At 41.9% G+C, this 64,685-nt stretch overlaps 4 protein-coding genes and 1 non-coding gene across 7 annotated transcripts in view; 3 read left to right on the top strand and 2 right to left on the bottom strand.

The window, feature by feature from the left end:
• Positions 1–15,956: 15,956 nt before the first annotated feature.
• Positions 15,957–18,956, top strand: LOC112231159 (endosialin). The gene has a single exon (XM_024397746.2). The coding sequence runs from the start codon at positions 16,174–16,176 to the stop codon at positions 18,256–18,258; it is 2,085 nt and encodes a 694-aa protein (XP_024253514.1). The 5' UTR covers positions 15,957–16,173; the 3' UTR covers positions 18,259–18,956.
• A 1,530-nt stretch (positions 18,957–20,486) lies between these two features.
• trnas-gcu lies at positions 20,487–20,568 on the bottom strand. The gene has a single exon. It is a non-coding gene; the product is annotated as a tRNA-Ser (tRNA).
• Positions 20,569–20,949: 381 nt separating this feature from the next.
• hif1al2 (hypoxia inducible factor 1 subunit alpha, like 2) lies at positions 20,950–42,835 on the bottom strand. The gene is made up of 12 exons (XM_024397745.2): positions 42,607–42,835; positions 26,989–27,239; positions 26,752–26,891; positions 24,043–24,127; positions 23,859–23,956; positions 23,526–23,701; positions 23,308–23,414; positions 23,061–23,208; positions 22,683–22,840; positions 22,507–22,586; positions 22,123–22,382; positions 20,950–21,672 (listed from the first exon to the last, which is right to left on the bottom strand). The coding sequence occupies exons 1-12, from the start codon at positions 42,705–42,707 to the stop codon at positions 21,102–21,104; spliced, it is 2,175 nt and encodes a 724-aa protein (XP_024253513.1). The 5' UTR covers positions 42,708–42,835; the 3' UTR covers positions 20,950–21,101.
• A 9,792-nt stretch (positions 42,836–52,627) lies between these two features.
• LOC112231157 (cytokine receptor common subunit gamma) lies at positions 52,628–57,324 on the top strand. Its single transcript, XM_024397744.2, has 8 exons — positions 52,628–52,785; positions 53,761–53,854; positions 54,782–54,948; positions 55,090–55,226; positions 55,332–55,503; positions 55,602–55,701; positions 55,860–55,929; positions 56,055–57,324. The coding sequence occupies exons 1-8, from the start codon at positions 52,716–52,718 to the stop codon at positions 56,274–56,276; spliced, it is 1,032 nt and encodes a 343-aa protein (XP_024253512.2). The 5' UTR covers positions 52,628–52,715; the 3' UTR covers positions 56,277–57,324.
• Positions 57,325–63,422: 6,098 nt separating this feature from the next.
• LOC112231156 (sorting nexin-12) overlaps positions 63,423–64,685 on the top strand; it is a 4,153-nt gene continuing 2,890 nt past the window's right edge. For 2 of the 3 annotated variants that reach the window (XM_024397741.2, XM_024397743.2), the window contains exons 1-3: positions 63,423–63,789; positions 64,117–64,212; positions 64,466–64,590. In XM_024397741.2, the coding sequence (XP_024253509.1) occupies positions 63,625–63,789; positions 64,117–64,212; positions 64,466–64,590 (386 nt within the window). In that variant the 5' untranslated portion in view covers positions 63,423–63,624. The remainder of the gene's footprint in view (positions 63,790–64,116; positions 64,213–64,465; positions 64,591–64,685) is intronic. The other variant, XM_024397742.2, reaches the window with a different exon arrangement.

Here is a 64,685-nt window from a genome sequence, read left to right as displayed (position 1 = left end):
GTAAAAAAAAAAAAAAAAAACACATTTAGTCTATTTGAATAAATGTCCTCTCCCTATTATATGAATTCAACTCCTGAGATCAAAAATAGTATAATTGACTACGGGATGATTTGTGTGTAATGGAGAGAGAGGTATACATATATTAAACAAATCAAGAAGGAACTGTCAACCCCTGTCATCAACAATAAAACAATTATCATCTGGCATATTTACAAATCTACAATGTTGAATCACTAGGCAAGAAATATGCATAGCTAGCACAATCCATCTGGCAGAATATAGTCTTCAAATCAATTATAGACCAAAGAGTTTCATAATGCCCCACAACCATTGTATATTATTACACAACCAACAATAAACCGTTACTACAGAAGCATGAACCATTTCAACAGGAGAAACAGAAGCAGAGTAGAGAGAGAACTTGGTCCTTTTGCGTCTCCCAGGGTGACTCAGTACCAGTCTCAAGGGCACCTTCCACCCTGTCCTTTAGAGAGAAAGGTTGTGGACTTCTACAGGCAGTCGTCAAGAGTCTGAGGCTCCGGTAAAGCTTTCATGTGGCATTCCCTTTCCGGGATCACCTTCTACTGTTAATGCATTTACCAGGATCCAGTCATCTTCCTTTGATAATCCTTCACATTGATACGGCCATTTCTTCCTGCCCTCAGAAAGGCAGTGACAGACACGCTAATATGTGTGAAATATGGAAAAGCTGAGTCTATATCTCATCTGGTAAATGAATGATCTATATGAGTAATTTTGTACTCAGAATATTATCCTACCACAATTATTCCCTTCAACACTATATAAACGAGGAGGAATGATAGCCCTTTGAAAAGCACAGTAAGAGAAGCCGTTACCGCTTCTGCTTACGGATGTAATAATTTGGCATGAACATTTATTTATTTAACCTTTATTTTGACAGGGAGTCATGCTGAGGCCAAGGTCTTTTTCACAGATGAGCCCTGTATACACATCAATATACATTATACACATCGCTATACACACTATACACATCAATATACACATGAATATACACTACACACATCACTATATATATTAATATACACTATACCATCAATATACACTATATACTATACACATCAATATACATTATACACATCACTATACACATCAATACACACTATATACATGAATATACACATGAATATACACTACACACATCACTATATACATTAATATACACTATACCATCAATATACACTATATACTATACACATCAATATACACAATCATTTACACATCACTATACACGTCAATATATACAGTCGTGGCCAAAAGGTTTGAGAATGACACAAATATTAATTTTCACAAAGTCTGCTGCCTCAGTGTCGTTAGATATTTTTGTCAGATGTTACTATGTAATACTGAAGGATAATTACAAGCATTTCATAAGTGTCAAAGGCTTTTATTGACAGTTACATGAAGTTGATGCAAAGAGTCAATATTCACAGTGTTGACCCTTCTTTTTCAAGACCTCTGCAATCCGCCCTGGCATGCTGCCAATTATCTTCTGGGCCACATCCTGACTGATGGCAGCCCATTCTAGCATGATCAATGCTTGGAGTTTGTCAGGATCTGTGGGTTTTTGTTTGTCCACCCGCCTCTTGAGAATTGACCACAAGTTCTCAATTGGATTAAGGCCTGGGGAGTTTCCTGGCCATGGACCCAAAATATCGATGTTTTGTTCGAGCCACTTAGTTATCACTTTTGCCTTATGGCAAGGTGCTCCATCATGCTGGAAAAGGCATTGTTCGTCACCAAACTGTTCCTGGATGGTTGGGAGAAGTTGCTCTCGGAGGATGTGTTGGTACCATTCTTTATTCATGGCTGTGTTCTTAGGCAAAATTGTGAGTGAGCCCACTCCCTTGGCTGAGAAGCAACCCCACACATGAATGGTCTCAGGGTGCTTTACTGTTGGCATGACACAGGACTGATGATAGTGCTCACCTTGTCTTCTCCGGACAAGCTTTTTTCCGAATGCCCCAAACAATCGGAAAGGGGATTCATCAGAGAAAATGACTTTACCCCCGTCCTCAGCAGTTCCTGTTCCTTTTGCAGAATATCAGTCTGCCCCTGATGTTTTTCCTGGAGAGAAGTGGCTTCTTTGCTGCCCTTCTTGACACCAGGCCATCCCCCAAAAGTCTTTGCCTCACTGTGCGTGCCGATGCACTCACTCCGGCCTGCTGCCATTCCTGAGCAAGCTCTGTACTGGTGGTGCCCCGATCCCGCAGCTGAATCAACTTTAGGAGACGGTCCTGGCGCTTGCTGGACTTTCTTGGGCACCCTGAAGCCTTCTTCACTACAATTGAACCACTCTCCTTAAAGTTCTTGATGAATGATAAATGGTTGATTTAGGTGCAATCTTATTGGCAGCAATATCCTTGCCTGTGAAACCCTTTTTGTGCCAAAGCAATGATGATGGCACGTGTTTCATTGCAGGTAACCCATATTTGACAGAGGAAGAACAATGATTCCAAGCACCACCCTCCTTTTGAAGCTTCCAGTCTGTTATTCAAACTCAATCAGCATGACAGAGTGATCTCCAGCCTTGTTCTCATCAACACTCACACCTGTGTTAACGAGAGAATCACTGACATGGTGTCAGCTGGTCCTTTTGTGGCAGGGCTGAAATGCAGTGGAAATGTTTTTTGGGGATTCAGGTCATTTTGCATGGCAAAGAGGGACTTTGAAAACCTGGCTCACTGGAGAGACGCTATCGGAGTCGGTGCAGCCAACTGGTTTCTCCACGCATCGAGCAGACAGAAACAAACATCTTTCTGGTAAGAAGAGGGGCGGGGGCATATGCTTCATGGTTAACGTGACGTGGTGTGATCATAACAACATACAGGTACTCAAGTCCTTCTGTTCACCTGATTTGGAATTCCTCACAATCAAATGTCGACCGCATTATCTACCAAGGGAATTCTCTTCGATTATAATCACAGCCGTATATATTCCCCCCCAAGCAGACACATCGATGGCTCTGAACAAACTTTATTTGACTCTTTGCAAACTGGAATCCATTTATCCGGAGGCTGCATTCATTGTAGCTGGGGATTTTAACAAGGCTAATCTGAAAACATTCCCAAACCAGAAACCGTGGATTGATGGCAGCATTCGATTGAAACTGAAAGCCCGAACCACTGCTTTTAATCAGGGCAAGGTGACCGGAAACATGACCGAATACAAACAGTCTAACTATTCCCTCCGCAAGGCAATCAAACAAGCTAAGCGTCAGTATAGAGACAAAGTAGAATCTCAATTCAACGGCTCAGACACAAGAGGTATGTGGCAGGGTCTACAGTCAATCACGGATTACAAAAAGAAAACCAGCCCAGACACGGACCAGGATGTCTTGCTCCCAGGCAGACTAAATAACTTTTTTGCCCGCTTTGAGGACAATACAGTGCCACTGACACCGCCCGCAACTAAAACATGCGGACTCTCCTTCACTGCAGCCGACGTGAGGAAAACATTTAAATGTGTCAATCCTCGCAAGGCTGCAGGCCCAGACGGCATCCCCAGCCGCGCCCTCAGAGCATGCGCAGACCAGCTGGCTGGTGTGTTTACGGACATATTCAATCAATCCCTATCCCAGTATGTTGTTCCCACATGCTTCAAGAGGGCCACCATTGTTCCTGTTCCCAAGAAAGCTAAGGTAACTGAGCTAAACGACTACCGCCTCATAGCACTCACTTCCGTCATCATGAAGTGCTTTGAGAGACTAGTCAAGGACCATATCACCTCCACCCTACCTGACACCCTAGACCCACTCCAATTTGCTTACCGCCCAAATAGGTCCACAGTCGATGCAATCTCAACCACACTGCACACTGCCCTAACCCATCTGGACAAGAGGAATACCTATGTGAGAATGCTGTTCATCGACTACAGCTCGGCATTTAAACCATAGTGCCCTCCAAGCTCGTCATCAAGCTCGAGACCCTGGGTCTCGACCCCGCCCTGTGCAACTGGGTACTGGACTTCCTGACGGGACGCCCCAGGTGGTGAGGGTAGGCAACAACATTTCCACCCCGCTGATCCTCAACACTGGGGCCCCACAAGGGTGCGTTCTGAGCCCTCTCCTGTACTCCCTGTTCACCCACGACTGCGTGGCCACGCACGCCTCCAACTCAATCATCAAGTTTGCGGACGACACAACAGTGGTAGGCTTGATTACCAACAACGACGAGACGGCCTACAGGGAGGAGGTGAGGGCCCTCGGAGTGTGGTGTCAGGAAAATAACCTCACACTCAACGTCAACAAAACTAAGGAGATGATTGTGGACCTCAGGAAACAGCAGAGGGAACACCCCCCCTATCCACATCGATGGAACAGTAGTGGAGAGGGTAGTAAGTTTTAAGTTCCTCGGCGTACACATCACAGATAAACTGAATTGGTCCACTCACACAGACAGCATCGTGAAGAAGGCGCAGCAGCGCCTCTTCAACCTCAGGAGGCTGAAGAAATTCGGCTTGTTACCAAAGGCACTCACAAACTTCTACAGATGCACAATTGAGAGCATCCTGTCGGGCTGTATCACCGCCTGGTACGGCAACTGCTCCGCCCACAACCGTAAGGCTCTCCAGAGGGTAGTGAGGTCTGCACAACGCATCACCGGGGGCAAACTACCTGCCCTCCAGGACACCTACACCACCCGATGTCACAGGAAGGCCATGAAGATCATCAAGGACAACAACCACCCGAGCCACTGCCTGTTCACCCCGCTATCGTCCAGAAGGCGAGGTCAGTACAGGTGCATCAAAGCTGGGACCGAGAGACTGAAAAACAGCTTCTATCTCAAGGCCATCAGACTGTTAAACAGCCACCACCAACATTGAGTGGCTGCTGCCAACACACTGACTCAACTCCAGCCACTTTAATAATGGGAATTGATGGGAAATTATGTAAAATATGTCACTAGCCACTTTAAACAATGCTACCTAATATAATGTTTACATACCCTACATTATTCATCTCATATGTATACGTATATACTGTACTCTATATCATCTACTGCATCTTTATGTAATACATGTATCACTAGCCACTTTAACTATGCCACTTTGTTTACATACTCATCTCATATGTATATACTGCACTCAATGCCATCTACTGTATCTTGCCTATGCCGCTCTCTACCATCACTCATTCATATATCTTTATGTACATATTCTTTATCCCCTTACACTTGTGTCTATAAGGTAGTAGTTTTGGAATTGTTAGCTAGATTACTTGTTGGTTATTACTGCATTGTCGGAACTAGAAGGACAAGCATTTCGCTACACTCGCATTAACATCTGCTAACCATGTGTATGTGACAAATAAAATTTGATTTGATTTGATTTGATTTAGGTACACCTGCATACAGTTTTTGAAGGAACTCGGCAGGTAGGTTGGCCCAGACATCTTGGAGAACTAACCACAGTTCTTCTGTGGATTTAGGCAGCCTCAGGTGCTTCTCTCTCTTCATGTAATCGCAGACAGACTCGATGATGTTGAGATCAGGAATCTGTTGGGGCCATACCATCACTTCCAGGACTCCTTGTTCTTCTTCACGCTGAAGATAGTTCTTAATGACTTTTGCTGTATGTGTGGGGTCGTTGTTATCCTGCAGAATAAATTTGGGGCCAATCAGATGCCTCCCTGATTGTTTTGCGTGATGGATAAGTATCTGCCTGTACTTCTCAGCATTGAGGAGACCATTAATTCTGACCAAATCCCCAACTCCATTTGCAGAAATGCAGCCCCAAACTTGCAAGGAACCTCCACCATATTTCACAGTTGCCTGCAGACACTCATTCGTGTAGCGCTCTCCAACCCTTCGGCGAACAAACTGCCTTCTGTTACGGCCAAATATTTCAGATTTTGACTCATCAGTCAAGAGCACCTGCTGCTATTTTTATGTACCCCAATTCCTGTGTTTTCTTGCATAGTTGAGTTGACAGACCATAAAAAACAGGGACACGAACAGTTCAGGGTTCGCGATCTCCCCAAATGCACCAACATTGGGAACTCATGAGAAAAAAGGAAAAGACAAAAGAAAACAATAATGCAAAAAAATAAAGACATCAAGGACAACTAAATCATAACAGCAAGGCCAACTGTATATGTTTGTGTGCATGTCTGGCACTATTTACATATGTGTGTGTTTGTGTATGTGTGCATTTGAATGAGAGTGTATGTATATGCATGTGTACAAACGCCTGCACGGCATCAGCCTCAGGCAAACCGGCATTGGTTGTAAAAACACTGCCCCTAAGTGTCTTTGTGCCTTACTTTTTATTATGTTTTATTTTTCCTTTGATTTGGACTTTTTTATACTTTATCTTTGACCATCATTCTATCTCCCGCCCAGCAACTCTACTCCCACGTGTCTCCAATTCCACATTCCAACCCTCAGCTTCCCTCAGCCCATCCCACCTATCTCTGCTGGCCACCCTCTTCGGATTTCTACGCAACATATATACTTCAACTATGATGTTTAACATACAATTTCAATCTATCTAATTGAATAGAATCCACAGGCTGCATGTTGAAGATAAATACTTTTACTAAGAGTATTAGTATATCAGTAATTGACTGACCCGGTCTCTCCAGATCTCCCAACCTTACTATTTCTAGGGTCAATTTTAGATCATTTTCAGCCATTCCTGAACCTGAGACCAGAAACAGGCTACCTGAGGGCAATACTAAAATAAATGGTCTATTGATTCTGTATCCTCACAACAAAATCTGCAGAGCTTCGATGATTTTATGCCCCAAATATTCACATTTGTTGGTGGCAAGAATTCTATATAATAATTTTAGCTGAAAAGCACGAAGTCTTGAATCTTGCGTTGTTTTATATATCAACTCATACACCCTGGACCATGGAAGCAGTACATCAAAAATCTCTTCCCAACTATTTTACAATCTGTATGGCACAGATGTCAACATATTGGTCCTCAATTGAAAATGGTATACTTTCCTATTTATGCTATTTTTATTCCTCTACCAGTTTTGATCCTTTATATTGGGCAGACAGACCAGTTCCCTACCTCCTCCTGTTGCCACCTGCCTCCTCCAGTTTTGATCCTTTATATTGGGCAGACAGACCAGTTCCCTACCTCCTCCCGCTGACACCTGCCTCCTCCATTTTTGGGGCAATGCTGTAATCAATTGGTTGTACTCTTGGACTGAGCAGACCTTCCTGTATAATTCTGATAACTCCATGAAAGACATAACTCTACCATTCCAATTTACAATATCATTTAAGAACAAAATACCCTTTTCAAACATCTTTCCCATAAATACAGGTATTTTATCAACCAGCACATTTGAGTTCAGCTATAATATGTGTTGTAATATTATGGCTGACCTTGTTCACTGAGTTTGGCTGTTCCGCACCCAGTTTGATTCCTCCTACACAGCTGTTTCTGTTTCAGTTAATGATTGTGTTTCAACCTACATATTGAATTGATGATCATTAGCACCTGTTTGGTATAATTGTTTAATCATACACCTGACTATATACCTACAAAATCCCTGACTTTGTGCAGGTGTACCTACAAGAATTGATGCTGTTATGAAGGAAAAGGGTGGTCACACCAAATATGGATTTGATTTAGATTTTTCTTCTGTTCACTCACTTTGCATTTAGTTAATTGATAAATATAATCTATTAACATGTCTATTTTTTTTTAAAGCATTCTTACTTTACAGCAGTTATTCAAACCTGCCTAAAACTTTTGCACAGTACTGTACACTATACACTTCAGTATACACTATACACATCAATATACAATATACACATCAAAATACACTATACACATCCCTACACACATCACTATACACGTCAATACACGAAAAGCATAACACAATCATAGAAAACAAACAAATGTGTCAGTAAAAAGGTCCACAATCAGACATCTGAATTTCCCTAGAGGCTTTGAAGATTATTCGATACATAAAGTGCAAAAAAACGAAATGGAGATTTCCTCAACTCAGTGAAGATGGAAGGGATCTCCAGAGTTAGCTGAGACGGGGTGTGGTGTCTCCTAAATCTGTATTACTGGTACAGCATAGGGCTAACAGGCTTACTGAAATGATAAACCTCTGAAATCTATCCAGTACACAAAACATGAAATACTACATCCCATACTTCAGTGTTGTGAAATAAAACATGTGCAACTGTGAGTAGAGCATGTACATGTAACTATAAAGATGACATCAACATTTCAGCAAGAGCCCATCTCAAATGCGTTGACAAAATCCCATGTGGAAAAGAGGTTGTGATGATATTGTTGTAATTGTTGTAATCAGACATTTAAATGACCTCTTCACAGTTGAAAGACAGAACAAATCAGTATACTGCTCAAGTAGGACAATCTTTATAAATCTCAGCAACCCTCACAAACATAAAGCATGACCTAATTTTCCACCAAAGACAAGTCTTGACAGCTAAAAATGTTGATGATGGAAACAGATATACCACACTGTGTCAGATAGAGATTTCAGTGTTGGCCAGGAATCTGAGTCTGGTAAAAAAAAAACACTCAAACTATCTGGGAAGTATCGAGCACTGCAAGTAGAGGAGGTTCTTCATTTTCCTCTCGTTTTGCAAGAATTGAGACTGAACAGAGTTAAGACTGGGGGGTAGTGTCTGCATTTCTGGTGGCTTTCATCTCAGCACTCAAAACATAAACACGTCTCATTACACTATAATATGGTCATCTTTTATAGGCCGTCATTGTAAATACGAATTTGTTCTTAACTGACTTGCCAAGTTTAATTTAAAAAAGCAGGTTAAAAAAATAGGCAGATATAGTCAGTACCCTCTACTCATATGTCCTACCAGAAGTTCAGGGGCCTAGATGTATTTGTACACTCACTATATCAGCAGCCTCAGCTAGCTGTGTGGACCATAGAGAACCTATCATTAAATGTCATTCTATGGTGTGGACATTAGGGTCCTATTTTATGGAGGTCATTATGACTCTATTATGTTGTCACTCCCACCCTGATGGGACCTCTAGGACCTGGTGGAATAAACAGGGAATTCCACAATGTACACATTAACTCTCTGAAACTTTTGTTCACGGTCAAGATTTCAGAGTTGAATAACTGCTTGGTCTCTATTTTAGTAAAGGCCCGTTGCAGTCAAAAACGTTTTATATATATTTCCAGACTGTGAAGTTGGAATAATACTGTGAAATTGTAAAAGTTACAGTGCCTTGCGAAAGTATTCGGCCCCCTTGAACTTTGCGACCTTTTGCCACATTTCAGGCTTCAAACATAAAGATATAAAACTGTATTTTTTTGTGAAGAATCAACAACAAGTGGGACACAATCATGAAGTGGAACGACATTTATTGGATATTTCAAACTTTTTTAACAAATCAAAAACGGAAAAATTGGGCGTGCAAAATTATTCAGCCCCCTTAAGTTAATACTTTGTAGCGCCACCTTTTGCTGCGATTACAGCTGTAAGTCGCTTGGGGTATGTCTCTATCAGTTTTGCACATCGAGAGACTGAATTTTTTTCCCATTCCTCCTTGCAAAACAGCTCGAGCTCAGTGAGGTTGGATGGAGAGCATTTGTGAACAGCAGTTTTCAGTTCTTTCCACAGATTCTCAATTGGATTCAGGTCTGGACTTTGACTTGGCCATTCTAACACCTGGATATGTTTATTTTTGAACCATTCCATTGTAGATTTTGCTTTATGTTTTGGATCATTGTCTTGTGGGAAGACAAATATCCGTCCCAGTCTCAGGTCTTTTGCAGACTCCATCAGGTTTTCTTCCAGAATGGTCCTGTATTTGGCTCCATCCATCTTCCCATCAATTTTAACCATCTTCCCTGTCCCTGCTGAAGAAAAGCAGGCCCAAACCATGATGCTGCCACCACCATGTTTGACAGTGGGGATGATGTGTTCAGGGTGATGAGCTGTGTTGCTTTTACGCCAAACATAACGTTTTGCTTGTTGCCAAAAAGTTCAATTTTGGTTTCATCTGACCAGAGCACCTTCTTCCACATGTTTGGTGTGTCTCCCAGGTGGCTGGTGGCAAAATGTAAACAACACTTTTTATGGATATCTTTAAGAAATGGCTTTCTTCTTGCCACTCTTCCATAAAGGCCAGATTTGTGCAATATACGACTGATTGTTGTCCTATGGACAGAGTCTCCCACCTCAGCTGTAGATCTCTGCAGTTCATCCAGAGTGATCATGGGCCTCTTGGCTGCATCTCTGATCAGTCTTCTCCTTGTATGAGCTCAAAGTTTAGAGGGACGGCCAGGTCTTGGTAGATTTGCAGTGGTCTGATACTCCTTCCATTTCAATATTATCGCTTGCACAGTGCTCCTTGGGATGTTTAAAGCTTGAGAAATCTTTTTGTATCCAAATCCGGCTTTAAACTTCTTCACAACAGTATCTCGGACCTGCCTGGTGTGTTCCTTGTTCTTCATGATGCTCTCTGCGCTTTTAACGGACCTCTGAGACTATCACAGTGCAGGTGCATTTATACGGAGACTTGATTACACACAGGTGGATTGTATTTATCATCATTAGTCATTTAGGTCAACATTGGATCATTCAGAGATCCTCACTGAACTTCTGGAAAGAGTTTGCTGCACTGAAAGTAAAGGGGCTGAATAATTTTGCACGCCCAATTTTTCAGTTTTTGATTTGTTAAAAAAGTTTGAAATATCCAATAAATGTCGTTCCACTTCATGATTGTGTCCCACTTGTTGTTGATTCTTCACAAAAAAATACAGTTTTATATCTTTATGTTTGAAGCCTGAAATGTGGCAAAAGGTCGCAAAGTTCAAGGGGGGCGAATACTTTCGCAAGGCACTGTATTTTAATTTCCTAGTGTAAGAGCTGTTTGAAAAGACCGACTGAAATTTCAGCCTGCTTTGGTGGGATGGAGTTTTGCCTGCAAGGTGACATCACCAGGCGGTAAATTAGTTAATAGACCAATAAGGAAGAGAGTTCCAAACCTCTGCCGATAACAGCTAGTTTTCAGTTTTCCCCTCCCCACTCAGACCACTCACAGACAATCCTAGAAAAATTCTTGCTTGAGAAATTGCTCTCTGGTAAGAAGCTAATTTGGTAGATTTTTTAAAACCATTTTAATTTAAAGCAATCACAGTAAGGTACTTAATTGTTACCTAGAAATCATTTGATATTGAGATAAAAATGGCTGCATTGTACCTTTAATGCATCTGAATGTGTAATTACAGTGAGCTCCAAAAGTTTTTTAATGTTGTTTTGGCTCTGTACTGCAGCATTTTGGATTTGGAATGAGGTCGACACTTTAACCTCATAGTCAGTATAGAGACAAAACAACAACATTATCACTGTCCCAATACTTTTGGAGCTCAATGTATTTGTTGAGAGGTAGCCTGAAAACATTTGCTTATGAATTGCAAACGGTTTGAGACAGTGTAGTATAAGACGTGGATATAATTATCTTCTTTTTCCTTTACCCCATAACAAAATCAATGGGAATTTGTTCCCTACCATTAGTTGACCACATGGCTGTAGTTAATTGTTTCAGTATGTCTAATGGGAGTCCTCGGGCGGCTGATGCATGGTGCCTGGAAGCCAACATGAAGGACATGGGCGGTCTGACCAACACAAGCAAACAGTGATATGGTTTACATCTTTACAAGACGGCTGATTTTGAGCCTGAACTTTGCCCTTTTGTCAGAAAAGTCAAGGAACAAGACACCTGTAAATTAGAATATCCAAATATGAAATTATGAATAAATGATGACAAAAATTACATGATTTAAAAATTTAAAAAACAACTATAAAGATCAGCTGAGAATACTGAGACTCAGAGAAGGTCTACTGAGTAACTAAAAACAGGTGGAACCAGTCTGAGAACCTGAACTACTTTAATATCTCCAGGGTTCATACATACAGTAGGAATAGTTGGACAAAAGCAAGCCATCAATCACAATAAAAGGCAACGTTTTAATCTATTGTGCCTTAGCACTGCACTGCATATCAGACAAGGTCTGAGGTGTGTGTAAACTGGCTGCCAGGTCCATAGAGACAGAGGCAACATATGATTTCCACACAAGCAGCAATAAGAGCAACACATGCTACATGCATTAATGGTGAGGACAGAAAGAGGAGGAGAGGGTATAAGAGAGGTCGTGGCAGTTTATACTACACCTGGGACATTTTCAATAGGATGCTAGGTCTCAGCATATTCACATATACGTGGAATATATAGAATGGAATATATAGAACCATGTCTGTTCTATCTATTGCAATTCCATAATGCAACTCCAGAACTCCTCACTGAAAACGGTGAAGGCTGGATTTTGGCTCTTTGGAAGCAGGAGGGGCTAACATATCTGAGACTCTCATGCAGACTAATTGGAAAGCCAGGCAGAGTAAGAAATGGAGAAAGAGAGGGAGAAATAAAGTGAGAAAGAGAGAGAGAAAGAGAGGGAAACGAAAGGGAGAAAGAGAGGGAGAAAGACAGGGAGAAATAAAGTGAGAAAGAGAGGGAGAAAGAGAGGGAGAAAGAGAGGGAGAAAGAGAGGGAGAAAGAGAGGAGAAATAGAGGGAGAAAGAGAGGAAGAAAGAGGAAGAAAGAGAGGGAGAAATAGAGGGAGAAAGAGAGGGAGAAAGAAGGAGAAAGAGAGGGAGAAAGAGAGGGAGAAAGACAGGGAGAAATAAAGTGAGAAAGAGAGGGAGAAAGAGAGGGAGAAAGAAAGTGAGAAAGAGGGAGAAAGAAGGAGAAAGAGAGGGAGAAAGAGAGGGAGAAAGACAGGGAGAAATAAAGTGAGAAAGAGAGGGAGAAAGAGAGGGAGAAATAAAGTGAGAAAGAGAGGGAGAAAGAGGGAGAAAGAAGGAGAAATAGACGGAGAAAGAGAGGGGAAAAGAGAGGGAGAAAGAGAGGGAATAAGAGGGAGAAATAGTGTGAGAAAGAGAGGAAGAAAGAGCCATCCCTACCACAAGACTCTCTTCCTGCCACAGACAATCTTTCTTTCCTCTGTCTGAGAGCTACGCCAGAGAGGTCCCCGTGGGTCTCTGGGCTCTGTCTGAGAGCTGGTCAGATTTATAAAGTCCTGGTGTCCTCCATGCTGCTACTGCAACGGTAAGGTCAGGAGGAAAGATGTGGAGCTGAACACCCCTTCATTTTTGGTCAGTGTCCCAGATGGGTATAGATAAATAGTCTAGTCTGGTGTGTACTTGGGCAGAGGTCTGCTCTCAGTGGCTTCATTGTTTTACCATTCCTATTGGTTGGCTAGCTAATTCATAGATTGATCCAAGCCTTAGTTTGTGGAGAAACAAGTCTTTCTCATGACTAAAAAAGAACAAAACGTTCTCTTCACACACTGTTCACACAAGTTTACAGAATACAGAATGAATGTAAAAAATCAACCACCGTGTTGGGTTTTATTCACACAAACCATAGCGCATTTGAGTCCTGTTACTTCTGTTACTTGGCTCCATGTCCAACAGTTCAAACATAGCTGGTTCTGGATCACTGATATGACATAACAGGAATACATGCTGCTGACCTTGTGAATTATGTGCGCCATGTCAGCCAAGCTAAACAAATCCCAAAGAACAGAATAATCTAATCAAATTTTATTTTTAACAATGCAGTTTTAAGAAAAATACAACAACAAAATAGTAACAAATAATTAAAGAGCAGCAGTAAAACAACCATAGCGAGGCTATTTACAGGGGGTACCGGTACAGAGTCAATGGGCAGGAGCACCGGTTAGTCGAGGTAATTGAGGTAATATGTACATGTAGGTAGAGTTATTAAAGTGACTGTGCATAGATAATAACAGAGAGTAGCAGCAGCGTAAAAGGGGGAGTAATGCAAATAGTTTGGGGTAGCCATTTGATTAGGTGTTCAGGAGTCTTATGGCCTGGGGGTAGAAGCTGTTTAGAAGCCTCTTGGACCTAGACTTGTCGCTCCTGTACCGCATGCCGTGCGTAGCAGAGAGAACAGTCTATGACTAGGGTGACTGGAGTCTTTGACAATTTTTAAGGCCTTCCTCTGACAGCCAGTGTTAGGATAACTTCAATTAAAGCTGCACTCACAGTTTCAAACTATGTAAAGATAAATTATTCAGTGTTGCCAAATCAGTGATAGTCAAGCTAACAAACATTATTTATTTAGTTATCATTAACTTATTATGAGTAAGTTATTTGTTTTTTTGGTCATGTGTTCATCAACACCAGGTGTGGGCAGCTCAAGCTGCAGAATGGATGTATTCATTTATAAAACAATCAAGAAAATAACTTGTTAAAAAAAAAAATTAAAAAAAAAAAAAAGAGATTAAAAGGAATGCATGCTCGATAAGTTCTGCAGAGTTGACCTGGAGCAGGAAGTGACCTCATAAGGCTCAAGTTTCCTATTTGTTTGCACTGAAACTCAATCCAGCAGAGCAGGTCAATCTGATAGACATCTGGAACTGAGCTGATGCCCCAGATGACCTCAATGAGTGTGTAGGCATAGGCCTAAACACTCAGTGATTGGAGGAGCAGACACTGTATTGTAGGCCTAAACACTCAGTGATTGGAGGAGCAGACACTGTATTGTAGGCCTAAACACTCAGTGATTGGAGGAGCAGACACTGTATTGATCAGTTTCCTATCACTATGTCAACAGACAAGGGCTAACCGGACCTTCACATTGGTCATTCCAAAATGAAGATGAAATGATGACCAAAAAAAACAGATATTCAAACAGTGTTTTGATACTGATCTGTTAAGTGTGTTTTGACATCTGTGGCATCTCAGAAGGTCATGTGCCTGAAATAACCCACGATACAAATTCACCCAGATGTCAACAGCAGGAAAGACATATTCTTCTATGTGTATTATACTAAGCCCTTGGCACGGTACTGTATCTAGCCTACTAGCATTATGGAAAATACGATCTGGTAGCCATCTGGAAGGATATTGTCCTGAACCAGAATTGTTTGACTTGGAAAAGACCAGTACGATTTCAGACTGTTTGAAACATACTGTATTTTGCCCCAGGGATGGTCAAAAATATCAAGCTAATACCTGCTGTGACAGTGATGCAGTAGTGAGTCCCACAGTATTGGAAACCAAAGGTGGACTTAATTTAGAGATGGTTGGAAAATAGACAAAGAGAACAAAAACAGCCATTGCTTGAACTCTGTGACTGTTGGATAACCTGTAAACTGGTACATTGGCTATTGTATTGGTAACGCCACAGTGAATTCCCTTGCTCCTTTTCATCCTGACCCTATAAAGCTCTGCACACAAACTATTTGTCTGCATACTTTCCATTTCCCACAGATTATGTAAACCTGCATAGTCACACATCTTGACCCAATCATCCAACACTGTACCAATGTTTCACATCTCGAGGCATCATGAGTGTGTCAAGAATGAACATCTATTCATCATATTTGGTTTTTTTTTTGGGGGGATAAATCCAGCCACATGTAAACTCTCTAAACGTAACAGCCAACAGACGTTTGAAAAAGAGAGACGATTTTTTACGATAATCTGGACATGGAATTCAGTACCTGAGATGGTTTGTTTTCACGGTTGAATATACAACAGAAAGAGAATGGAAACGACTAGACTGTAGGAAAGATCGGTCATTAGAACAAAAACAATTATAAGTTTTGACAGTCTCCACTCTTTATCCGTCTGAGAAACTGGGAAAATGAATCAGTTTCTATTATTGTGGCTAGAGCTGAAGAAATTGTTGTGGTGGGGGGTGGTTGGTATCAGGGTTGCGAGTCATTCCCTTAAAGTTATGAAAACCATACGGCACAAGAGAAAACCATCATCCAGCACAGCAGCCCCCCCCCTCCTCCACACAGTCAGTCATTACCCAGCCCCCCCGCCCCTCCTCCACACAGTCAGTCATCACCCAGCCCCTCTTCCAAAAACACACAATCCTTTTTCCTTTACATACCCTCCTTCTTTCTTTCTCCCCTCCCTCCCGTCTCTTTTCTTTCTCCTGCGGATCAGTTAGAATGCTGCTACCAAGGCAGAGGTAGACCAGCAGGGAGCTCAGGAGAAAGGCCTCTGACTAAATGTAAGAGAATAGTTTTGTTTGGGGAAAAGTTGTGGAGTATTAAAAAAAAAGCAGAAAGAAAAAAAGTATTACTTAGAGAGAGGTGTAGTTAGGTGAGAAAAGACAATGGTACAGATGGGGGAGATGAGCTGTGCCTTGCGCTCCTGTGCTCTTCTGGCAGTCTTGTGTGCCTGCTGGCCTCCCTGGACTCTGGGACAAGAGCTGCAGGAACAAGATGCCCTCTGCACTGCAGATGGCTGCTACGCCGTCTATTTCCAACGTAAGACTTTTCGAGAATCTGCAAGGTTCTGCAAGGACAAACGAGGTTCCCTGGCAACCCTAAAGAGTTCTGAGGAAGCGGCTATGGTCCATGAGCTCCTTTCGTCAGTGGAGCAGCGCGGCCCTCGGGCCAGGGTCAGACTGTGGATTGGGCTCCATCGCCAGCCCAGGCAGTGCTCTGCCACACGCCCACTCAGGGGATTCCAATGGATCACAGGTGAACAGGACACCCAGTACAGAAACTGGCTGAGAGCGGATTCACCTAGTACCTGTGCCGCACCCCGCTGTGTCGTCATAAGCGTCAACACTGCTGCTGACACCCGGGAGCAACACGACAACTTCAAATGGCTGGATGGCTCCTGCTCACTGGCTGTGGATGGATTCATGTGTCACTACAACTACCGGGGGATGTGCCCTTCTCTGAAGAGTGAGGGAGGGGGACCTGCACTGTATACCACCCCTTTCAACCTGCTCAGCACCATCCTCACTCACATCCCCTTTGGTTCAGTAGCCACCTTGCCCTGCCCAGATAATGAAGACAGCTTAGGGGACCAGTCTGTTCTTTGCATGCTGAGGGAGGATGGGAGTGTGGGCTGGTCAAAGGATGCCCCCCTCTGTTCTGATGGACCCCAGGACTGGTGTGAAGAGGAAAATGGTGGCTGTGAGCATTTCTGTCAGAATGCTGACACACACTATTACTGTGAGTGTTCTGAAGGCTTCACACTGGCAGAGGACGGCCAGACCTGCCAGCCGAACCATTCCTGTGGCACGGCCAACTGTGAGTTTGACTGTGAAGAGAATACTAAAGGATTCCGCTGCAAATGTCCAAATGGTTACCTGTTGGCACCTGGTGGACGCAACTGCCTGGATGTTGATGAGTGTCTGCAGGCGCCCTGCCCTCATATCTGTGTAAATGCTCCTGGGACATTTGAGTGTCGCTGCAATGAGGGCTACGAGCCTGATGAAGACGGAGAATGTGTGGATGTCGATGAATGCAAAGATTCCAGCAGCTGTGCACACAGATGTGAGAACACCCCTGGTTCCTATGCCTGCCACTGCCGCCAAGGCTTCACTGAGCTGCCCGATGATCCAGGCTTATGCCAGGACATCGATGATTGTCAGATCTCCACAAGCTGCCACCAGAAGTGTCTCAACTATGTGGGTGGGTTTGAGTGCTATTGTGAGGCAGGGTACGAGCTGCAGTCAGACCAGTATTCCTGTATGGCCATTCCAGAGGGTGAACATGAGTATTCATCCACAGCTACCTCATCCTACCAAACCTCTTTCTCCTGGGTCCCCGAATTCCCAGACTGGGTTACTGACACCACAGCTTTGGAGTGGCTGACAGAGCAGACCAGCCTTGAGATGCTTCCTACTGAGAAGACAGCCTCTATGCCGGTTCCACACAGGCCGTCGAATGACCATAACTCACACTGGGATGTTCTCACACGGAGAAAGCCCGCTCAGAACACTGTCACACCCTTGCCCAGCTCATCCTCCCAGGAAGATGATGTCACTCAAAGCCAAGCAGGTGATCCCTCAGTGGTGCCCAGCGTTAGTGACAGCCACCACCCAGCAGTCCAGAATGACAGGGGGGCTGGGAGAGTGGTAGAAACCCCAGACAGTAACTCTGAGATTAAGGCCGCCACCACCCCCACCATCACACTCAGAGTCCCACTTCCAGCCCAAACAACAGCATTCGCATTAGGGGCAGAGCGGCCTGACAGTAAGGGCAAAAGGAAGCAGGACAAGAGCTGGCTTCTCGTAGCACTCCTGGTGCCCCTGTGTGTTTTCATTGTGGTGATGCTGGCTCTGGGCATTGTGTACTGCACTAGCTGTGCTGTAGAACAAAACAAGAGAATCACTGACTGTTACCGCTGGATCGTCACCTCCAAATCAGAGGACAAGAACAAGGCGAAATCTCCTGCTTGACCAATAGAGGGCATACTGACTTTTTAATGAACAGTTCTGAATAGGGGGGGGATAAAGGGTTAAATAAAGAACAGGATCCAGACCACCCATCTGATGGCCTCTGCTGCTATCACAGTGAAACTGAACCCCTGCATACTCCTGCGGAACATTCTAGTGTCTCTGTCTGAAGTTAATCTACAAATAGTGCTTATTAATTATGACAACATAAATGAAGTGCTGTTTTTTAGGTGTTGTAAAGATCTGATAAATGCTTCTGAAGACAGGGGAGATGACTATCGAGAGGAAGGGTTTCATATTTCACTGCTAGTGCTTCTGAAGACAGGGGAGATGACTATCGAGAGGAAGGGGTTCATATTTCACTGCTAGTGCTTATTTCACCACCATCAGAAAAAATGTCTTAAACAATTATTAATTTAGCAGGTGCTAAAGTGTATTGTAGACCTCGTTATTGAGGTTACTGATAATCAACAGAATAAACTTCAAAGTATTAATTTAAGAAACCTAGATGAGAAACAAGCCCATAACATTTATTGAGAAGAAACACTGTGCAAGCAAAATGCTCCAATTGCAGAATATTTGGATGTGTTGCCATTTGTAATGTGTACCCACTTTTGTTAGTTAGGCCTAAATTGAATTATGTCCTTCTAGATTCGTTGCACTGGGTATGCATTGGATTTGAATAAAATCAATAAACCATTTCTGTTTTGTTTGACTGACACACCTCATGCCGTGAAAACGATGATGAATAGAGCGAGCCAGCTTGTAGTCCTAAAACAGAAAACAAACCCCTGGTTTGTTCAGACATATCTATGAGTTAAAGGAATGGGGAAAGAATAGGGTTTCGGGGATCAACACCAAATATAAGGTCTAGGCTTAGGAGATCTTATATTTTGTTGTTCTATGAGATAATATCAGTCAGTTAACATTGTCCTTTAGGAATTAGGAAGCCTTTATGTGCTTTTCTTTGTAACATATATGCTTCGACATTCATAAAAAGTGAAGTTGGCTGATGAAAATGATCACATGGAACAAAATGTCAAATAAGATCTCCTAAATCTGTGTTTACCGCCCACCTTATTTTCAGTGTTTATCCAAAAACCTTACAAAAACGCCATTCATTTCTCCATAGGCTTTGTCCAACGAACCAACTGTACACATACATGTTATTCAATCATTGCACCCACACTGCTCTCGCAATTCAACGAGCGTCTGAGTAGGCGCTAAAATAGATCTTGGTTCTATTTGTGGAGCTTAATGCGGTGCAAGTCCCACCTCTCCCATCTCCTCGTTGGTTTTTAGGAGCATATACCCACGTGGGTGATTGAAAGATGAACTAAGCTCCACACACCAGTCTATAGTGGTAATGCACCTTAAATTGGTTGCCAACCACCATATGAAGTCCAAAGAAGAAGCCTGAAGAAGGATGATTACCCTTTAATCTGTGGATTAATTGTCTTGTGCATTTTAGGTAAAATAACAAACCAATGTTTATATTCCAGGACAAATTACCTAGCAACAATAAACTAGCTAGCTAAATTGCCATAAATGTTGAATGCTTTTTGACCTGTCCCCAAGTTAATATAGTTGGTCTGGTGTGGGGGGGCAAAATCAACACACGCGCGATGGCACACGCGGACGCACGCGCGCGTGAGGTCTGGTCAGCTTGTTTTAGTGGCTACAAAAATAGTCCGTTACAATTTCTCTATACCCAACACCAAGAGAAATAGTTAAATCTGCCTCCTTTTGCCTTTTATTAGGTAATAGCGCCCCCACGCAGTTAGGGTCTAGGCCTACATTTGTAAAATATGACTATTTCCATGTTTTCTACTATGACATACAGATTAAAAACTGTATCACTTTCACTAACAAAATAATGTGGGTGTCTTCTAAACATTTAAGATTAAACATAAACACAATCATCAGGACTTTTACTCAGCCTATACATAATAGTGCTATAATAGGTTATCATATCCATATTCTTCTTTTTCCTAATTTTGGTAACACTTCCTATGAATACCGTATTATACGGATGTCTGTATTAATATGGGCATTTAGAATGGTTATAGTATGCAAGGATTTAGAGTACTATATGAACAGGTTGTATAAAGCCTTCACTTGTCTTGCTTTATAATACAAATACTCTTATTATTCATAATTCGGCGTTATTCTTGTAAAGACTAATAGATCATCGCAACACTTGCAAAAGTAATGGTGAAAAATGTATATGTCGACGAGGATGGGATTCGAACCCACGCGTGCAGAGCACAATGGATTAGCAGTCCATCGCCTTAACCACTCGGCCACCTCGTCGGTTGGAATATTTGCGGAAAATATCTAAATTTATCGGTAGAAAATAATTTTATGCGCGTTAATAATTTGCTATTATGCTTTGCTTTTCGATTTATTTGCACCAGTTTACTACTGTAGTGAATATACCATTCCAAAACTACGTTAAATTGCTTTGGATTTATACAACATGAGGTGGGATTAGTCCCCATCTCCCAGACAGTTGCGATCGTAGCGGACTCAACGCCCCTCCATGGTGAAAAAAGGTTCATCATAAACTTCCTTCACCGAAACTTTCACCGTGGAGTGGGGTTTAAAAACAGCAGTTTTTGCCTGCAGAATCCGAGTGGATAAGAAAAACTCAAATAGATTGTAACTTGTATGGGCACTGTACAGTAAACAAAACAAAGACAACAGTTTTAATATTGATCATTGTAATTAAGTGCTGTATTTAATAACTAGGCTATGCATCCACATTTGTCAGTTAAATTGCCAGTAAAAGTCACAATATAGGCCTAGTTCAGGAGAGATTGGCACAATTCGTGGGATAATCAAGTTCATGTTATCCATTCAGCATATGATGTCGATGTGCCAGAGCTGACTTCAATAGCTGATCTGTGTGCGTAACAAGGATGGGCATATTGGGTGGAGAGCTGATTTATGCCCCATGTTGTCATGTGTAAGAATCTGGAGGGGGCCTGGTCCAGGACGGAGGTGATCTCTGACCCCTGAAGCAGGCAGCTGGTTGGCCCCAGTGTGACCTCACATTCCAGCCTGCTCAGTACTGGCAGGCTGAAAGGAACATGGCATGTTGACATCTCGTCTATATGATTGGTAGGTGGCTGAGGGCCTATGCTTGGGATTTTGGGCTGCTGTGTGTATTTCCACAACACTTGCCTTGATGGTGATCCACACAAGCAAGGGGATCCATCTTGTGGGTGAATGGGGAAATATTCCACGGTCCGGTAAGGCAGCCTAGCAGCAGCAGCCATAAGTGCCTGTGGATGTCTACAGGACTTGTGTTTCTCACTCCACTGTTCGTTCGGGACAAGGCCCTCCAATCCGGCATGGTCAGGGCCCTCCTTGAATACAGCACTGCCTCCTCTATAGACTGACTTCATATGGTCCCTGGAGAAAGAGCAGATGTTATATAGGACCAAGAAACATCTGAAATGGCCAACAAGGATATGATGGTATGATTCCCTATATCCAAAGAAAACAATCAGCAACAATTATGCCACTGATGAACGGTTAAAGGAACAGTTCACCCAAATGACAAAATGGTGTCTTCACCTTGACAGCAATCCATTATTTGGTTTAGTTTCCCTGGCATTGTTTCCAGAGTTTGAGCATGTGGCAAAAATCCCATCCAAGTAATGGTATCGATATTAGCATTTTTCATGCATCATATCTGAAAGTATCTCAAATTGATTGTGAAGCTCAACAAAGTCACTTATAGATGATTGTAACATAATGTGGCAAAAATGCTAATATCGATACCAGGACTTGCTTATACCTTTTAACAGTATACCTATTGACAGAGACTAGAAGCTTGTGCCCACACACAGTGGTGCTTACCCGAACTCTGACTCTTTGACTGTATGTGACACCCCTGAGTCACAAGGGGGCTCCATCTGCAAGGTTTTCATTTGATGTGTGGTGAAAGAACCAGCAGATATAGGGGACTTCCCCAAGGAACAATGGCCTTCCAAACCAGGTGGAAGAACAGGACCTTCTATCATGGCCAAGATCCCATCTAAAACTGGAGTGAGGAGGAAGTCTTCTCCATCCATGGGTATGTATGGAGCCAACGAGTCCAGGTCCAGCTCACATAGTTCCTGCAGGGAGGAAATATGCAATTAAAAAAGGGATTGAAAAAGTCCACCATGGATTGAAAAAGTCCACCATGCTACCAATTTCAGCCCAGGTTTTACCCGTGAGCAAAGAGATAGGCCTACTTACAGAGAGTGAGTTCATGTTCATTTGATCCTCTCGGTTGAGCTCTGAATATCCCTCATAGGTTTGGATCTCATTGTTGTGTTCTAGATCAGATTGGGAGGAACGTAACAATTCAATGCCACAAGTCTCTTACCACCTTTTCGGTTAGATGCAAATAATCGTCAGCTAAAGGGACAGACCTGGAGTTGGTATTTTTGTGTTGCGTAGATGAACAGCTGTCTCTGCTGCAGGATAGGTCTCATTCTGCAGGATGGGCCCCACAAGATCAGAGTAACAGGGCCTCAGTAGAGGTTCTGTTTGCTGCAGTGAGAACACCATCTCTGGTAGCTCCACCTCACTGTGGTGAGACAACGAGATAGGGCAAACGGAAAAAGGACAGAGAAGATATCTTTACACCAGAAACGGTGCATACAACTTGGTAGCACAAAAGGAACAAGGGATTTTACTTGTAAACAGCTGAACAGATATCTAGTCTAACCAACTTCTTATGCACACAGTCTTGGTAAAAGTTGTCATTTCATTAGATGCTTTCATTGGACCCCGACATCACTTCTCACCTTAGAATGTAGTTGATGCAGACAACACTCTGGGGCTGCCCAGTCTGGTTGTTGTACACCACCGATGCATCCGTCTCTGCCCACACATACCCACCACCTTTCAGCAGCAGACGGTACCTGCCCATGGTAGCCTGTCCCTTAGAGAGCACTGTCCCAGACACATGATCACATATCAATTTAACATGGTCAGAACATACTAGTGATATTAACAATATTTATATACACCTCATGATTCGAGGTAACTCACAGCTCTGGTGTGCTTTGTGAATGTGCTGGCAGTCAGATGTGTGGTAATACTGATACACAGACTGGCCCAGAAGTTCTGTTTCTGTATATCCAGTCAACCCCTTGACACTAGAAACAAAATCATATGAAAAACAGTATGAAAAGTATTATGTAATATCCTTGTATTACTCGTCTCGTTTCATTAGCGTCACCAGAGGAGTGTTGAGTTAGTGACTGTACCCTGAGTGGCAGTAGGTGAACCTCATGTCCGGGTGATGTCCGCTCAGGAAGGTCTTGTGATTCAAGCTGGCATCCCTGATGATGCATTGTGAGATGGGTAAGGGTCGGCACATTAGGACAAGACAGGCTGACTCTGGAAGGTGAGATTGTTTCTTAACCCCAACGCAGTGAATCACCTGTGTGTGTGAGAGACAGAGAGAAAAGAGAAAGTGAAGTTTGTATTTCTACAACAGAGAAGAATAAAACTCAACATGTTAATACTCTGCTTCAAACTAGTATGAAGTACTGACCTTCAACATGTTAACACTGCTTCAAACTAGTTCCAGTACTGACCTTCCATCGTGTGTGTCTTTGGTTGACAGCTCGACCCTGAGAGGTCAGAGTGCTCTTCACACGGAGGAGGAAGTCACACTGCTGTTGTCTCTCAGTAGCTGATAGAAAGACATGATACAGAAGATAAACAATATGCCTCTTTGCTAACCAATATCTTGTTTAAAATATGTGAAGTCCCCTTTACCTATCATTTTTGAGAGGATATCTCTGACTTCCCTCTGGTCACAGTGGTGCATGAAGTCAAACAGACTCCTACCAATCAGATCCATCTACACGTGAAATAAAAACATTTCTTGTTTAGAAAAATACTTTTGGTTTTCCATCTGTTTTGCCTTCAGTTCCAGTACAATATGAACACTCAACATACATTTAAACTCAGTTTTTCACAATTCATGACATTTAATCCTAGTAAAAATGGTCTTAGGTCAGTTAAGATCACAACTTTATTTTAAGATTGTGAAATGTCAGAATAATAGCAGAGAAAATAATTTATTTCAGCTTTTATTTCTTTCATCACATACCCAGTGGGTCAGAAGTTTACATACACTCAATTAGTATTTGGTAGCATTGCCTTTAAATTGTTTAACTTGGGTAGCCTTCCACAACCCTCCCACAATAAGTTGGGTGAAGTTTGGCCCATTTCCACTGACAGAGCTTGCTCACACATACTTTTTCAGTTCTGCCCACAAATGTTCTATAGGATTGAGGTCAGGGCTTTGTGATGGCCTCCCCAATACCTTGACTTTGTTGTCCTTAAGCTATTTATCCACAACTTTGGAAGTATGATTGGGGTCATTGTCCATTTGGAAGACCCATTTGCAACCAAGCTTTAACTTCCTGACTGATGTCTTGAGATGTTGCTTCAATATATCCACATAATTGTCCACCCTCATGATGCCATCCATTTTGTGAAGTGCACCAGTCCCTCCTGCAGCAAAGTACCCCCACAACATGATGCTGCCACCCTGTGCATCACGGTTGGGATGGTGTTCTTCGGCTTGCAAGGCTTCCCCTTTTGCCTCCAAACATAACAATGGTCATTATGGCCAAATAGTTATATTTTTGTTTCATCAGACCAGAGAACATTTCTCCAAAAAGTATGATCTTTGTCCCCATGTGCAGTTTCAAACCGTAGGCTGGCTTTTTTATGAAGATTTCGGGGGAGTGGCTTCTTCCCTTCTGAGCAGCCTTTCAGGTTTTGTCGATATAGGCCTCGTTTTACTGTGGATACAGGTACTTTTGTACCTATTTCCTCCAGCATCTTCACAAGGTCCTTTGCTGTTGTTCTGGGATTGATTTGCACTTTTCGCAACAAAGTACGTTAATCTCTAGCAGACAGAACGCGTCTCCTTCCTGAGCGGTATGACGGCTGCATGGTCCCATGGTGTTTATACTTGCGTACGATTGTTTGTACAGATGAACCATGGCGTTTGGAAATTGCTCTCAGGGATGAACCAGACTTTTGGAGGTCTACAAAAAAAAAAATCTGAGGTCTTGGCTGATTTCTTTTGATTTTCCCATGATGTCAAGCAAAGAGGCACTGAGTTTGAAGGTAGGCCTTGAAATACAACCACAGGTACACCTCCAATTTACTCAAATTATGTCAAGTAGCCTTTCAGAAGCTTCTAAAGCCATGACATAATTTTCTGGAATTTTCCAAGCTGTTTAAAGGCACAGTCAACTGAGTGTATGTAAACTTCTGACCCACTGGAATTGTGATACAGTGAATTATAAGTGAAGGAATGGGCCAAAATACCAGCAACAGTGTGTGAAAAAGTTTGACCTCTGTCATTGCCAACAAAGGGTATATAACAAAGTATTGAGATAAACTTTTGTTATTGACCAAATACTTATTTTCCACCATAATTTGCAAATAAATTCATAAAAAATCCTATAATGTGATTTTCTGGATTTTTTTTCTTCTCATTTTGTCTGTCATATTTGAAGTGTACCTATGATGAAAATTACAGGCCTCTCTCATCTTTTTAAGTGGGAGAACTTGCACAATTGGTGGCTGACAGAATATTTTTTTGCCCCACTGTATACTGAACAAAAAATATAAACGCAACATGTAAAGTGTTGGTCCCATGTTTCATAAACTGAAATTAAAGATCCTAGAAACGTTCCAGATGCACAAAAAACGTATTTCTCTCAAATCTGGTGCACAAATTTGGTTACATCCCTGGTAGTGAGAATTTCTCCTTTGACAAGATAATTCATTCACCTGACGTGTGTGGCATATCAAGGAGCTGATTAAACAGCATGATCATTACACAGGTGCACCTTGTGATGGGGACAATAAAAGGCCACTCTAAAATGTGCAGTTTTGTCACACAACACAATGCCACAGATGTCTCAATTTTGAAGGAGCGTGCAAGGAGGGCATTAATCAGAGAGGCAACAAAGAGACTTGCAGCTGTATTGCTGCAAAAGGTTGCTCTACAAAGTATTGACTTTGAGGAGTAAATAGTTATGCACGCTCAAGTTCTGTTTTTTTGTCTTTCTTGTTTGTTTCACAAAAAAATATTTTGCATATTCAAAGTGGTAGGCATGTTGTGTAAATCTAATGATACAAATCCCCCAAAAATCTATTTTAATTCCAGGTTGTAAGGCAACAAAATAGGAAAAATGGCAAAGGGGTTGAATAGTTTCGCAAGCCACAGTACTTCTGTCTGTAATAAAGCCCTTTTGTGGGGATAAACTCATTCTGATTGGTTGGGCCTATACCCTCCCAGACCCACCCATTTCTACGCACCTGCCCAGTCATGTGAAATTAGGGCCTAATGATTTTATTTCAATTGACTGATTTCCTTATATGAATTGTAACTCTGTAAAATCATTGAAATTGTTGCATGTTGTGTTTATATTTTTGTTCAGTATAATATGACTGTACCTGGTTGATGCCAGTGTGTGTCCTTATGTCCCCTGTAGTGAAGATAACTTGGCCGTTCTGAGACACCAAGAGCATGAAACCCCCAACAGCAGACTCCAGCACTGTCTCCACAGAGAAAATCCCAGCCATTGGGTATCGCCCTAAATAACACAGAGGACAATGCCTTCTACTATATTTCTAAACCCTTGAACACTCTAAAAGCCTTGACATTCCAAAAGCCCAACAGAATGTGGTTACCGTGCATGGTGAAGTGGACTGTGTCAGAGCAGACCCTGGTCTCTGGTGTTACATTGTCTCGATGGTCTAGCAGCGCTCTCAGACGCAGGTAGTCCAGTGTGAGTCTGACGATAGAAGCCTTGTCTAAGTGGCCAGTCAGACCAGAGGGCAGAGGTAGCCATGCTGCCAGCTCCCCAAACAAACGTCTCTCTCTCTCCCTCCTACTCTTAGCTGCAACACGGGACTGGGCCCGCAGCCGCTCCGTACTCACCCTGTGGTACAAGCAGTGTCATACCATTAAGAGAGAACATTTCTGAAAATAGTATGCAGTTGAGAGGAATGAAGAAAGAGAACTACAGAGAGAGACAGAAAGTGAAGGGGCCTAAGGAGCAGGGGTTGGAACAGGTTCAGGGAACAGAACAGAAAACCGGAAAATAAATACATTTTTCAAGGAACAGAAACAGAACTTGGAATGAAAGTGATCCATACTGTTCTGGAACCTAACCATTGTTTTTAAAAGCATGGGAACCGGTTGATGGCTTTCTTTTATGTTCCAGGAATCTTTTTCTAGTCCCACAACAAAACACAACAAAGCTCCTATGCAAAGCCCTCACTCTGTCACTCAGAAACTTATGCCCCGTTTACGTGACGTATTTAATCTTTCATCTTCACGGAGTCTTGCCCCTCAACTGAAAAGTGTTTTTAATTCAAGCTGGGGGAGAGCTAGTCTCTAGTCAGAGATCACATTTATTTTGGAAGATTGTAAAATATGATCTGTTCATTCAAGACAGGATAAATATATTGTTTCTGGTAATAATAAAACATGTTTTGTTTAGTTACTTTTTCCTCAACTTGTTTCTCGAACTTTATGGCAAGTCAAGCTAGCTTGCACTGCAGAGCAGCTGGCTAAAATTTAGGCTAGGTTAAAGATACCATCGTAGCTAACAACTTCCACCTAATAATTGGAATACAAAACAAACGTTATTGCAATAAACTTAAACAGGAGGCAACGGTCATATAATACACATTGGCTGTTAACACATTACTATTAAAATAGTATGTATAGATAGGGTGACCAGACGTCCCCGTTTTTGGTGGCCTGTCCCCGGAAATGTCCCCGTTTTTAACAGTGCATTAAAAGCAGACTGCAAAGTGAAATAATATTTTAATTGGCAAGAAAGACCGGGCAGCAGAGCCTACCAGTTGACTTATCAATCACGTTGTGCTTGTTTCGTCCAGCAGAGGGGGCTGCTCGCTATAGAAGCTTCATTCACTCTTCTTCTTCTACTAACTACTTGCTCCTGCTTGTTTTAGAGAAAACTGCTGTGGAAAACTCGGCCAGAAGCTAACAAGGTGACAAGTTCATCCACAACATCACCACAAACGTCTTTTCAAGCCAGGTAAGTTACAATCGTTTGAGATACTAGCTAGTGATGTTAAAATGTCACAATTTATTATATAGATAGATGATCTGCACCATAAGGTTTTAAATATGTTATGCTAGCTAACATTAGCTATGTCGACTAAGTTATCTAGCTAGGTTAGCCAGCTACTGTCATGGTAGCTAGGTTAAAAAACATTTGCGTGTAAACATGCAGTGGACAGGCTATTTTGAAAATATGATTATATTAAATGAATGCACAAGTCATTATGAGAATATTTAATATTTATTTGTAGATTACAATTTTAATAATATCCTCTATTGACTCCCCATCCCGCATTCGGGAGCGTAATCATCGCCTGACACTAATTAGCATAACGCAACGGACATAAATATCCCTAGAAAATATTCATATTCATGAAAATCACAAATGAAATATATTGACACACAGAGATTTTGTTAATTTTTGTTAATCACCCTGTCATCTTAGATTTTCAAAATATGCTTTACAGCCAAAGCTAGACAAGCATTTGTGTAAGTTTATCGATAGCCTAGCATAGCATTTTGTCCAGCTAGCAGCAGGTAACTTGGTCACGGAAATCAGAAAAGCAATCAAATTAAATCGTTTACCTTTGATGAGCTTCGGATGTTTTCACTCACGAGACTCCCAGTTAGATAGCAAATGTTCCTTTTTTCCAAAAATATTATTTTTTGTAGGTGAAATAGCTGCGTTTGTTCTTCTCGTCCGGAAATTGCAGTCACAAAAACAGCGAAAAATATTCCAAATTAGCTCCATAATATCGACAGAAACATGGCAAACGTTGTTTATAATCAATCCTCAAGGTGTTTTTCAAATATCTATTCGATAATATATCCATCGGGACAATTCGTTTTTCAGTAGGACCGATTGGAGTAATGGCTACCTCTGTATTTTACGTGAGAATCTCTCTGGGGGCTATTCTTCAACATAAATGCGTAAAACTACGTCACAATGCTGTAGACACCTTGGTGAATACGTAGAACGCGTAATCTGGTTGATAGCCCATTCACAGCTCAATAGGGACTCATTGGAACCCAGCACTTTCAAAACATGGGGCACTTCCGGATTGGATTTTTCTCAGGCTTTCGCCTGCAACATCAGTTCTGTTATACTCACAGACAATATCTTTACAGTTTTGGAAACGTTAGAGTGTTTTCTATCCTAAGCTGTCAATTATATGCATATTCTAGCATCTTGTCCTGACAAAATATCCCGTTTACTACGGGAACGTTTTTTTCCAAAAATGAAAATACTGCCCCCGATTCACAACAGGTTTGGTTTGGGATTATAATAAGTAGTGTGAAAATATATATTTTTACATTTTCATGGATAACATTAGCATAATGTTTTCTGTTAGAGAGTGGAGAGGAAGGAGAGGAGGAAGACTGGATAGGAAGAAGAGTGAAAGAGATAGAGGAAAGGTAAAGATATGATTACAGAGCCTGCCAATTTATTATTCCATACAATATTTTTGAGATAAAATACAAAAATTAGGCAAGCAATGGGTAGCAGTCTTTGTATTTGTCCTTCGTCTTGTCGTGTCCCATGTATATATATTTTTCTTCACATATCTTTTTATATTTTTCTAAACCCCTACTTCAATATACTCTCCTGCAACCCGCCTCACCCAATGTGGTGTGGACCTGCTTTTTCTCGAACTTATTTTTCTTTGCCTCTTACTGGAATCTCTCCAACATAAACTCGCCAGCTAACGGTCATCAGCTAACTTTAGCTCGGAAAGCTCTCGCCAGTTTGGACAACACGATTCAACCAGAGCATACCAGACCTATTTTTTTCTCTCCATATCCCCCGATACCTATCGCAAGCTCTGAACCTTCTCACCTTCCGACCTTCGCAGCTAACGTCCCCTGAATGCTAGCTGTCTAGAGCACAACGGACTGTTGGCTTACGAGACCCATCGAATACATTCCGAAGCCACTAGCTAGCAGTCAGCTATCCTTTGCTAGCGGTCATCAGCTACCTTTATCCCGGACAACTCTCGCCAGTCTGTACAGCGTGACTCAAACCAGAGCTAGTCGGACTTATTCTTCTCTATCTCCAGATTCCTACCGCAAGTTCTGAACCAATTTTTTTTTATAAACATTTTTATTATGATATTTTTTAATATTTTTATTCCACCTGGAATTATAGCAGCTAACGACCCCTGAACGCACAGCCGCTAATCTGCGGCCTGCTAGCTATCTTAAGCACATTGGACTGCTGATTTAAGAGGCCCTTCGGACATATATCTTCGGCCACATATTTTGCCAATTGGCCTGGTTTACCACACGGAGCCCTGCTGATCCGTCCGCTGATGTAACTGCACTAGGGGGGCACAACAGACTTCCCTCCGTCGCGTCATCCCTCTAAGGCCTTTCTGTTAGCCTGCTAGCCCCGTGCCGCTAGCTGCTTGAAGCCACGCACTGGACTTGTGTGATCACCCGGCAACGCGTGCCTTTCCCTAAAGTCACCATGCAGTGTCGATTGCTGTTCTGGTTTGTAACTATTGTTTTATTTCACTGTAGAGCCTCTAGCACTGCTCAACACGCCTCGGCTAACAATTTAGTTCCACCCCCCACACACGCAGTGATATCACCTGGTTTAAATGCTATTTCTAGAGACAAAATCTCTTTCATTATCACTATATGCACAGGTTTACCCCCACTGTATTCACATCCTACTATACCTTTGTCTGTACATTATGCCTTGAATATATGCTACCGTGCCCAGAAATCTGCTCCTTTTACTCTCTGTTCTGAACGTACTAGGCGTCCAGTTCTGATAGCCTTTAGCCGTACCCTTATCCTACTCCTCCTCTGTTCCTCCGGTGATGTAGAGGTTAATCCAGGCCCTGCAGTGTCTACCTCCACTCCCATCCCCCAGACTCTCTCATTTGTTGACTTCTGCAACCGTAAAAGCCTTGGTTTCATGCATGTTAACATTATAAGCCTCCTCCCTAAGTTTGTTTTATTCACTGCCCTAGCACACTCCACCAATCCCGATGTCCTAGCCGTGTCTGAATCCTGGCTTAGGAAGACCACCAAAAACCTTGACATTTCCATTCCTAACTATAACATTTTCCGACAAGATAGAACTGCCAAAGGGGGCAGTGTTGCAATTTGTTGCAAAGATAACCTGCAGAGTTCTGTCTTACTATCCAGGTCTGTACCAAAACAATTTGAGCTTCTACTTCTAAAAATGTACCTTTCCAGAAACAAGTCTCTCACCGTTGCCGCTTGCTATAGACCACCCTCTGCTCCCAGCTGTGCCCTCGACACCATATGTGATTTGATTGCCCCCCCATCTATCTTCTGAGCTCGTGCTGCTAGGTGACCTAAACTGGGACATGCTTAACACCCCAGCCATCCTACAATCTAAGCTTGATGCCCTTAATCTCACACAATGTATCAATGAACCTACCAGATATAACCCCAAATCCGTAAACACGGGCACCCTCATAGATATCATCCTAACTAACTCACCCTCCAAATACACCTCTGCTGTTTTCAACCAAGATTTCAGCGATCACTGCCTCATTGCCTGCATCCGTAATGGGTCTGCGAGCAAACGACCACCCCTCATCACTGTCAAACGCTCCCTAAAACACTTCTGCGAGCAGGCCTTTCAATCGACCTGGCCGGGGTATCCTGGAATGACATTGACCTCATCCCGACAGTAGAGAATGCCTGGTTATTCTTTAAAAGTGCCTTCCTCACCATCTTAAATAGGCATGCCCCATTCAAAAAATGTAGAACCATGAATAGATATAGCCCTTGGTTCACTCCAGACCTGTCTGCCCTTGACCAGCACAAAAACATCCTGTGGTGTTCTGCATTAGCATCGAATAGACCCCGTGATATGCAACTTTTCAGGGGAAGTTAGGAACCAATATACACAGGCAGTTAGGAAAGCTAAGGCTAGCTTTTTTAAACAGAAATTTGCATCCGCAGTACAAACTCAAGTTTGGGACACTGTAAAGTTCTGGGACACTGTAAAGTCCATGGAGAATAAGAGCACCTCATCCCAGCTACCCACTGCTCTGAGGCTAGGAAACACTGTTACATCCGACAAATCAACTATAATTGAGAATTTCCATAAGCGTTTCTCTACGGCTGGCCATGCTTTCCACCTGGCTACCCCTACCCCGGTCAACTGCCCGGCACCCTCCACAGCAACCCGCCCAAGCCCCCACCATTTCTCTTTCACCCATATCCAGATAGCTGAAGTTCTGAAAGAGCTGCAAAATCTGGACCCCTACAAATCAACTGGGCTAGACAATCTGGACCCTCTCTTTCTTAAATTATCAGCTGAAATTGTTGCAACCCCTATTACTAGCCTGTTCAACCTCTCTTTTGTATCGTCTGAGATTCCCAAAGATTGGAAATCTGCCGCGGTCATCCCCCTCTTCAAAGGGGGAGACACTCTAGACCCAAACTGCTACAGACCTAGATCTATCCTACCCTGCATCTCTAAGGTCTTCGAAAGCCAAGTTAACAAACAGATTACTGACCATTTTGAATCACATCGTATCTTCTCCGCTATGCAATCTGGCTTCTGAGCTGGTCATGGGTGCACATCAGCCACGCTCAAGGTCCTAAACAATATCATAACCGCCATCAATAAGAGACATTACTGTGCAGCCGTATTCATCGACCTGGCTAAGGCTTTCGACTCTGTCAATCAAAACATTCTTATTGGCAGACTCAACAGCCTTGGTTTCACAAATGATTGCCTCGCCTGGTTCACCAACTACTTCTCTGATAGAGCTCAGTGTGTCAAATCGGAGGGCCTGTTGTCCGGACCTCTGGCAGTCTCTATGGGGGTGCCACAGGGTTAAATTCTCGGGCAGACTCTCTTCCCTGTATACATCAATGATGTCGCTCTTGCTGCTGGTGATTATCTAATCCACCTCTACGCAGACGACACCATTCTGTATATTTCTGGCCCTTCTTTGGACACTGTGTTAACTAACCTCCAGACGAGCTTCAATGCCATACAACACTCCTTCCGTGGCCTCCAACTGCTCTTAAACGCAAATAAAACTAAATGCATGCTATTCAACTGATCATTGCCCGCACCTGCCCGCCCATCCAGCATCACTACTCTGGACGGCTCTAACTTAGAATACGTGGATAAGTTCAAATACCTAGGTGTCTGGCTAGACTGTAAACTCTCCTTCCAGACTCACATTAAGCATCTCCAATCAAAAATGTAATCTAGAATCGGCTTCCTATTTCACAACAAAGCTTCCTTCACTCATGCTGCCAAACATACCCTCGAAAAACTGACCATCCTACCGATCCTTGACTTTGGCGATGTCATCTATAAAATAGCCTCCAACACTCTACTCAGCAAACTGGATGTAGTCTATCACAGTGCCATCCATTTTGTCACCAAGCCCCATATACTACCCACCACTACGACCTGTACGCTCTCGTTGGCTGGCCCTCGCTTTATACTCGTCGCCAAACCCACTTGCTAGAGGTTATCTACAAGTCTCTGCTAGGTAAAGCCCCGCCCAATCTCAGCTCGCTGGTCACCATAGCAGCACCCACTCGTAGCACACGCTCCAGCAGGTATATCTCACTGGTCACCCCCAAAGCCAATTCCTCCTTTGGTCGCCTTAACTCCCTTATTTGACCTTATTTGCACTCACTGCATATAGACTTTTTTTTGTACTGTATTATTGACTATGTTTTTGTCATTCCATGTGTAACTCTATGTTGTTGTATGTGTCGAACTGCTATGCTTTATCTTGGCCAGGTCGCAGTTGCAAATGAGAACTTGTTCTCAACTAGCTTACCTGGTTAAATAAATGTGAAATAAAAAATAAAAATGGGGATGTTAAAGTACTTTGGTTATCTAAAATCAAATCCAAATCAAATTTTATTTGTCACATACACATGGTTAGCAGATGTTAATGCGAGTGTAGCGAAATGCTTGTGCTTCTAGTTCCGACAATGCAGTATTAACGAACAAGTAATCTAACTAACAATTCCAAAAAACTACTGTCTTATACAAAGTGTAAGGGGATAAAGAATATGTACATAAGGATATATGAATGAGTGATGCTACAGAGCAGCATAGGCAAGATGCAGTAGATGGTATCGAGTACAGTATATACATATGAGATGAGTATGTAAACAAAGTGGCATAGTTAAAGTGGCTAGTGATACATGTATTACATAAGGATGCAGTCGATGATATAGAGTACAGTATATACGTATGCATATGAGATGAATAATGTAGGGTAAGTAACATTATATAAGGTAGCATTGTTTAAAGTGGCTAGTGATATATTTACATCATTTCCCATCAATTCCCATTATTAAAGTGGCTGGAGTTGAGTCAGTGTCATTGACAGTGTGTTGGCAGCAGCCACTCAATGTTAGTGGTGGCTGTTTAACAGTCTGATGGAGATAGAAGCTGTTTTTCAGTCTCTCGGTCCCAGCTTTGATGCACTTGTACTGACCTCGCCTTCTGGATGACAGCGGGGTGAACAGGCAGTGGCTCGGGTGGTTGATGTCCTTGATGATCTTTATGGCCTTCCTGTAGCATCGGGTGGTGTAGGTGTCCTGGAGGGCAGGTAGTTTGCCCCCGGTGATGCGTTGTGCAGACCTCACTACCCTCTGGAGAGCCTTACGGTTGAGGGCGGTGCAGTTGCCATACCAGGCGGTGATACAGCCCGCCAGGATGCTCTCGATTGTGCATCTGTAGAAGTTTGTGAGTACTTTTGGTGACAAGCCGAATTTCTTCAGCCTCCTGAGGTTGAAGAGGCGCTGCTGCGCCTTCTTCACGATGCTGTCTGTGTGAGTGGACCAATTCAGTTTGTCTGTGATGTGTATGCCGAGGAACTTAAAACTTGCTACCCTCTCCACTACTGTTCCATCGATGTGGATAGGGGGGTGTTCCCTCTGCTGTTTCCTGAAGTCCACAATCATCTCCTTAGTTTTGTTGACGTTGAGTGTGAGGTTATTTTCCTGACACCACACTCCGAGGGCCCTCACCTCCTCCCTGTAGGCCGTCTCGTCGTTGTTGGTAATCAAGCCTACCACTGTTGTGTCGTCCGCAAACTTGATGATTGAGTTGGAGGCGTGCGTGGCCACGCAGTCGTGGGTGAACAGGGAGTACAGGAGAGGGCTCAGAACGCACCCTTGTGGGGCCCCAGTGTTGAGGATCAGCGGGGAGGAGATGTTGTTGCCTACCCTCACCACCTGGGGGCGGCCCGTCAGGAAGTCCAGTACCCAGTTGCACAGGGCGGGGTCGAGACCCAGGGTCTCGAGCTTGATGACGAGCTTGGAGGGTACTATGGTGTTGAATGCCGAGCTGTAGTCGATGAACAGCATTCTCACATAGGTATTCCTCTTGTCCAGATGGGTTAGGGCAGTGTGCAGTGTGGTTGAGATTGCATCGTCTGTGGACCTATTTGGGCGGTAAGCAAATTGGAGTGGGTCTAGGGTGTCAGGTAGGGTGGAGGTGATATGGTCCTTGACTAGTCTCTCAAAGCACTTCATGATGACGGATGTGAGTGCTACGGGCGGTAGTCGTTTAGCTCAGTTACCTTAGCTTTCTTGGGAACAGGAACAATGGTGGCCCTCTTGAAGCATGTGGGAACAGCAGACTGGTATAGGGATTGATTGAATATGTCCGTAAACACACCGGCCAGCTGGTCTGCGCATGCTCTGAGGGCGCGGCTGGGGATGCCGTCTGGGCCTGCAGCCTTGCGAGGGTTAACACGTTTAAATGTCTTACTCACCTCGGCTGCAGTGAAGGAGAGACCGCATGTTTTCGTTGCAGGCCGTGTCAGTGGCACTGTATTGTCCTCAAAGCGGGCAAAAAGTTATTTAGTCTGCCTGGGAGCAAGACATCCTGGTCCGTGACTGGGCTGGATTTCTTCCTGTAGTCCGTGATTGACTGTAGACCCTGCCACATGCCTCTTGTGTCTGAGCCGTTGAATTGAGATTCTACTTTGTCTCTGTACTGGCGCTTAGCTTGTTTGATAGCCTTGCGGAGGGAATAGCTGCACTGTTTGTATTCGGTCATGTTACCAGACACCTTGCCCTGATTAAAAGCAGTGGTTCGCGCTTTCAGTTTCACACGAATGCTGCCATCAATCCACGGTTTCTGGTTAGGGAATGTTTTAATCGTTGCTATGGGAACGACATCTTCAACGCACGTTCTAATGAACTCGCACACCGAATCAGCGTATTCATCAATGTTGTTATCTGACGCAATACGAAACATCTCCCAGTCCACGTGATGGAAGCAGTCTTGGAGTGTGGAGTCAGCTTGGTCAGACCAGCGTTGGACAGACCTCAGCGTGGGAGCTTCTTGTTTTAGTTTCTGTCTGTAGGCAGGGATCAACAAAATGGAGTCGTGGTCAGCTTTTCCGAAAGGGGGACGGGGCAGGGCCTTATATGCGTATAAGCTTATATATCTAATAGTGTACTATTTATTATTAAAGATTGGAGAGGAAGGAGAAGGAAAAATTAAGGGACTGAAAAGAGTGAAGCAAGGAGAGTGTATAAGAGTGCGGTGGAAAGGTAAATAGAAGGAAGACGAGTGAAGAAAAGAGGAGAAAGATTGGAGCAGAAGAAAAAGTTAAGAGAGTAAGAAGAGCAGACAGAGGAGGTACAATGGCTCTTTCCAAGAAACGGAATGAATGATATATGGACAGCAGCAAGAAATAGGTTCACTGTTCCTATGCTTATTGTGAAGACAAACTTCAACCTCCCCTGCCAGGAGTTCATGGAGAAGCTGGCCAAAGACAGAGCAATCCTGAAGAAGATACATTCTTCTGAGAAATATACAGATTGGGTTGCTATAAGTATATTATGTAGTTACCAATCTCATCATTGTCTTATTTCTTTATGATGTTGTTAAGTATTTCACATATACTATTGTCTGTTTTCTCAATTTTGCTCATGTTCCCTTCTGCTCTTATTCTACCCAGACTACCAGGACCACTGAATGGCTGTTCAGATCAGACAGTTCTGTCTTGTCTGTAGTATTTCTGTAGTATAGTTGTTTTCTCTATCACAGTGGGCCTGTTAGACTAAATACATGAAACCTGAATTGTCCCCCTTTTTTTATTTCATAGATAATAACATTGGATATTTTAATGATATATTGACCGCCGAACTGGAAATGTCCCCGGTTTAATTTTCAGACATCTGGTCATCTTATTATAGGAAGGGGTAATTGTTCACAAGTTGCTAGCTATCCCATGAAGCCATCACTGAAAACAACATATTTTTATCTTCTTCTGTGGTTTGGTAACTTCCTGTTCTTCGATGGACTCTGGCTGGACCAGAAAGGAAAAAGAAGAGAGAGGCCCAAAAATGTTTTTGTTTCACCCACCAAGCAAGGAGTTTTTGTATGGCGGTCAATGAGTGTTGAATTTGGACAACAAAAAAATGTATGGCTTATTTGCTACATAAGGTTTATTTGATCTAATATAAGTTTTGTAATGCTTAAGTTGTTAAGAGTGTACAAATATAAGTAGGTCACGTTAACTTTGGGGGGGAAAATGATTTTGGAGTTGTCTTGAGATGGCTATGCACATTCATGGATGAGGCTAGTGGCATACATCTCTCTCCATTGAATACAGGCGGTTGACGTCAACAACCCTCAATTAATATTTAAAAAAAGATTACAATAATGAGATGTATCCATCAATCCAAAGAAAAGATATGCGGGAGCTATGAGCTATGAGCTATGACTCTCATTGCTAGGGCGGAAAGACATGTACCATGTCAGTATATCCATCATCTTTGGCTGGACTGAAGATAAAGTTTAAAAAAAATCAAAGTACTGTATGTGGTGCAGGGATGCACACTTAGCAATTTTGTTGCTAGATTTAGCAACTTTTCAGACTACCCTGTCAACTTTTTTTTTTCAAACAGCACCTAGCAACAAATTTAGCTACTTTTAAAAATGTATTTGGAACATTTAGCAACTTTTGAAAAGTGACTTAAACGCTAAAATGCACGCATTTCCCCTCTAAATGACACAAAAATGATTTTCTCTGTCACACACTCAGTCACAACATACGTGCCTGGCTGCAAAAGTGCATTGTGAGTGATGTCAGCAGCAGGCGCTCAGCTTGTGCAGAAGGCCTCCAGCAATTTCAGCAAATTGTTTGACGAGCCAAACCCAATGAATATAGTTGGTCAAGAATGTTTGATCTTGAACAGAATTTACAACATCAATCAACATGTCTCAATCAAAATTGTACAGCCAGAAGTACAGAAAAGAGTGGGAGTCTGTACCTGAACAAATGTCAAATCATATTTTTTCCCGAGATGGCCAGTCAATTTGAGTAACGTTATTGTGTATTCTACGTAATGACGCAGTTTTACGTTATCTCGCAATGACATCACAATGTCATTTAGCAACAAATCAACCTGCCTCTAGCAACTTACCCTGAAAATTAGTTGGCAATACTGATGTGGCGTCTGTCCATCTTGCAATGGAGCCTTAAACCACAAGGGGATGTTGCGATTCAACTCCGTTGTGGATATCCCCATTGAAATGCATAACCTCCGGTGCAAAATAACAGAGTGCTTATCGGTAACATGAACTAGGCGTTATTAGTGTCTGCCTGCAAGATGAAAATCTTTGCCTGTGAGTGCAATAATGCAGCTCACAATTCGGGGCGTTACAGCATGTGGGCATTGCTGCATTTGCAGGAATGCCCCCCCTCAAGCATCCCATTGGTTCCTAATGAACACCCTTGCCTACCGGAGTCCTCCTTGCTAGCTAGCGGGAGCGACACCGGTAGACAGTGACCTGCCCTCACCTTCGTTAACAGAACTGTGGGGAAACAGTACCTGACAGGTGGGAGCGAAGGACACGCTTGCTAGTTAGTGACACCGTGTGCTAGCTTGCTAATTAGCTAGCTAGCACACATGTACTAGCTAGCTAGTGTCACCCACATGGCGGGGATGACCGGTATACAGTGTCCTTCACCTAGCTAGCTAATAAGTGACACCGTGTGTTAGCTAGCTAGCTAGCACACTTAGCTTAGTGATTAGCTTCATGGGCACTATGGTGTTGAACGCTGAGCTGTAGTCAATGAACAGCATTCTCACATAGGTGTTCCTTTTGTCCAGATGAGAAAGGGCGGAGTGGAGTGCGATTGAGATTGCATCATCTGTGGATCTGTTGGGGCGATATGCGAATTGGAGTGGGTCTAGGTTGTCCTGAAGGATGCTGTTTATGTGAGCCATGACCAGCCTTTCAAAGCACTTCATGGCTACCGACGTGAGTGCCTCGGGGGAGTAATAATTTAGGCAGGTTACCTTCGCTTCCTTGAGCACAGGGACTATGGTGGTCTGCTTGAAACATTTCAGACTATGGTGGTCTGCTCAAACATTTCAGATATTTCAGACTCGGTCAGGGAGAGGTTGAAAATGTCAGTGTCTTGACAGTTGGTCCGCGCATGCTTTGAGTACATGTCCTAGTAATCTGTCTGGCCCAGCGGCTTTGTGAATGTTGAGCCGTTTGAAGGTTTTGTTCACATCGGCTACCGAAAAACATTCCTGTAGTGTAGCATCTGCGTCATCTGAACACTTCCGTAGTGAGCGAGTCACTGGTACTTCCTACTTAAGTTTATGCTTGTAAGCAAGAATCAGGAGGACATGCTGGTAAATATTTGGTTCAACTGAAGTTTGCCTGCATTAAAGTCCCTAGCCACTAGGAGCGCCGCTTCTGGGTGAGCATTTTCTTCTTTGGTTATCGCCTTATAGAGTTGGTTGAGAGCGGTCTTAGTGCCAGCTTCGCTTTGTGGTGGTAAATGTCCTGTCGTGTAGCATCCGCATCATCTGACCACTTCTGAATTGAGCGAGTCACTGGTACTTCCTGCTTTAGTTTTTGCTTGTAAGCAGGAATCAGGAGGATATAATTATGGTCCGATTTGCCAAATGGAGGGCGGGGGAGAGCTTCGTATGCATCTCTGTGTGTGGAGTAAAGTGGTCTAGGATTTTTTTCCCCCCTGGTTGCACATGTGACATGCTGGTAAAAATGTGGTAAAACTGATTTAAGTTTGCCTGCATTAAAGTCCCCGGCCACTAAGAGCGCTGCTTCTGGTTGAGCATTTTCTTCTTTGCTTATGGCCTTATAGAGTTGGTTGAGAGCGGTCTTTGTGCCAGTTTCACTTTGTGGTGGTAAATACGAATAATACAGATGAGAACTCTCTTGGTAGATCGTGTGGTCGACAGCTTATCATAAGGTACTCTACCTCAGGCAAGCAATACCTCGAGACTAGCAATACCTCGAGACAAGCTAGCTTGATAGTTAGTGAAATGGTGTGCCTTCCACCTGCTGTGTACCGGAGTCCTCCTTAGGACTAGCTAGCACACAGAGTCCTTCGCTCGCAGTGCATGCTAACCAAGGTATCCAGGTGCACTGTGTTTCCTCTGACACATTGGTGCGGCTGGTTTCCGGGTTGGATGCACGCTGTGTTAAGAAGCAGTGCGGCTTGGTTGGGTTGTGTTTTGGAGGACGCAAGGCTTTCGACCTTCGTCTCCCCCGAGCCCTTACGGGAGTTGTAGCGATGAGACAAGATGGTAATTAAAAATAAATAAAAATGGCGAATAGAAGCAATAACAGGGGTTCCTGCAGACGAAGGGGGGAGGGGCAGGCTCTTCCCCCCCCTCAGAAGATAGGGAGGGATATTTTTAGTTAGCTAGAGAATCATGGATTAACTTCTACACTGCTAGTTATGGATAATATAGGCGTATTTATCCCGTTTTACCTTGGATTTATTAACTAGAAAAGGGTAAGACGTGTTTTTAATTCTGTTACAGCTCTACACTCACACAAACGTATGAGCTAGCTAGCTCACGCTTTTTAATTAACTAGCTAGCTCAAAGGACATTAAAAGTTCTGTGGATGTCATTCAGATAATGCATGGCATAACAAGGTGCCCAGTGCTTCAAGCCTCCTCCTCAAACAACCCTCTCATGCTCTTTTCCAACCCACAAAATTTCAGTCACATCTTGATCCAATAGTTAGGCTACATTTGCCTGTCCATCACACATGTAAACACCTAGTTTGCCTGCTCTGTCCGCACTGATTGGTGAAGTCATTTAATGAGCTAAATGTAAAAACTGTAGATTTTTAGAAAGGAACAATATAAAACGGTACATTTTTGGGGTTCGAACCGGTTCAGAACTTTATTTTGCTGGTCGGAACTGTGGAACGAAACAAAAAACAATAGTGGTTCTGTTCACAACAAAATTATTGGAAAATAATAAGTTTCCAACCCCTGCTAGGGAGAAAAACTGAGGGGATGTTTACGTAACACTACAGTTTCCATGACATACATTCTATAGTTATCCAGCCCAAATCACTGGTATCTCTGCCAAAGGGAAGCTAAGAGTGTGAACCTCCTGAAGAGATAAAGGGCGACTTTCAGCCATGGGAGGCAACAACATCACAGCTACGTCATGCTAGCTTATCACAACCAGTCTTGGTTGTCTGCTTCCAGAGATACAGCAACTAACTACTACGCTATAGCATATCTGGTATAGCTGACTCTTGCAAAATGTCCTGAAGTGCTTAAAAATGTACAGGATTGTTTTGATCATATACAGTCAGGTCCATAATTATTGGCACCCTTGATAAAGATGAGGGGGAAAAAGTAAAGTATAAAATAAATAAATAATACAAATACTGAGCTATATTGTATGAAACAAAAAAAGGGGGAATTATATTATTTTATACTCATAAAGCTGCTCAGAGAAAGAGGTTTTGTTTAACAGGTAATCAAGTCTGGAGACTGAGATAACCATTGCAAAATGTTGATTTTGTGGTCAATTAACCATTTCTTTGTGAATTTGATGTGTGCTTGGGGTTATTGTCTTGCTGGAAGATCCACTTGCTGCCAATAGTCAGCCTCCTGACAGAGGCAACCAGGTTGTGGTATAAAATGTTCTGGTAATTGGTAATGTTCATGATGTCGTTGACCTTAACAAGGGCCACAGGACCCAGTAGAAGCAAAATAGCCCCAGCAAGGGTGCCAATAATTATGGACCTGACAGTATATGACCAAAACAATCCTGTACATTTCTAATGCAAATAGACAATGTTTTGTCAGTTAGTGATCAGTTAGTGCTAAATCCACTCCTGACTTTCCCATGTCTAAAATAAAAACCTAAGTAAAGTGGTGTGTTTGTTTTGTTTATTCGAGTAATTAATTAGAGAAGTAACTCACCTGCTTCTCTTCTGTCCATTAATTCTGTCCTTCTGTCTCTTTGTTTTGTGGAGCTTTTGATCACAAGCATCTTCCAGAGAATTTCCTAAATGAGGAAACATTATCCAAAATCTCTGAATGGACACTTGCTAGTAATCACAGACACATGCCAGTCATGCGGTCACGAGCATTTCGTCCCACTTGTACTTTTGGAGGTTGAACTAGAACAGGTTCCTGAACCAATGTCCAGTGGCAAGTCATTCATCTTTCTCCTGAGACTCCGCCTCTTTTGTAAATGCCACCTCCCACCAGGGAGGGTCTCTCAACCACTTTGTTTACAAACAATCTCCTTTGGGCACAGAACTATCAGTTAATGACCATTTACCAAATGTGTTACAGTAGAAGAAATTAACACGGTAGCATTTATCAATACATTAGTGGATTGTATCGTGAAGTTGATGTTTATCCTTTCTTAAAGTAAAATCTAAAACTAAATACTAACTTGCTTAATGGTATTTTCTTTTAAATGTTGTCTTACCCATGAGGTGATGGATTAAGGTAAAGTTGGCACAGACATTGACCAACCCTAATTTTTGTGTTTTAAAAAGATTTAGGACATCTGGCATGATTCCTGATCCTAAACTGTGGCGCCAGTTGCATGCCTTATGCTGTAAACACTTCCTCCACCCACCCCACCACACACAAGGGCACAGACATACACATTATCTGCCTAATGTTGTGCAAGTGAAGTAAACACATACTGAGTAAGCATTATAAACTGGGTGGTTTGAGCCATGAATGCTGATTGGCTGACAGCCGTGGTATATCAGACCGTATATCACAGGTATGACAAAACATGTATTTTTTTCTGCTCGAATTATGTTGGTAACCCGTTTATAACAGCAATAAGGCATCTCGGGTGTTTGTGGTTAATGGCCAATGTAGCACAGCTGAGGGCTGTACCCGGGCAATCCGCAGTGCGATACGCGTAAGAACAGTTCTTAGCCGTGTTATATTGGCCATATACCACACTTCCTCGTGCCTTATTGCTTAAGTATACTATAAAAAAGACACTTTGATATAATTAACACTGACCACTAGATATCAAGGGCTGTCAGTGTCTTTCCTTTATATCCAATCAACTTGTTAAAACAGAATTTATTCCGAAGGGATAAACTACGGCCCTGTTAGTAGATACAGTGGCTCAAAAAGGTTTCATAAAAGTGGCTAATTTATACAAGGCTGTCATCTCGGTAAGTTGTTTAAATCAATACTCAGTTTGACAGATGTAATACATACACAAGCTGCTTTCCACTTTCTTTTTCTTTGGTTGTCCACTGAATGGAGTCTTCTCACACTGGATGCTTCATGATCAAAGAGGAGCACTTCAGTCTCATCCCGTACAACAGGTTTTGATAAAGGCAGCGATTAAAAAAAGCCATCTCCCTCTGTTTTTTCTTCTGCTTATTTCATCACGTCTTGAAACTGTGTTCATTATCCTTTGGATGTACCGTGAAGTACAATGTAAGTCCAGATGAGTCCATTATGAGTGTACCCTGGTTATCCAGAAATCTGCAGGGACAAGTGAAGGAGTCATATAAAGAACATAGAATATAGAACATAAAATATAGACGTCTCCATCTATCTATTACGCATCCAGAGAACTACTGCATTTCTGTCGCTGTCTTTCTCTGTTTGTCTGCGGCAGTGTGCAGAGGCAGTGGGAAGCTCTGCTTTCTACCATTCCAAAAAGATGACAGGTAGTGGTGATTAATAGAGAGTGTCTTCCTGTGGTCAGCTTGGTTGGAATGCCTCAGTTTCAGTCCAACGCGGTGCACAACCCATAAAGCCGGATCTCTTTTATTGAGACTGGACCCTTGATACTTGGAGATTCCATACACTGAACGCAAGGGCATGAGTCTTAGACAAGAGTAAGAAATATGTCAATAGCCAATCAAGCTGGTAGAACCACTTGAACCAATATGCCTTCAACTAATGAGAGCAGCAGAATAAATTATGAGGGGTAAAACAGCTCATAGGCCTGAGGTGCTAAAGCTCTGTTACAACAGGTTGCACTGGTCACAGACCATGCTCGGGTCATCCACTGGTTGGCCTTGTAAAGTTATTGGCATCTGGAGCTGATGCAGTGTTTGTAGGATGGGAGGACGTGATGCCCCACACTGCAAAAGTGCCTGGCGCCATAACCGCCCAAGCCCGGAATAAACACAGAAACGGCATGACGGATGGGTATCGTGCCACCCTCGCTTCTATAACAAGTCACCTAGGGACCAGTCTGAGGGCCACCAGTCACGGTTCTCTCTTATCAGCATCCAACAATTAGCTAACAGAAAGCAACACAACGGAATGTTCCTAGGCAGAAAGTAACCCATGGAAAAGGCAGTCATCTATGACAAAAATACCTACTGTCATCATGAGAGAGAAAAAAATGACCACTTCATGAGCAGGCAAACCGGTGTTTACTTATTAGAAACAGGTTGGATAACTTACTTTTTTATAATAAGAGAAGAGTATATTTGAAGGCCCTGAAGGCATGTTGTCCTCCACCCTGACGTGATGTCTACTGTATCAGTTAGTGGGATGAATGTGGTAGGGAGTTAGGAGAGCATCAAATTCCAGCTGAGGAGAATTGGAGGTGCATTCTTAGAAAAAAAAAGGTGCTATCTAGAACCTAAAAGGGTTTTTCGGCTGTCCCCATAGGATACACCTTCGAAGAGCCCTTTTTGGTTCCAGGTAGAACCCTTTTGGGTACCATGTAAAATCCTTCCCACAAAGGGTTCTACATGGAACCAAAAGGGTTCTACCTGTAACCGAAAGGGTTCTCCTATGGAGAACTGGAAGAACCCTTTTGGAACCCTTTTTTTCTAAGAGTAGATCAGAGACCTGGGTGGTCAAGGTGTGGTTCAATAGTTGATTTTGGGTCATTTCCTGTTTATGGATGCTCTTGGGAGTTTTTATTACATTGTGAAAACAGAATCAAGAATGGAGGCATTGTAGTGTGCAATGTGATACAGGGAAAATACAACAAATGATGAAACGTTATCAGGAAAATGCTGCAAAGAACATATTGTACTGTATGTCAATCTTCATAAAAGCAACACTATAGTTCACCAGCTTTGTGTCTCTGCATGACATTTTATCACACTAGCTCAAGATAGTATGGTCTGATTAAATTGTGGTCTACAGATGTAGGATCTTAATTTGAGGAGTTTAATCCTACAGCAATAAGAAATTAGAATTATTGTGTGGATTATAAAAATGTTTTTGTGTAGGGTTTGATACATTTTTGTTAGAGCAAATAAAGTCTGAAATGTTAAAGTGGAAATTACAAACTTTAGAACCCTTTTTAAACCTTGAATACACAACAAGTTAGCATTTTCTGAAGTGCAGGAAATGTTCTTGCAACAACAGGGTCACAACATTAAGATCCTACACCTGTATGTTTCCGTGTCAAAGACCTGCCACAGACTTCCTTCAAGGGGCCTGTACCCTTTTTAAGAAGAAAAAAGACAGATGATGTAGCTGATGAATTCTGGCAACTTGATTGAAGCTTAAGTAGTGGAACTGACACTAACTGGAACTTTTTTTAAATGTAAAAAAAAAAGTTTTACACAGGAACTTCTCATTTGCTTCAAGTTAATCAGTATCACCGCAACGCATATTTATAGACAGCCTACTTTAAATTCAAAAGGATATACTATACTAAATGTTTGTTTTTACTAACTTTTGATTGTTAACAAACATTGGATTAAGTGTTATTTATAATCTAATTATGTACAAAGTGTTATGTTTGTTCCTTATATAATGACAAACCGGGGCGTAGGTTTAACTACTTTTAATGAACATATACTTCAGCTTGACGACTCCATGTTTAGCCATGCAAGGCATTCTTTAACCAACTCCCGCGCCCGCATAGCCTGCTGGGTAACGTAGTCTAAATGTTATTTACACATAACAACTCATCTTCTTTCCTTTAAAAGAAAACTACTTCATCACATTTGTTTACTCAACCTGCATAACATGCCATTTTCAATAACACACATTTCTTTCCCCAAATTTTTTTCCCCTTAAAAATAAAATAGTTTTTCAACTAAATATAGTTTGTCCAACAATACTCTATTGTGGCCCTATTTCTATTCACATTAACAAAACATTCAGTCCAGGTAAGTGTCTTGCACTTTTGTCGTGTCGCTGTTTTTGTTTGTCTTTCTGTTTTTCCTTTGCGAGTTTGACTTTGTGAGCACCTCTGGGTGTTGGCAAGTCCTCATGGATGGGTAGGTTGGTTCTGATGCGACGTCCCATCAACATCTTGTGCAGGTGAAAGTCCGTTCTGCAGTGGTGCGCTGCGGTAGATCATCAGATTTTTTAGGAAATCCTCCTTTCCATCGTGTGCCTTTTTCATCAGACCTTTGACAATTTTGACTGAACTCTCTGTTAAGCCGTTGGACCTTGGGTAGTTGGGGCTGGAGGTGTTGTGTCGGAATCCCCAGTCGAACGATCGATCGGAATTCGTAACTTTAAACTGCGGGCCATTGTCCGAGTACAGTTCAGACGTAACCCCATGTCTTGCAAAGACTGATTTCAGGTAGGTGATTACAGCTTTGCTGGAGGTCGTTGGCAGTGTTGCTACTTCACGGTAGTTTGAGTAGTAGTCGGTAACAACAATGTGACTTTTGCCATTGCAGTCAAAAAGGTCAACTCCAACTTTGTAGTAGGGTCTGTTGGGTACTGGATGAGGCATTAGCGGCTCTGCTTGCTGCTTTGGCCTGTAGGTCAAACACAGTTCACATGAAGCAGTGGTCTGGCTGATTTCCTGGTTCATTCTTGTCCAGTACATTACTTCTCGTGCTCGTCGTTTGCATTTTTCCTCACCCAAGTGGCCCTTGTATATTTTCTGTAGCATTTCTTTGCGTAGTGTCATGGGAATGACAATCTTGTTGCCTTTGAACACTTTGTCATCCACAACGGTGAGCTCTGCTCTGCATATCCAGTAATCCTGTATTCTCCTTGGACAGTTGTTTTTCTGTGCAGGCCATCCTATCAGTGTTGTTTCTTTCAACTCTGTCATTGTTTGGTCAGCTGCGGTCTCTCTTTTGATCAGCTCCATTCTCTCAGAAGACACAGGAAGTGATGCTACGATCCTGTCGACGTAGGCCTGAATCTCAGTGTTTTTCTGTGTGTCGAAGCTCTCCTTCTTGTCAACTGCTCGAGAAAGAGTGTCGGCCGCGAACATGAACTTTCCCGGGGTATAGATCATCTTCACATCATACTTTTGCAGTCTGATCAACATTCTCTGGATTCTCATTGGACAATCATTCAGTGGCTTAGACACGATTGACACCAATGCTTTGTGGTCGGTTTGTACTTCGAAGTCTCGTCCTTAGACGTATTGGTGAAACCTTTTGCAAGCATATGTGCTTGCCAGTAGTTCTTTCTCTATTTGTGCACACCTTGTCTCTGCGCCTGTCAAGGCTTTGGACGCATAAGTGACGGGTTACCATGTGTTGTCATGCTGTTGCAGAAGAACTGCTCCCAGGCCAAACTGTGACGCGTCTGCAGAAAATCCTTGTGCTTTTCTCTGGATCATACAACCTGAGCACTGGCTCTTCTGTGATTGTCTTCTTTAGGTTTTTGAAGCAGTTTTCCTGTTCATGGGACCATTCACATTCATTTTTCTGTTCCAGAAGACATCTGAGTGGAGCAGACTGTGCTGACATTTGAGGTATGAACTTTGCAAGGTAGGTGATCATGCCCATGAAGCATCTTACATCGTCCTTGTTCTTCGGGCGCGCCATGTTGTTGATGGCTGATGTTTTCCTCGGGTCTGGTTTGACTCCGTCCTCTGAAAGTACATCTCCCACGAAGGTAAGTGTTTTCACACCAAACTCGCATTTGTCTTTGTTTAGTTTTAGGTTGACATTCCGTGTCAGGTCCAGCACTTGTCTCCCTCTCGCATCGTGCTCTTCTTTTGTGGACCCCCAGACGATGATGTCATCCATCATAGTCTCCACTCCTGGAATGTGCTCAAAGATCATGTGTATTGTCTTGTGGTAGACCTCTGGCACTGAGAGAATCCCATATGGTAGACTAAGAAATCTGTACCTGCCCTTAGGTGTGTTGAATGTGCATAGCCTTGAGCTTGCATCATCTAGCTTCATTTGCCAGAATCCTGATGAGGCATCAAGCTTACTGAACCACTTTGCTCCAGCAAACTGCGACATTATCTCTTCTCTGGTTGGCAACTTGAAATGCTCTCTCTTGATTGCTTTGTTGAGATCTCTCGGTCTAGACATATCCTGAGATCGCCGTTCTTTTTCACCACAATAACCAGTGAGCTTACCCAGTCTGTAGGTTCATCCATTTTTGTGATCACATCCATCTTTTCCATGCGTCCGAGTTCCTCTTTGAGCTTTTTCCTCAGTGCAAATTTAACTTTTCTGCATGCATGCACAACTGGAGTAATTTTGTCATCAGTACATATTTTGTGTTCTCCTGGTAAACATCCAAGACCCTCAAACACATCCTCATACTCAGCCAGTATTGATTCTTGGTCATTTTCAGTCTGGGATGTCACTACATACTCTTTTCAACAAATTGAGCTTTTCACATGCATTGATTCCTAGAATAGGCTGTACACTCTTTTCCAAAATCAGCAGCTGTGCTCTGAACAGTTTTCCTTTGTGCTGTAAAGTTACTATGCAGCTACCTTTGACTAGTATGTTCTCCCCAGTATAACCAGTAACCTTAATTTTCACCGGGTGTATTTTACTCTTCACCTTCAGTGTTTTGTAGTCATCCAGCGATAACAGGTCTACCTGTGCTCCAGTATCAAGCTTGAATGGTATTATAGTTTCATTCAGTCAATGGCACAATCCATTCAGCATTTACTGCATTGCACATTTCCACAGAATCAACAAAGAATTCTTCCATCTCGACTGTGTGAACCTTTTTCTTTGTAGCCTCAGCTTTGCAGCATTTTAAGAAATTATTATTTTTTCCACAGTTGTTACATGATTTGCCATATGCAGGGCATTCTTTTGGCTTGTGGATAAATCCAGATTTTCCACATGTAGTGTTGATATCTCTCTTTTGCTTGTTTTTGTTTTGTAAGGCGTTGTGTGTATTGCTCCTCTCTTTTTATTGCATACACTGACGTCTCATGCCCGCACAGCTCTTTAGCTTGTGCTCTGGTGGTTTCAGCTGCTTGACACATATTCACTGCTTTATCCAAAGTTAAATCTTGCTCACGCAGCAATCTCTCCTTGAGTCCATTATCAAGTATGCCACAGACTATCCTGTCTTTCACTAGTGAGTCTTTCAGATTTTCAAATTCACACGTTTTGCTCAGTGTGTTCAGCCCAGTCAAACACTGGTCAAAACTGACTCCTTGTTTCTGATCATGAGAGAAAAACTTGATCTCTCAAACGTGACGTTCTGGCTTGGTACAAAGTACTCCTCAAATGTAGCCATTAGCACAGTCAATGTGAAGTTTGCCTCGTCTTGCTGAAAGCGATTGTAAATGTCCAATGCATCCTCTCCAATAACATGCAGAAAAATGGAAGCTTTCAATTTGTCATCATCTCCCCCTGCACCACTGGCTGCTAGGTAGATATTGAATCTCTGCTTGAAACATTTCCAATTGTCAGCTAAATTGCCTGTTAACTGCATAGGAGTAGTGTTAGAGTTGCGTCAATTCGAATCTGGTATCAAGATAAATATGACAATGAGTCACCGATTGTATACTATGTATTTTTTATTAGCTAAGCAATAAGTGGTAAATGCAATTTTCGTATATACGGGCTCTCTGTCCCACCTCGCAGGGCAAACAGAGAACTGACATGTTCTTGACAAAGATATTATAAATATACCCTGACAGAAATAGTTCCTGCTTCCGAGCCGGCCTGTCAGAGTAGAGACTGGGCGTGGTTTAAACTCACCCATCCTATTGTTGATTGTTGGCGCAGAGGCTGGTCCCAGCCCCCTAAGCGCTTCAGTTGGTAGATGTAACTGTTGCTGTGAACAAAATCTATGCGCTCATGCTCGATACCGTTATCTCGCACCTGGCTCCTGTTATCTAACAAAAGACTGTTTGTTCTCGCAACACTACGTTCTGAATGTGCCCCCCCCCCCCAACTCATTGCACAGGCCCTGTCTTCATGTTATTCTGTATTTTTCCATCATGAGAAAGGCCCATGGCCCTGAAACTGTTAACAATGTTTCAAGTCAGCTATATTGCAAAACACATACATCCACACAAGCCAACAGCAGATAATATTCAATCACATATATGGTAACGGGATATATTGCATAACACAGATTCCTCATAACAGGAACAGTGTCAATTTCCCTTACTTCATTCAGTATGTTGCTCATCAACTTGCTCGTCAACAGATTCCAATGCAGCCTCGCTCTCGCTGCTGCGGCTCGTTGTCCTCGCTCTTTTTTAAATATTTTTTTTATTAACAACAAATCAATACATAAAGCACATGAGGGAACACAATCATACATAGATTACAAACAATAGACAATCGAGCTAGGGGGTACAATATCACATTACAATTACACAAGGACCTTAAGGGACATGCATATACTTACAATTCTAACAGCTTTTTTGTTAGTAGAGCATTTAACCGTCTTTAAATACAGTTCAATTTCTTTTTGTAGGGTACGAAAATGTTTTTTTTTGTTTGTAAATTTTAATTTGTGTTTTTGAAATTTGTCCAAAAGAATAATTAAATGAATTACATAAAAATGTTTCTGCTTATTTCTATTATATGTAAAGAATCCAAACAGTACATCTCTCCACATTAGTGTAAAATCTTCATAAATGTGTTCAATTATAAACCTACTGATGTCTTGCCACAGTTTTCTTAAATGCATACAATGCCAAAAAAGATGCAACACTGTTTCTGGGTGGTCATTACAAAAGGAGCAACTTGAGTTGATGTTTTCCTTAAACGTCTTCATATAGTGGTTGGCAGGATAATATTTATGAATAATTTTAAAGGAAACGTCCTTAATTTTGTTAACAAGTAGGTATGTGTGTGGCAACATCCAAACTTTTTCCCAACAGATATTATCAATAAATCCATTCCAATAAGGCATGACATAAGGTATAGATACAACATCCTGCTGAAACAAGGATCGTATCGCTCTGTTGTTGAATGGATCAAAAGAGAAACAAATCTTTCCTACTGATGAGTCAACAGGGTCAATAGAAGGTAGGCTCTGAGGGTCAGGTCTTGACACGTTCCTGAATAACATAGCAACACCTGAGGGAATGGCATCTAAAACAATTGCAAAATATTTAGGTGTTACAGGGACCTTGTAAAGTGATAAGAATTCTTTATAACTGAGTAAAAGACCCTCTGCATTTACCAGTTGGCTCACCAATAGTATATTATTTCAGAAACCAATATTCTAAAAACAGAGAGGTATTTTTATACAATATATCCCGATTATTCCATACAGGACTATTATTTAATGAATGTGTTATCCTCGCTCTTGCAAGCTAGCATCTTCGACTCCTCACGTCACTTGACTTGTGGTAGCATGTTCAATTTTCGTCGCGGAAATTTGCAGTTACTCCTTACTTTTCTCTGTCTCGTCATAGCGACGACCAATCTGACACCATGTTATGTTTGTTCCTTATATAATGACAAACCGGGGCGTAGGTTTAACTACTTTTAATGAACATATACTTCAGCTAGACAACTCCATGTTTAGCCATGCAAGGCATTCTTTAACCAGCGCCCGCATAGCCTGCTGGGTAACGTAGTCTAAATGTTATTAACACATAACAACACACAAAACTTCTGTGTTTATCGCTTACCTGTTGACTGTTAATGAACGTGCATGGTTAATTTACTTTATAGTTGTAGATTATTAATGGTCTGTACAATCCCCTTGTAATGTTCTTTTCTGTAGTTTGTCTTTCTATGTTTTTCATAGATTTAAGGATGTGGCCAGTGGAACAGGAAATGTAACACCTACCATGGCTGTTTTAAAAAAGTTAAACTAAAGGGGATGAAAGAGGAAGTCACTGAGCAGCCATACACAAATACGTTAGCGTATAGCTGGTTACATTCATTCCCACTGTCATCCATTTTGACATGAAGATGGTTGGAAGCTGGTTGTTTCTCCTCATCTCTCTCCAAGGATATGAGGCTCCCTCCACCCCCAGTAAGATTGTTCTGTTGGAATAATGATGCTACACCTGTGCCATTTATTTGAATGTTAATTTATTCAACCTGTTTAAGACCTGGTGCTACAACAACACATCCGGCCAATGTGCCCTTAACTTTTGATACTGTTTTTAATCTTAGAGAATTTTTGTAGGATTTATTATAATTTTTTACATGTATTTGTGTTAATAAGATAGATTATCTTCTGATCATTTTATCGTGTACTCATGTTGATGGATGGTTTCCGCTCAGTTGACATTTGTCTTGAATTTTTTTTTCAATGTTCACAAAAGTGTTTCAGCAAATTTATATATATATATTTTTTTCTCCAATTAATAACTGTTTTAGACTATGACACATAGAATACTATGTTCAGGAAATATAATCGTTACATTTCAAAAACTTGAGAGTTTTTGGTTGAACTATATTTATTGAATTGATGTACATCGACTTACTTGGTATGTAATGTAATTACATAATGCCAATTTAATTACCCTTCTGTTTCTTTGGGAGTCATCAAATAATAAACAAATTACACTTTATACCAGGTATTATATCAATTTATTTGATCAAACTATTACATAACTTCCTAGAAACACAAAATAATCTGAAAAGTAACGTTTCATGTGCCATTTCTATTGCTGATGCGACACCAAAAGTCCCCTGCTAGTCTGAGATTGACGTCAACTACTTTGTGGTTTCCTGTAACATGGCCATCCATCTTGTCTCATACATTCACATACTGATAAAATTATTCATTTAATTCAATGTGATGGTGGAAAAGTACTCTAGTCATGATATACATGAAGGTATAGACCCTTAATATATATTATCTGATTTGTCTCTTAAAACACTGTAAACACCCAATGTAATTATGCAACTCATCTTGATATCATAACACAGCTCCCCTTTAAAAGATTCGGTGTAATGTCATATTAGAAACAGATTTTCAAGTTCTGTTCCATTTTTTCAGATGTAAACTGCCTGATCATTAATCTGGATTATGTCAACTGCATCTGGAGTGAACAGAGGATCCCAGAGGTCAACTTCACTTTTTTCAGCAGCAGGTTAGTGCAATGTGATGGGTGTTGAGGTCTTTGCCCAAAATGCTTGCCAAGTATTTGGTCCCAAATTCCTAGCACTCAATGACCACATCAACCTTGTGACTCTACAAACTCTTTGAATGCATTTGCATTTTGTTTTGGTTGTATTTCAGATTATATTTAGCCCAATAGGAACTGAATGGTGAATAATGTATTATGTCATTTTGGAGTGACTTTTATTGTTATTAAGAAATGAAGATGTTCCCGAACACTTCTACATTAATGTGGATACTATAATGATTATGGATAATCATGAATCCTGAAAAATGATGAGTGAGAAGGTTGCAGAGGCACAAAGATCATACCCCCTAACAATGCTAACCTCCCCTGTTATTGGTAATGGTGAGAGGTTAGTATGTTTTGTTGTATCTTTTATAACCTTCTCACTCATCACTATTCATGATTTATTTTCTTAATCATGGCATTATCAGGATTAATTTAGAAGTGTTCAGAAACATCTTATCACAGAAAGAAAATTACTCCAGTCATCATTCACCATTCAGTTGCTATTAGGCAAAATATAACTCAAAACAAACTGCAAATGCATCCAACAAGTTTGTCACTTTTGACTACTATAATACATAAGTTAATTTGCCCAAATACTTAAGACTTCTTCAAATGGGGGGACTAGATACATAAAAATGCTTTCATTTCCAAACTGTAAAATACATACATTATGTTTGAAAATACCCTTGAATAAAAATTGACATTCTGTACTGTTGCCTCATAGGAAACATCTCAAATCCAAAATATTGGAGTATAGAGCCCAAAACATTTATAATCGCTTCACTGTCCGAATACAAACGGGGGGGAGTGTATCCCTGTCAAATCTTGAATATCCGTACTTCGGTACTAATTCTCATTCATCAATTTCACATGGTATGTGTTTAGGTTCATCAAAGGTAATATGGAGGAGTGCACAACATATCTCCAGGAGGAGAGTTATGCTGTGGGATGTAGACTGTCCTATGACAACTCTGACAGGTTTAAAACACTGACAACCAAGCTGGTCCATCAGAACAACAGTAATGTGCAGGACCATAACCTGAAAAGCATGGGTAGGTTCTTTTTCTCAATCAAATCAGAACCTTACATACAGAACAACATGTAACATGAAGAGCAATAGTCATCTTTTTTTCCTATTTCAATCTTCATTTGATGTGTCGTTAACATTTGACCCTCCTTAACGCTTTTTCTAGTGAAGCTTTACCCTCCTGTCAACCTGTCAGTTGAGATGAACAAAGACCCAGAGCTGAATCTGTACTGGAACAACAGCAAGAACACCTTATGCATTGAGAGTGAAGTTCGCTACAGAATAAACAGCGACAAGTGGAAGGTGGGCATGGATCAGGACTCAGGAGTTGGACCACTGTTTGGACACTGTAGCCTACTGGTCATGAAAAAACTCTCTCTCCTCCACTCTCTTTGTTCCTTTCTTCAGACATCTACTCCAAGCAAGGAACAGAAGTATGCTGTGGCTTTCCCGTTAAAGAGCAGTCGGTATGAGTTTCAAGTGAGAGCACGAGTAAACGACATGTGTGGCGAGTCCAAGTTCTGGAGTGAATGGAGTCAGCCTATTCAATGGGATTCCATGAAGGGAAATAACATCACAGGTAAATACATACAAAATCTCTGCTTTGCTTTATGGTTATAAAGTAGTGCTCAAACTTCTGTCAGGACTTTGTTATGTCAACCTTTCTCTTTGGCCTAGACATATCTGGCAGCTCAATGTCTGTGTGGAAGCCAGTATTGTCATTAGTGGGTACCATGACACTCTTCATATTGGCCTGCATGCTGGTCTACAGGGAAAGGTGGGTTTGCCAACAGAAGTTAACGCCACACTTAGGCCCCAAATAAAGACTAAAATCAAGGGGTATAGTTTACTTTTTTTTTTAAAAATCAGTCTCCTCCATTCTTCCTCTGAAAAAAAGTGATACTCTGATTTTGAACTGACCCTATCTCTTTGTAGAGAACGACTAAGATTCATCCTCATTCCCATTGTGCCTAATCCAGGAAAGAACCTAGATGAGAATGTAGAGGTAATATTTATCCCTGGTCCCATGCATTGCACTTCATTATAATCTTTGTTTCTCTAATACTGTTATCTACAGTGTAAATCCCATCTTATATCTCACATATTACATGTAACCTTTACCTTTTAAAGGCCTGGCGTCAAATCTCCAAGGACATTTGCTTCCAGTCTAACTTCACTGAGCTTGCCTGTCCTGTTCGTGAGTACAGTCTGGTTCCACAAACTGGCAGCGTCAGTGAATCTGAGAGCAACTTCTCCATCCTAACAGACCAGTCAGATTGTCTGTCCACGTGCTCCTCCTCAGCTTCCACTTTTCCTGCCACAAGTGAAAATGAACAAGCTGGTATTGAATGAGACTTACAATGGCTGCATTCTAATGACCCTTCTCCCCTAGGTGTGCACTTGCTTGCTCCCCCTCATTGATAATACGTATTAGATGGGTGTATGCATGGGCTAAAGGGAGTTTCTATCATATTTGTTGTTGTTGAATTTTAACATATGAACATCCTTAATATTACGGCACCCAATTTGTATTAACTGCAAGCATTTTTGTTTGATGTTCAACCATTTGTAAGATTTTTAAATGCATCGATTTTTGAGAGAGAATAAAACGTAAAATGCATTGAACATTGCAATAATGACATACCCTCCTATTTCGAGAAAAAACGCTGTTAATTACACAAACTGACCACATACAATATAGCGTAGCATTATGAGCTAGGCTACTTATGAGCGTGCATGTCTAAAATGGTTCTAATAACGTCATAAAAAAAAAGACATCTATGCATATACAAGCTAATGAAAAAAATTATCTTAGCACAGGGTTAAACATAGTTGGAATTGATTGAGTGTTCAGCTGACAGTTTTAATATTATAAACAATCCCTTGCGAAATTTAAATTGTACTATTGCACACTGTATCTCATTGGAATAGAGGGAGCATCTGAAAATGTGGAATATTAGCCTATACCTTCAATAAAATTGTATTTTAAAGGAGCTTGTATTTAAATGTATTAGGGATACCCACTGCTCTTCCTGGGGTCCAAACACATTAAGGCACTTACATTACATATAAAACAAATTATAAAATAGTACAAAAGATAAAACAGTACATCATACAACATTATTACACCACTGCATATCTACAATACAAAATTTATAATACCACCATACAACAATATTACAATGTACATGTGTGGAGAGTGAGTGTGCTAGCGCTTGTGTGCCTATGTCTGTGTCTGTACCTTTGTGTATATTTCTTCACAGTCCCCGCTGTTCCATAAGGTATATTTTAATCTGTTTTTTAAAATCTGATTGTAATAGTATTTTCTTTAAAATGTTGTTTCCAAGCGGGGGTTACTGCTATTGGCCTATTTCCTCTTAAATAAATATGATAAACGTTGCTTCCTAATGTTGCATGATATCCTGTAATCCTACCAGTGGCGACCTGTCATTCAGGGCAGGTGCCCCACCTGTTTTAAGTCATATCAGTTTGCAAACAATGTAAAAAAAATAACATATTCATTGAGATAATAAAGCTGCAGACAAACATGGTCTCTTTTTTTGCTTTCTTGAGTAACATGCTGACCACACCGCTCGCATCGCGTGCGCGAGCTTTGCGGAATAATTTTACACATACATGTTATTCAATCATTGAACCCACACTGCTCGCGCAAGTCAACGAGTGTCTGTGTAGCCAGGCGATAAAATAGAACTTGGTTCTATTTGTGACACTTGATGCGCTGCAAGTCCTGCCGCTCCCATCTCCTCATTGATTTTTAGGAGCATATACCCACATATGTGATTGAAAGATGAACTGAGGTCCACATTCCAGTCCAGTTGGTGGTGCCAATGCACTTTAAAGTTGCTTGCTAACCGCAATATAAAGTCCAAAGAAGAAGAAGAGCCCTGAAGGAGGAGAGATGACTAGAAATGAACTCGGTTTACCCTTTTATCTGAGGATTAATTGTAGGAGTATAGGACCTTGTGCATTTCAGGTAAAATAACAACCTAATGTTTATATCGAAGGACAAATTAGCTAGCAACAGCAAGCTACCTAGCTAAATTGCCATACATGTTTAATGCTTTTTGACCTGTTCCCAAATGAATATAGTTGGTTCAGAGTTAGTTTGATATTTCAACCTGCGTGTCCTGATTGTGTCTGGTGTGGGTGGACAAAATCAACATGTGCATGCATGCGCACGAGCGGTCTGGTCAGCATGTAAGGCAGCTCCAAAATGCAGGTGTTTCAGCCTAGCTCAGGGCTTTCTGTGGTGGTGGGGCAGCCAGCGGAAAATATGGAGCGTAGGGTTTGTTAAGGTTCTCTAGTTGCGCCGTGATTGGTTTAGTGTTCTGTCAGTCATGATGACACTACATCACCATAAAATCTATGGGTAGACATAGAAAATTCTAGACCCTTGGGTGCTGCCATAGAGTTACATTAGAGATGCCCATCCAAGAAGGGCCAAGGTCATTGGCCTGACTTGCCTAGTTAAATAAAGGTTAAGTAAAAAAATATTATAACAATTGGCCACAGATAAATGACGTCAAATCGCGTTAAATCTACCGTAGCTTTGATTGGACTGATTATGTCAACATCGTACTTTCAAAATCTTAGCTGGCAAATCCTTTTCAATCCTTGTCATATGAAGAAAAATGATGAATATAAATTATAGATCAAAGGTATCAGTGCTCATAAGCCATTGGACAAAAACATTACACAACAAGTTAGAAATCACAAATTCAACAATGAGTGGTTTGAAAGGAATCAGTGGTTAACTGCAAGCATTGCAAAGCAATCACTAACCTGCTATTAAGTGGAATGGGTGCGTGGTCTGAGTTTAAGGGTCTCTTTCCAAGCTTAAAAGGATAAACATTCAACATTGGACATGCTGTCAATCCAGCATGAGTTCTGCCACGTTCAAGACAACTAGAAACTCGGAACTGGGAAATCTCAGACTTCAGTGAGTTCAAGTCAATTGGGAACTTGGAAAAAAACTAGCTCCGATTGGGAAAACAGTCATCCAACTAAAAAAAAAACGAGTTCCGATTGGGACGAACAGTCATTCAACTCGGAATTCCAAGTCGGGAACTTGGGCTTCTTTCTAGAGCTCCGTCCTGAAAATCACTGATGTCATGATTCAACCTTCTTTTTTTCCGAGTTCCCAGTTGTCTTGAAAGCACCATAAATCCAGAGAATCCCATACTTTGATTACAAAATTTGATGAAAAAAATTGCCCATGAAGGACCCCCGTGCCACCTTCCTGTTCAAGTGAGCACAGAACAACAAGGTGAGTCCAAAAATGTCTTGTATGCTGCCGCATAAATTATGTAATATGCCAGGGAGATATGTATACTGTAGCTAAAAAAGTAATACTAAATGTGTGTTGTGTAGTAAACTGTTAGTAGCCCATGTGCCTCACCCTAATAATTTGATACATTTCCCCCTCAAAATGTAGCCTACTGTTCTGACTTTGTGGTGCACATGTAACCTATAGCCTGTTTTTGAGAAATGTAATCATCGACTATTGTAAAAGCTTTCATTGTCTGCTCATATGCCCCCCATTTGTTATTGTTATACATTTTTTTAAAGGCAGTAAATGAGGCTAAATTAACTGTTTTGCTGCCATTCAAGGCTCCGCTGATAGGCAGGTGTAGCAGTGTTAAGGATGCACTACATTGTGCTGAAAAGAAAGATCTGTTGGGACAGCTTTATGTAGGCCCTAACCGTTTGTGGGCACCGTTTGTCACCGTTATAGTGAAATTAATATATTGTTTAGTGCTGTGTTGTGTAGTGGCTTTGCTGTCATGCGGCACACAATTGGCCCAGCGTCGTCCGGGTTTTACTGGGGTAGGCCATAATTGTAAATAAGAATTTGTTCTTAACCCTAGTTTAAAAAAAGGTTAAATAAATAAAAAAATGTTTAAAAAATGTGGGGAGTTTCCCCCACCAAGATTTACATGCTAAAATCTAAACATTGGAATTGACTGACCAGCTGACACTTCATACACAGTATATCAAATAATGTTGTAAATTGAATCTGATATTGTATCTAACTTCATTTGTTTTCAAGAATGTATTCAAATCAAATTGTATTTGTATACAACAGGTGCTTTACCTCATTTCTATCAGCATCTTAAATGTGCAACCAGAGGGAAAAAAACTCTAGACCACCTTTACTCCACACACAGAGACACGTACAAAGCTCTCCCTCACCCTCCATTTGGCAAATCTGACCATAATTCTATCCTCCTGATTCCTGTTTACAAGCAAAAACTAAAGCAGAAAGCACCAGTGACTCGTTCAATAAGAAAGTGGTCAGATGAAGCAGATGCTAAGCTACAGGACTGTTACGCTAGCACAGACTGGAATATGTTCCGAGATTCTTCTGATGGCATTGAGGAGTACACCACATCAGTCACTGGCTTCATCAATAAGTGCATCGATGACATCATCCCCACAGTGACTGTACGTACATACCCCAACCAGAAGCCATGGATTACAGCTGCCGCTTTCAAGGAGCGGGACTCTAACCTGGAAGCTTATAAGAAGTCCCATCCGACGAACCATCAAACAGAAAAAGCATCAATACAGGACTAAGATTGAATCGTACTACACCTGCTCTGATGCTTGTCGGATGTGGCAGGGTTTGCAAACTATTACAGACTACAAAGGGAAGCACAACCACAAGCTGCCCAGTTGCACGAACCTACCAGACGGGTTAAATTATTTCTATGCTCGCTTCGAGGCAAGTAACACTGAAACATGTATGAGAGCAACAGCTGTTCCGGACGACTGTGTGATCACGCTCTTCATAGCCGATATGAGTAAGACCTTTAAACAGGTCAACATTCACAAGGCCGCTGGGCCAGATGGATTACCAGGACGTGTACTCCCGAGCATGCTTTGACCAACTGGCAAGTGTTTTCACTGACTGAGTGTGTAATATCAACATGTTTCAAGCAGACCACCATAGTCCCTGTGCCCAAGAACACTAAGGTAACCTGCCTAAATGACTACTGACCGTCTGTAGCCATGAAGTGCTTTGAAAGGCTGGTCATGGCTCACATCAACACCTTTATCCCAGAAACATTAGACCCACCCCAATTTGCATACCACCCCAACAGATGCACAGATGATGCTATCTCTATTGCACTCAACACTGCACTTTCCACACCTGGACAAAAGGAACACATATGTTAAATTGCTATTAATTGACTACAGCTCAGCATTCAACACCATAGTGCCATCAAAGCACATCACTAAGCTAAGGACCCTGGGACTCAACACCTCCCACTGCAACTGGATCCTGGACTTCCTGACGGGCTGCCCCCAGGTGGTAGGGGAAGGGAACAACACATCCGCCACGCTGATCCTCAAAATGGGGGCCCCTCAGGAGTGAGTGCTCAGTCCCTTCCTGTACTCCCTATTCACTCATGACTGCATGGCCAGGCATGTCTCCAACACCATCATCAAGTTTGCCGATGACACATCAGTGGTAGGTCTGATCACCGACAACGATGAGACTGCCTATAGGGAGGAGGTCAGAGACCTGGTCGTGTGGTGCCAGACAACAATCTCTCCCTCAATGTGATCAAGACAAAGGAGATGATTGTGGACTACAGGAAAAAGAGGACCGAGCACGCCCCCATTCTCATTCAAATTCCTTGGTGTCCACATCAACAACAAACTATCATGGGCCAAACACACTAAGGCAGTTCCGAAGAGAGCGCGACAAAGCCTATTCCCCCTCAGGAGACTGAAAAGATTTGGCATGGGTCCTCAGATCCTCAAAAGGTTCCTCAGCTGCACCATCGAGAGCATCCTGACTGGTTGCATCACTGCCTGGTATGGCAACTGCTTGGCCTTAGACCACAAGGCACTACGGAGGGTAGTGCGTACGGCCCAGTACATCACAGGGGCCAAGCTTCCTGCAATCCAGGACTATATCAGGTGGTGTCAGAGGAAGGCCCTAAAAATTGTCAAAGACTCCAGCCACCCTCGTCATAGACTGTTCTCTCTGCTACCGCACGGCAAGTGATACCGGAGCGCCAAGTCGAGGTCCAAAAGGCTTCTTAATAGCTTCTACCCTCAAGCCATAAGACTCCTGAACAGCTAATCAAAGGGATACCCAGACATCTCTTTTACGCTGCTGCAACTCTCTGTTTATAATCTATAAGTAGTCACTTTAACTCTACCTACATGTACATATTATCTCAATTACCTCGACTAACCGGTCCCCTGCGGCACATTGACTCTGTACCGGTACCCCCTGTATATAGCCTTGCTTGTTATTTTACTGCTGCTGTTTTATTATTTGTTATTTTCTATTTTCTTTTTTTTACTTATCCATTTTTTACTTAACTTTTTAAAAATTCTTAACTTCTTAAAGCATTGTTTGTTAGGGGCTTGTAAGTAAGCGTTTCACTGTAAGGTGGCACGTGAAAAATACAATTTGATTAGACTTACCGTGACATTTTTATTATTTTATTTAACCTTTATTTAACTAGGCAAGTCAGTTAAGAACAATTTCTTATTTACAATGACGGCCTACCGAAAGGCAAAAGGCCTCCTGCGGGGATGGGGGATTCAAAATAAAAATATAGTGCAATACACACATCACAACAAGAGAGACACCACAACACTACATAAAGAGAGACCTAAGACAACAACATAGCATGGCAGCAACACATGACAACACAGCATGGCAGCAACACATGACAACACAACATGGCAGCAACACCACATGACAACATGGCAGCAGCACAAAACATGGTACAAACCTTATTGGGCACAGACAACAGCACAAAGGCAAGAAGGTAGAGACAACACATCACGTGAATCAGCCAAGAAATGCTTACTTACAAGCCTTTAACCAACAATGCAGTTAAAAAAAATAGAGTTATATAAGCAATTGTTATAATTGGCTAATTCCTCTGTTAGCTTATTTTACACCTATATTTGAATACATCAATGTTTGAATTGTGCCTCGTGTTCAAAATAATATCACATTTGATCCCCCCCCCCCGGAGTGAGTTTATCTGACAAATAACAAACTTCAACTGAAAACACTGCATGACATGTACAGTATGTTTGTCTAAGGTTTGAGGCGTTTGAATCTATTTTATGACATTTACAGAATGGACGTACTCATCACTGATCGCATTTGATACTGTGGCACGTTCAGTCAGTGTGGGGATTCGATTAATTCTCCGGGCATTCCCGGGTTAGCGTTGATTGCGTTCGTTAAGTCGTCTCAAAACCAACGTAGGTTAAGCACGTGGAGTAATTTGTAGGATTCTGTGTTTTCAAAGTCTTTATCTACCTTCCCAATGAAAACTAGTTGTAACATTTGAGCATATATTTTAAGGAAAGGAGATATTGTATGTTTTTGAACGATACATAATTGTTGCCTTGTTGATAAAACATGACCGAATGGCGCAGATTACTGTTCCATTTGAGAGGGCGCCCCTCGACACCGCTTTTACGTCATGGGCCATAGCCTCGGTGCACTTAATCGAACTCCCTCAGTGTGGCTGGGTGGGTAAAGCGAGAGAGGGCACAGGGTGGCCCTCTAAATCAGGGTAGATTCATTTACACCACATTTGCATACCACATCAAATTAATGAAAGGGGAGATCTAATAATTATTTCTCAGTATTGAGTGTTCTGACGTGAACTCACTGGGTTGTCGGATAAGGAAAATGTCAGATCCCACAGTGGCTGATACTCGCCGGTTAAATTCAAAGCCTCAGGACCTGACGGATGCTTATGGTCCCCCCAGCAATTTTCTTGAAATTGACGTTTATGACCCACAAACTGTTGGAGTCGGGCGGAACCGTTTCACAACTTACGAAGTCCGTATGCGGGTAGGTTGCTGAAGATAGATATCTATCGTTATATATCTAGCTAAACCTACAAACATTTTCAGCTAGCTAATTAGTTATAGCTTACGAACGTTAGGTGGATGAAAATCGAGGCCCAGGATTTAGTCCGGCCTACTCTCTGAGGTATTAAGAACGGGCCTACTAGATAGCTAACCTAGCATTGTCAGCTAGGGAAGTTATTAAAATACCCTTTGAGGTAACGTTAACTTTCTAGCCCTTTTAGGCTAACAGGGTTAGCTAACGTTAGTTATATACTTGGTGGCTGTCTCTTGACGAGAATATTCTTGTTTCTGTTTTCATTAAATGCAGACAAACCTGCCGATTTTTAAGTTAAAGGATTCCATTGTGCGAAGAAGATACAGTGACTTTGAGTGGTTGAAGAATGAGTTGGAGCGAGACAGCAAGGTGAGTGAAAGATTTATCTATTTGTTTTGGGTTAAAATGTATTTTGGGTAGGACCTATATTGATGGACTATAATAAATACTGTATCTACATATCATTACAGTAGGGTTTTTCTCAATGGTGACGTCTACACAAGTTGCTTATTACATTACTAATGTCATTAGTTAGAGAAATAATAATGTAATTAGTCATGGTTAAATTAATCAGCTATTTTAATGGCTAAGGACTAAGTACATTGCTATTGATTTATTCCAGATTGTAGTGCCGCCCTTGCCTGGGAAGGCACTGAAGAGACAGCTACCTTTCCGTGGGGATGAAGGCATTTTTGAAGAGGCTTTCATCGAAGAGCGACGTGTGGGTCTTGAGCAGTTCATCAACAGGTGGGTCATAACTTATTAAACATTAGAGGATCATCTTGAGACAACCGATGCCAGGAGAAAACATATATTTTGAGCTAACCAAGATCAGCCTTTTT

The sequence above is a fragment of the Oncorhynchus tshawytscha genome, linkage group LG33 (genome assembly GCF_018296145.1).
Source record: "Oncorhynchus tshawytscha isolate Ot180627B linkage group LG33, Otsh_v2.0, whole genome shotgun sequence".
NCBI lineage: Eukaryota > Metazoa > Chordata > Actinopteri > Salmoniformes > Salmonidae > Oncorhynchus > Oncorhynchus tshawytscha.
The sequence above is the reverse complement of the archived record's forward strand: the minus strand, read 5'-3'. Positions and strand labels throughout refer to the sequence as shown.

Coding starts and splice junctions, on each gene's coding strand:
- LOC112231159 (XM_024397746.2), top strand. CDS start 16,174: ATGGTACAGATGGGGGAGATGAGCTGTGCCTTGCGCTCCTGTGCTCTT.
- hif1al2 (XM_024397745.2), bottom strand. CDS start 42,707: ATGTTTCCTCATTTAGGAAATTCTCTGGAAGATGCTTGTGATCAAAAG. Junction 26,892..26,988: donor AGTCCACTTCACCATGCACG/GTAACCACATTC, acceptor TGTGTTATTTAG/GGCGATACCCAATGGCTGGG. Junction 23,702..23,858: donor AAAGACACACACGATGGAAG/GTCAGTACTGGA, acceptor TCACACACACAG/GTGATTCACTGCGTTGGGGT.
- LOC112231157 (XM_024397744.2), top strand. CDS start 52,716: ATGAAGATGGTTGGAAGCTGGTTGTTTCTCCTCATCTCTCTCCAAGGA. Junction 52,786..53,760: donor TGAGGCTCCCTCCACCCCCA/GTAAGATTGTTC, acceptor CCATTTTTTCAG/ATGTAAACTGCCTGATCATT. Junction 55,702..55,859: donor ATGCTGGTCTACAGGGAAAG/GTGGGTTTGCCA, acceptor ATCTCTTTGTAG/AGAACGACTAAGATTCATCC.